This window comes from Arachis hypogaea, chromosome 3, assembly GCF_003086295.3.
Source record: "Arachis hypogaea cultivar Tifrunner chromosome 3, arahy.Tifrunner.gnm2.J5K5, whole genome shotgun sequence".
NCBI classification, from domain to species: Eukaryota; Viridiplantae; Streptophyta; class Magnoliopsida; order Fabales; family Fabaceae; genus Arachis; species Arachis hypogaea.
The window spans coordinates 24,729,593-24,801,681 of record NC_092038.1 but is presented as its reverse complement, the minus strand read 5'-3'; the positions used below and the strand labels follow the sequence as shown (position 1 = coordinate 24,801,681).

The following is a 72,089-nucleotide window of genomic DNA, read 5'->3' as shown; positions in this document are numbered from 1 at the left end:
TAAATATTTTTTCATATGATATAAGGATTTAAATCATATGTTTTGGTTTGTATAAAGATTCATTCAATCTCCTGCATATGAATATAGATTTAATAATAAATAAATTTTACCATGGATATAATAGTATGAATATTAATTGATTAATTTTGTTATCAGTGGCGGATTTAAGAAGCCTTAAGGTTGTCATGGTTCTCCCTTTCGATTTTTTTAAAAAAAAAATAGTATTATTATTATTATTATTATTATTATTATTATTATTATTATTATTATTATTATTATTATTATTATTATTATTATTATTATTATTATTATTATTATTATTATTATAGATTCAATATATTTTAGTATATTAATACACTAAAAAAATTTATATATTAGTAACTTAATATGTATAAATTATAATGTGTATTATAATATATTAGTAGCAATTAACAAATAAATTTAAAAAATAATAAAAACGTATAAATATATAAATAATTGAAAAGTTATTGAAAAATATATATAGGTTTGGATTAATGTAAAAAAGTAACAACTATAAAAAATTTCTTATTTTGACTCTTTCTATGACAACAATAACAATTGAATAGACTTTTTAAACAATAAAAGTTATTAAAACAAGATTTTAAAATAAGATAAAAGATAAATTTTTAGCAGATTATATGATTGTATATGTTAAAAAAGAGAATGCTTCAAAATTTATTTCAGATGATAAATTGATAATTTTAGTTATATGAAATATTGCAGAACAAATTTAAAAATACAAAAATCTTAAAGTATGTAGTTGAATGTTAATTTCTATATAATATAATTAATAATTTTGACTTATATACTATAAATTATATTCTGTTGCCTTTTTGTTATGTTATATTTTAATTTATTTTGTATTTAATTTGACTCTCCTCTTATAAAATTTTTAGATCCGTCACTGTTTGTTATACAAGAGAATTATTGTGTTTTCTTGGTTATTTGAATATTTTTATGTGAATTTAACTTTTTAGTTAAACAAAAAAAATTAACAATTGTTGATATGAATACCTAAAATTATACTTTAATACCAAAATCACTTTGGGAGAAAACATTGAAAATTGTAATTTAGATTCTTGATAAAGTTTTAAATTTTTGTTTAATCTTGCACTATTTTAAGAGTACTTATTTTTTTCTACCATTAAGATATTTTTTGGAGATAGAAAATTGATAATTTTTTTATGGTATTGAGTTTGGAGTGAAAGATAGTTAATAGATTATTTTAAAGACAAATTCAATACCTCACAAACAAATGTCATTTGGTATATCGCTAAAAAATTTTATCTCATTTTATGAGAACTATTATGTATTGGCATTATGAATGAAAAGTTTAAATCCATAACAAACGACAATATTTCAAGCTCTTCTCATTAATTGCTAAAAGTATTAAGCATTAATATTTAAATACAAATAGACTAAATAGGTAATATAAAGATATAAAACATATTTTGTTATAAAGCATTCCACTAAAAAATAAAATATCAAATACAAGGAGACTTTTTTTTTTTTATTTCATGAAAAGACTCATTTAAGAGTATAATGGCATTGATAGTATATTAGATTTTGAGGTACAATAAATGGATATAAGGATTTGTTTTTCAATAGCAATGTTGATGAGATACTTGATATGCAAAAAGTTTGTGTCATAAGATGCAAACAAATATATAGACTGCAAGTTAAAGAATTTCATTTATAAACTAAAAAAAAAATTGTCATTAGTAATTTATATTTTATTAAATTATTATTTTATATGATTTTAAATTATTATTTTATATAATTTTTTGAAATAAATGTAGTTGATGAATATATATCAGTTGAATGAGAGTAAGTATATTTTTTATTATTTTTGTATGTCAGTGACATGCGAAATTGTAACTAAGATTATATACTCAATTCTAAGAGAAATAAAAATAATCTTGTTAGTTGTCTTAAACAAAATTATAAAATGTGTATAAAATTTTTTCTTTTTCCATATTAATCTGATGGATATCGAGTCGGTATATTTATAGTGATTGTGTATATTGTTAGTATTCTTGGCAAAAATTTGAGTAAGTTAAGAATGAATCACTAAATAGTATAGTAAAAAATTTTTTGTTAGAATAAAAAAAATTACATGTTTACATATATGAAGTCAGAAAATAAAGTTAGAGATTATTAGGTATTCTGATTCTGACTTTTTGAATGTCAATGCAATTTTGATCCACTACAGATATATTTATATACTAATTGAAAGAGTTCTTTATAAAAGTGTTGAGAAGACACTTGTTATTCTTTCCATTAAAACGCTTGAATATAAAATACTTTTTGAAGACATTCAATTAGGTAACTACAAACACTTATCACAAATTATAAATATATATTTAAAAGACTACATGAGTTATTTTATGATAATGTGTTTGTAGTCTACTATTTTAAATTGTTAAACAAGAGAGTTCAGAGTATTTAAATGTCTTGTAAAAAAATTAGCACAAACTTCACAAATTCATACATATTTTTTGTAGATAAGGATAGAGGGATCAAAGACCCAAAAACACACAAAAGAAAAACTAGCAAGAGCCTCTCGGCCTTAGAGAACCATAACTATCTAACAGAAGAGAATTCTTAATGTCAGGAGACAGAGCATAAAAAGATGTAGGCCAAGAGGGAGATGTTGTTCTTTGTTGGCAAGAGAGTCAGCCACGGTATTCGTTTCTTGTAAAATCCGATTAAACGGTAACTAAATAAGTAATTAATTAAATATAGGATAAAAGGATTGGAAGACTTAGATTTCATAATTTAAAAATTTAGTAGTGATATTCGGATTCGGAGGATTTTTCTGAGCAAGAAAATGTAATTTATTTCGAAAACATGTAAAGACACGTATTGGTAATTTAACCGGTAGTATCGACTTAAATCTGTCCGGCACTGCGAGTAAGACAATTAATTATGAGTGAAAAAGGCTAAGAGATTATTATTTAAAATTTGAAGAAGTAAAAATATTTAAATACGAATTTAAATACTAATTTTAAAAAATTTGGCTCAAAGTTGAATCAATGAGCTGAACCGGACCCAAATGGACCCAAGTCCACGTAATTCACTCCATATAAGGCTTGCAAACAGTCTTCTTCCCTTTTCCCAATTCATGAAACACGATGAAGAGAAGTAGATTGAGACAAAACCTAACAAAATTCTTGTTTTTAACATCGGCCATCCATATCCACCAATGTTCCTCGTAGCAAACTGGGAAAAATATATGAAGTTCGGCCAGAGAGAACAATTTTTTAGTTTAATTGACAACTAACGAAAGAATTGTGTTAAGAAACTTTATAAATGAAAACTTACAAATGGATGGGATGCCAAGTTTTTCATGTCCAGATACGGGAAAAACATCTTGTAGTCTTGAATATCAAAGGGCTTGTTTATTTTTGACTGTTTGAACTCGTTCTTATGATTTTTCAAAGCCATATTCTGCTTTGTATAACACCGAAAGTAACAGTTATTACACACAATGCATTACATACATACACCAAAATTTGAGCTTACTACACCTTACCACAATATCAGGGGGATACAGTAAATTTATTCTTCAAATCTTTTTATTCTTTTTTTTTGTTGAGAAGAAGACACATTGCAGTGAGAATTTAGGAAAACAAAAAACCAATGTTATTACATACATGGCAGAATAACTCATAATAAAATTATTAATGTTATTCTAAGATTACTTGGACTTGAATATATGTTTTGGCTTTTAGAGATGCAAAGTGCACTTTAGTTATTTGCAGCGGTGGTTGATGGTTGAGGATGCATATTATATCCCACTCATTAGTGCTTCCATCTTCATAGGTCTTGATATTTGTGGTCCAGAGAAAGCACTTTTCTTTAAGGTTGCCTGAGACTTCATTCCGCCTCGCAGGAGTTTCGAACTTGTCAACAAAGCGCTCGGGGGGCTGCACCTTTTGGCGTGGGGGACTCTTATCCTCAGCAAATTTTAGCGCTGCCGCAACCCCAGTGGTTACAACCTACTCCACAGCTCTTCTAAATCTTCAACCAGTATTGGACTCTCTTAAGTTTTTCCCTTCTCAGTTGTTGGCCGACCCTCCTAAGTCAGTGTATCTTCCTGACTGATTCACTAAAGCCAAGGCTAAACGATGGCGCAGGAAATTCATGCTTTACAAACGATGTTGTCCTGGTAATTATCATTAATGCAGCAGTGTATTGAGGGGGTGGATGACTACATGGTGACATATAAAATAGAATAAGAATAGACAAAAGATATTGAAAGGGAGTTATATTGTGTAGAACTTACATTTTAGAAGGAGCTGCTGGCTCTATGAATGTGCTTTCAGCAGGTTAATGGAGTTATGGAGTGCTGGATGATTTCAGAAAAGAAATTAAATGAAAAAAATCCAACTACACCTCCATTCACACGAAATATACCAAAATAAGAACCAAATACACCTCTATGTAAAAGACATGTAACCAAATATTATTCCTTATGCATTAATTGTTTCTTCTCTAAATTCCTCCCTGGGAGACTTTGCAGGGGTTGGTGGATTCTTCAGAGGGCTTGATGCTCTTGTCTTTGATGAAGGTGCACATATTTAAAGTGGAATTCTAACGAAAACAAAAATAAAAGTTAATAAACTTTCTTAAAATAGAAGATTGCAAGGTTGAAAGTAAGTTGAAAAACTCACACGTTGAGTAGTTCAGACTGCGAATGTGTCTCTTTTCGAAGAACAATCATTCCTTCTTGAGCTGAGTCACTAAATGATTCTTCTTAGTCCCCCAATCTAAAATACACCAAATCATCACAGAATACACCTCAAGAATTGAAGAGAAACACATCCTCTGTTTTATGAAAAGTTACATAGTTGCAGTTTTTACTTTTTCTTCTTACCTTTTTTTCTTGAATAAATCATTAAAGGGCTTTTTTTTTGCTAAAAAAATATATACACAAATAGAAGCAGAACATGGTAACATAAGAAATAAGAAAATGTTTATAGAAACAAAAATTACATGTTATTACTTGGTTTATTTACACTGTTTTGATCTGTCTGTGTTTAAAAGACAGCATTATTTTCACTTTCCTAGTTCACATCCGACATTCTAAGGACATAATAAACATCATTTAGTAAAACTCAAGTAATTAATTATATTAGGATTTATCAAATAAATGATCTTACATTTGGAAAGAATCATAGTGCGCTTTCGTGGAGCAGAGCCCACCTTGTGGTATATGTCTTCTCTTTTCTTGCATCCTGGGAAAGTAAACAATCATCAGTAACAAAAACACATTAAAATTGCTAATATACACCAAAAATCAACATACCCTTGTGCAACATTTTCATTTGTTTTTTTATTCTCTAAATAATTCTTGTATTTCTTCACTTCTGACAGCAAATGCAAAAGATTATGTTAACAAATAAAATTTTGATGAAAAAGAGAAAGATAACTTTACAATGTATCTTACACTTCATCGGATTCAGTTTCTTTCTCAGGAGATGAATCCTCAATAATGTGCTTTCTTTTTCTGGATTATGTCCTAAAAATCAAACAATTATCAATCAAACAAACACAACAAAATTGATAAAAATACCCCCGAAAAGAATGTATACTTTGTTGCAGGACTCTGAAATGTCCTTCTTCTTTTGTGTTTTTTTTTCTCCTTCTTTTCTTCCTTTTTCATTCTCGTTTATTTCTCTTTCAACTCTACCCTCTTGACGGTGCCTTGAAACAGGTAAAACATTAGTTTACGTCATATACATAAAACAAAAACACCGAAATTAAAGAAAAAGATTCTGTTCAGTTACCATATAACCCTTAGTTTCATCTTCTATCCTCTCAAGCAGCAACTCCCTAGTCCAATGCATCACCTAGGACGGCCTAGGGATTGCATCCGCCCCCTTGTTTTTGTGCTTGGATTCATGAAAGTATACAATCATCAGAGCATAGAGGCAGTCATCAACAGATTTATTCTTTTTCAAGACGTGCTCAGTTATGTCCTTGATGAGGAAATCGAGGATATGACCACCCCAATTCCACTCCCTTATGGTGTCCACACGAAAAATCGGAGGCATGTGGACAGGAGAAATCTTGTTTATTGTTGTCGGCAACAAGAACACTATTTGAATGTAGAGGATGAACACCTTCTTGAACGTAAGCTGATCTTCGTTACTGTCAACACCAATCTCCATCATCAAGTCCGTTAGTTGCTTCAATGTTTTTCCTTGGAAGCTTCTATAAACTTCCTTGTCCTCCTCAGTAAACTCTTCAAAATAAACTTTGTTTGGAAAGAGGGCCCTTACAAAAGCAGCAAAATAAGATCAACAATTACACTCCAATTCACTTAAAATACACCGAAATACCAGCTATATACACCTCTACTTTTTTAATTACATAAGATAATATGAGTTCAAAAGAATAGATTACAAAAAATGCAAGTATAACAGTTTTGTGTAATCGGTTACTAGATGCATTAAAACCAAGGACAGCACCTATATTTTCAGGGTTGATGATTAATACACCGTACTGGGTATTCAATTTGTTTGTTATCACATTAAAGAAATATGCCAACTCCTTCAAGAGCATTGCGGCACATTCATTGCGAGGATGTGCATCAAACCATCAAATCCCAATTCTTGGACGATGGCCTTCTTTTCTTTGCTCATGTTTTGGAACTTTTCATTCAGGAGTCTTGTTGAACATCTCAAATCATGAGTTTTCTGTAAATAAACGAAACGAAAATCATTTAAATAAGCTATATTTATACAAAGAAAATTGAGTTGGTCTAAGATATATGTGCTTACACTGTATTTTGGTCCAACAAGGTTCTTACTTGCCATTTTTACTATAAGGAATAAAAAATATGGTTAATAGATCACAACATCACCAGTTATAGTCGAATTCGCTTGATATACACCGAAATACAAGCCATGTACACCTCTAGTATTTTTTTTATTACATGACATAATATGAGTTCAAAATGATATTCAAGTCAACTAAACATGCATAAAATGGCACCAGAAGCACAAGAACAATATTCTATTTCTAGTTACACCAGGAATAGGACAACAGCACCAGTTACAGTCGAATTCGCTTTATTTACACTGAAATACAAACCATATACACCTCTAGTATTTTTTAGATTAAATGACATAATATGAGTTCAAAATCATTTTCAAGTCAACTAAACACGCATAAAATGACACCAGAAGCACAAAGACAATATTCTGTTTCTAGCTACACTAAAGATAGGACAACAACACTAGTTTCACTCGAATTCGCATGATATACATTGAAATACCAGTCACATACACCTCGATTATTTTTTAGATTACATGACATAATATGAGTTCAAAATCATTTTTAAGTCAACCAAACATGCATAAAATGACACAAGAAAGACAAGAACAATATTCAAGAATAACAGTACTAATTATAGTCGAATTTACTTGAAATACAGCGAAAGATTCTATTTATACAAACTCAATTCTAAACATGCAAACATTCACAAAACACATGAAAATATACGTTAAACTATACGGAAACAGTATATAAAATGGTTATCACCAATTGAACAGTATGATGAGAACAGTAATATCTATTTTAAACCAAGAACACATAATGAATCTGCTTAATAAATAAAAATATGATTACACAGTTTTCGTGTTTGAAATGAGAAAGAGAAAAGTAAAAACCTCGACGATTAGTGAAATAATACCTTGAACAATCTTTCTTCTTTTGTTTTTGTGTTTTTTTATGGAGATTTTGAAGTTTTATTATTGATTTCTTCGAATTTTCGCGACGTTTTTGACAGTTTTTTTTAGAGATTTTAAGCGTTGTTTGAATCTTTAGGGTTGAGGTTTTAATTGAGGAATAAAAAAAAGCGTCTTTTATAATCATGATTTCGTGAGTGAGCGCGCTATTGAAACGATTGAATGAAGTACATGTGCACACAGTCGGACGGATACGTGAAAATTATTTTTGTTAAATTTTACCCAACTTGTATATCTTATAAATAAAAACGGCGCGTATGTATACTAGACATAACAAAAAACTAATATCATTGAGTCGAGTTGATTTTAATCGGTAATTGGACTGCCTGTAAACACTAAACACCCTTACTCTCTGTTTTGAGGGGCCTGATTTTATTTTTGTTCTATGCAATATGGATGATAGGCGACCAGTATATATAAATCATAATCAATTAATGATGCATTAAAGATAAGAATAATTCGATGTGAGTTTTTGATGAACAAAACTAAACCAAATCAGCATCCGTCAAGGTTGGGGACCCCCATACGGCACAATTTTCCGCATATTACTAAACACGTCATTCATTGTAAGCACTAAGAAGTCATCACCATCCATCACCGTTGTATTGTATCTTCTTCTGTGTGTTCGACAGAGCCAATGGCAACAACTCGCATGATCCTCAGAGCAATTAAGAAACGCCCCTTTTTGTTCCCCGCATCATCCCACTCCTTCTCCTCTTCTCGACACGTACCACTCCAATTCAGTTAGTTTTTGTTTCACTTTGTTCAATCCATGGTGCTGATTCTTGAACTGGGTGTAGGGAAGCACGCTGGTTGTGGCGGAGCACGATAGTGGCGCCGTGAAACCCCATTCTCTCTCTGCAGTTACGGCTGCCACGTCACTGGCTGGTAACGGTAACTCTTCCGTTTCGGTTCTGTTAGCTGGCTCGGGTCCTTCCCTTCATCAAGCTGCTTCACACGCTGCTTCTTCTCACCCTTCAGTCTCTCAGGTACTTGTTATTATTATTATTTGGATAATTACGCAAAGGGCTTCTTCAGATATGGTGGAAAAATCCTATAAACTAGGCGATTTGACTTCTTGAACTTAATTACCAAATTATAGTGCTAACCTCACAGTTATGCTTAAGGAATCCAGTTTCTGAGTTTTGAATCATAGGGCTTTAGTTCCTTTGACCAGTAGTTAGTTGAAGGGTTATCGGCATTTCAGATTGATGTATTCTTTTCATCCTTCTATTGCCAAATTTTGAAAATTTTGGTTTTGAGATTACCCTAAATTGATATTAGAGTAAACAGTTAAACACCCAATTTGGTTTAGTATTTTAGATCACACACTTTAAGTCTACAACAAATTTTTATTCTCTATCCTTGAGAATAACTCTCATTGGACATATTGGTCCTTGAGTCATTTTTAATCAATTTTTTAATATGCGTGCTGAACAAAATAAGCCTCTAACGAATTTTATTATAACACAATTAGGTGCTCAAAAAATACATTCTAAGACAAACTAGTTCCCCCTTCAAAACTACGCAAAGACTAATCCATGCGACAGAAGTAATTTTTGAGAACTTTTAGAGAAATAAAAATTTGTTGGAGACCAAAGTGTCCAATCTGAAATTCCTTAGGTTGCGTTTAGAAAGGAGACTAAGACTGAGAGACAAGGACTAAATTATGTTTCTGTAGTGTGTTTGGTGTAAAATGTACCGGACTGAGACACTGAGTTATGTCTTAGTATCATGTTTGCTTTAAGATAAATATGGAGACTAAGAGTTAGATTTTGAATTTGAAAAGTTAAATGAGAGTATTTTTTAAAAAGAAATGTTATTAAAACTTCAGTCCCTCTCCAGAAATTTCAGTCCATTTTGTCCCCACTTTTTGGAAGTATTGATGGGACTGAAATTTTGTGTCTCAAGACTGAAATTTTAGTTTCAATCTCTGGTCTCCAAACACAATATTTAGTCCCTGTCCCTAGTCTTGGTTGCAGTCCCAGGAAACAAACACAGCCTTAGGGATCAATTTGGATGTTTATTCTTGATATTATAATTGGTATTGTTTAGATTTAGATTTGGGGAAATCAGCATATACTGTGCTTTGTTGCAAATATTTAAATGGCTGGTATTATGTTTTGATAAAAGAAAAAAGTTCTGTTAGATAGTCAACAACCAACATAAAAGTTTGTGGAATCTTCATGACGTTGATTGCTGATTGGATGGTTTATAATATGACGGTATGATCTTATTTGATCCATGGAGCCAACTCCACATTGAGAAGAGGCTAAGTTGTACTAATGCTTTTGATATATGGGTGTTCATATGTTAGTGCATAGAGCATTTGCCTTGAAGAAGATTGGAGGGACTTCAGGATTTTGATTATTGTTTTGGGAGTGCAACTTGTGGTGCAGGTGCTCATAGCAGATTCAGAAAAATTCAAGAGCCCTCTGGCAGAACCATGGGCAAAACTAGTCCATTTAGTCCAGCAGCAAGGGGGTTATTCTCATATAATTGCTGCTTCAAATTCTTTTGGCAAAAATATCATGCCCCGTGCAGCTGCCCTTTTAGACGTTTCTCCAATTACTGATGTTACTGGAATTTCCGATGCACAGACTTTTGTGAGGTACATTTTTGTTGTGTTTTCATTTTAATATTTACACCACTTTCTGTTGATTGCATCATTCTATGCTGATCAAATATGAAAAATGATCATGATTCAGCACTACTGTTGGATAATCTTGTATTTGCTTTGTAACATGGAATGGAATTGTTGTTACCTTTACTGTATATTCCATGCCCTTGTATGTTTGCACATTCGTCAAATCCCTCAAAAGGGTATTATTTGTGCTATTGACATTTGATAGATTAAGCTATTGTAATGAGAGAGGCATAATAGCTACAGCAGATTCTGGTCTGCTCCTTGCAGTAACACTAGGTTCTTATTGTTGATCAGACAGCAGATCACCTTGTTTTGCAGAAGAAACTGTTTTATTTGTTTTAATTACAGTCTATTAGTTTAAGGCTTTCAGAGTCTTAATGCTAAAATGCCGTAGATCCATTATTTTCTTAATCATCATTGCTATCTTATTTTATGAATCATTGGGAAGATTGATTGCTCAAAGTTTATAGAAATGCTTGGAAAATCATGAACAGATATTCTTCTACGCTGTCCTTAGCTATGAACTAAGGCATGTTCTAGTTTGTCCAGAATTTTAGTATTATACAAGCTTTTCTTCAACTCAATTTCTTTTATTTATTTATTTTCTTCCTTCTTAGCTTATGTACTTACTTATTTTTTACAAGAACTTATTTGTACTTGCAGATCTAGTAATAATATTGAATCCAGAGTAAACGAAAACCTTTAAAACAGTATTATCTCATGATTTAAGAGTTCAGAATTCAGGAAGTTAATGCTATTAAAGCATATTTGCCATTGCCGGCTTCTGGCTTTGGATAATAAGTCATCAAAACATACGTGAATGCATGATAGTCGTGGTTTTAGATGAGAAACCAAAGTGATATACCGGTATAATGGACACGGTGTTCATGGATATATAGGAATATGTTTTAGTGCTTGCTAAAGGCTTCCTAAAGAAAGATTTACTGTAGAAATAGAGAAATTCTAGACATGAATGGTTTGAAAAGGACATAAATCAATTAATCTTTTCACGAGTTAGTATTCGTCTAACTCTCTTTCTGCTATTGCCGTTGTTGACCTCCTTACCTATGCTTATTCTTAAAACTAGTTTGCACATTGTAGGATATATTAAAGAGGCCAATAAGAATGGAATTGTATTTTTTGTGTATGTAAGTGTGTTGTTTTACTTGCTAATTTAATAGTAGTGTTTGTATTTGTTATTCATCCATCTATCATCAAATGTTGGTTTTTTTCATCTGACTGAAAGTAAGATTTTAACTTCATCTCAGGCCAATATATGCTGGAAATGCACTTTGTACTGTCCGCTATACGGGTTCCAATCCTTGTATACTGACGATTAGATCCACATCTTTTCCTGTTCCCCAGAAATCAAATGACTCAAAAGCTGAGGCTTCAATATCCCAGGTCAACCTTTCAAACTTCGATGAAGGTTTGTTTCCCTGTTTAGGATGCATGGACATTTTGTTTTATGGGAAATCGAAAAAGCAAGATTGCGAGTACAGTACTCTGTCGTTATTCATCTGCTGACTATATAGGTATTGGTCGGATGCTTCAAAGAGCACTGGATCAACTGTATCAGGGATATCGTCCACAGCCATTTAAATCTATTTGATCTTTTACAACCCTATCAGATTTTGATATTTAATCGTATCCCTTTTGGTGAGATGAGCTTTAATTATTTTCTTTTGGATTTCAGCAGATCTGAACAAGTCTAGATATATATATCAAACTTCTCAGGATGATGAAGGACCAGATCTTGGAAATGCACGGGTTGTAATTACCGGTGGCCGAGCACTGAAGAATGCTGAGAACTTTAAATTGATAGAAAATTTGGCCAAGAAACTTGGTGGTGCTGGTATTATACTATTATTATTCTCTATATACTTCTATTATGATACTTTTTATTGGATATTCTCCTTTAGTTTAAAATCGCTTCATCATTGCCAATCCTAAATATGCTTTGTTCCATCTTGTGCAGTTGGTGCCACACGTGCAGCTGTTGATGCAGGGTTTGTCCCAAATGACCTTCAGGTGCAATTTTACTTCCTTTTAGATTTAAACTATGTTGGGTATGACCAAACTCGTAATTGAAGTTTGTTATTATGATCCTGATTTTCATACTGCTCTGTGTAAATGAGATGTGCTTTTGAAGGAATTTAAGAGTAGAAGATTGAGACTACAAGCCTGCATTGTAAGAAAGAGGGATAGGAAGTTCTTATTGAAATATTGGTCGTGGAAAAATTGTGTTTTATTGACATGGATTCTACTGGAGAAGGCTTTCAAGGCAACAATTAGGAGAGTGGACTAGATGGATTGTAGTCCCATAACTAGAACTAAAAGGAGACCTAATAAAATGATTCAAATATAGTGGTTAAGTCATGGATATGCCTACAAAGGAACACTGGTATCACTTGATCCATGTAGCTGGCTCCACGCAGTGAGACTAGGCGTAGTAGTTTTTGTATTGATATTGATTCTCTCAGTTGTCACAAACAGTGATTCACTGATCCAGTAAGGGTTAATGCTCTCAAAACTATTCAACTCTCCAAGACACACCAAAAAATGTTGAGACACCTTTCCTTTTCACAATCTCCTTTTTTTTCATTGTCTAATTCGTAAACCCTCTAACTATCACTGTCAATCCCACTAACAGGTGCTTCTCCCCTTTTCATGGCGGCACGTGTTTCCGACCCTTTTACTAATCTCTCTTCTCACTTTTGTAATGATGGCTCTATCCTACCAAACACATTAAAAGGCTGTGAATATGCTTTCATTTTGTCTACCAGGCACCAGCAGTCCTTTATGAATCTCATGTTATCTTTTGCTAGTTACAGAGAGCATTTTTCAAACTATCCTGTCAAATATTAACATCAGATAGTTGAAGCTGCTGTTTTAACGTGATGCATACAATAGCAGCAACAAAGTTTCCTAGCTTCCTAACTTGCAATTCAATATCTATGTAATGATATATCATTTGGAGGATTTGGATTCCTATGTAATTTCCTTTGCGTTAAATCTCAATGGTCATAGCAACTTTATCATCAATGCATGGACTAATAGCTAGGGGAATGTAACATGTAGGTAGGGCAAACTGGGAAGATTGTTGCCCCTGAACTCTACATGGCTTTCGGTGTATCCGGAGCTATTCAACACTTGGCAGGAATGAGGGATTCTAAGGTTATTGTTGCCGTGAACAATGATGCTGATGCTCCTATATTCCAGGTTAGTGCCTCTTTTGTGAATTTGAAGCTTTCTATTTCGTTTAACAGTGTTGTAATCTGTGTGATGTGTGAAATTTTCAGGTTGCTGATTATGGACTTGTAGGAGACCTATTTGAGGTGATACCAGAGTTGCTAGAGAAGCTTCCTGAGAAAAAATAAAGCATGTAACATGCATCAGTATGAACTGTGCACTTTCTAAATGTATCATCTTATAACATTTAAATTGCTATTATTTTTCCAAAAATAAAGAAAATGAGGTTTATTGATTAATCTCCAGAATACTAGATTCTTCTCTTTTCCTATTACGGTGGATTCAATTGATGCACTAAATCATCTAGCATTGATCAAAACTTGAGGATTGAAGTGTAAATTTAACCATCTATTATTCTATTCTTAATATATAAAAGTAGATGGATAAGTTTATCCACATTTTTTTTAAGATATTTTTCTTCTCCTACTAATGCCATGTCAGTAACATCGCTTATTTGGCAAAACTTTAGAATCAACCACTCGATCTTTGTCAAATTAACTATTATTTCCAAATCAACAAAAAAAATAAAATATAAAAGTAATAGAAATATATGCAAATTAGGTTGCAAAATTACCATTACTAATGACAGTAATTAGAAATTAATAGTGTCTAACTAAATTTATAACCTACGAGAATCTATATCCTTATATTTATTATATCTTACCATTATAAACAATATAATAAATTTATAACTCCAATAATTAATTTAATTTTTATAAATTATTCATTAAATGTAATAAACATCCATATTACAAATGTCATAATAATCTATTAATCATAATAAATTTTACGTTACAAATATTCAAATTCCATACTATTTGAACTACTTATATAAGTTTCTTGTCACTATTTCTTCAAATAATATCAAATTTAGCACAAGAAATTTATTTTCGGGCAATTCACTGAATTAAATAAACTGGCCAGCAAAGTGAACAACGAAATGCATTTTTTCCATAAACTATGTAAACCGCAACAGACGTATCGCAGTTTACAAATGAATGTAATCCGCTACAGGGTGTCGTGGATTACGTTGGAAGAAAAACATCACATAATCCACGGTAGGAGTGTCGCAATTTATGTGTGTTTTGCAGACGTGCATAAAGCACTATAGGAGTGTCGCGGTTTATGCTTTAGTGTGGACTTAGTTCATTTTTCATGGAGGATGAGTTTTTGGATGAAAGTTTGGTTTGTAATTTTTATGTATGGCACAACATAGGATCCTGCTTTGATTTAATTGGCATTAGTCTAATGAACTCATAGAGTTACCAACAAAATTAGAACACCTTAACTCAAGAGAATCACAACTACATAGAGAATCGCTAACAATAACAACGTCACCATAAAATGAACAGCAAGTACAACTTTACTTAACAGTAAGTACAACTAAAACAGGACAAGAACACAAATAATTAAGGAAAGAAAAATGTAAGCTAATCATGACGACCTAATGACACCTATGCGTCGGCACTAGGGGCGGATTCTCGCTGAGGACAAGTCCTGCGAGTGTGTCCTGTCTGTCTGCATAGCCCACATTACTTCGGCCGACTAATATCGGCCTCATCCATGGTGTTACGGATTCTGTTGACCTCGGTCACCCTTCTCTGGCACGTCTCATGTTAGGATCAGGAACGATAGTAGGACCGGCATACGATGACCACAGACCCTCTGGAATAGGAGGCAAAAACCTCATTCGGTATACGCTAAACACCTTATTCATGGTATAAACCTCATGGACGTACGTAGTCCAGTCTAACTGGGACTGAGCACAGCATGCAATCACATGGCAGCACGGGTAATGGAGAGCTTGAAAGTACCTGCAGTCACAAGTGCGATCTCTGAGGGAAACCCGATACGTCCCAAGCGAGAAGTTACCGGTAGGAGTCGTCTCAGCCACGGTATACTCAGACTGTTGTTTGTCAAATAGAGTAACCGTGAAGCACCTCGCATCTTTCAAGTTGTGCTCTATCACCTTGACTAGTGCCTGTCAAAACCGTTGGCCTAATCCCAACTGCGCCTCTGCTGTCTGTCCTCGAACGACAAAAAGCTCTGCTAACCTCCCATATGTGGATTTGACAAGTGCAGTAACTGACAGATTCCGTGTCCCCTTTAGTATAAAGTTAACACACTCGGATATGTTCGTCGTCAAGTGACTGAACCATCTGCCCCCATCCTGGTGTTGGGTCCACTTATCGTACTCCAGGCGGTTGGCCTAATCACACATGGCCAGATTCTCAGTCCTCATAATATCAAACTAGTTGTCAAACTCGGCCTTAGTCTTGGCATACGCCGCATTCACGAGTATTCGCCTTGCATTCTGACCCTTGAAACTGTGAGAGCAAAATTAGCTGCAACGTGTCGAATGCAATACGCTCGATATGCATGAGGCGGTTTCCAACCACTGTCTGGTGCCTCCAGTGCAGCCTTAATGCCATTGTGTCTGTTAGAGATCACCAGAATCCCTTCCTGTGGGGTCACATGTTGATGCAAGTGGGATAAGAAAAAAGCCCACGACTCAGCATTCTCCCGCTCAATAAGTACAAACGCAACTGACAATATATTCAAGTTTTCATCTTGCGCAATAGCTAGAAGCAAAGTCTCGCCATACTTCCCATACAGATGCATACCGTCAATGCTGATTAGTGGCTTGCACTATTTAAAAGCCTCAACGCATGGAGGGAATGTCCAGAAAAATCGATGAAAGTACTCTGTAAACTCATCAACCTCACCACCTACACGCACTAGTGAAGTCTTCAACAAAGCTACGGTTCCGTCCATCGTTGCTTGCATCCTAAGGATCCACCGGGGCAACTCCGCATACGACTCTTCCCAATCCCCGTAAATCTAGGCGTCTGTCTTCTGCTTTGCCTTCCACACCTTCTTGTAACTAGGTCTGAATCCGTAGGTTGACTCAGTAGCTTCTTGCAAGACCTTTATGGTAACCGCTGCATCCGCCCTAACTAACGGATAGATCCTTGCACAAATTACGTGGTAATCGAGTTGTTGGTGGTCGCTCGAAATTGAAGTGACCAGGCAAGTGTGAGCTCTGTTATACCTTCTAACCTCCCAGTTACCCTTGCACTGTCAAAGTGCCACGCAGATCATCCAGGTGCAGCCGTTTCCAAACTCCTTGTATCTCCCAACATACTTCAGATGATCAAATTCCATAACCCAATACTGAACTCCAAGACGAATGCTATAATCCTTAACACTCATCACAGCTTCCTCCTTAGTCTGGAAAGATTGGCCAATCTGAAATTCCTTAGAAGTATTGCCGTCATGTAATCCTTGGTAACCGAAGATGTGTGCATCATCCGGTTGTTGACTCGCTGCTTCCAGGTTCAGCATCGAGAAATGTGGGGGTTGTTGGTGGGACCCAGAACTGGATGGCCCCTGAAGTGCAGGTGGGGCCACTGGACTCTCCTCCTCGCTATCCCCTGATATGTGATCGGGCTCATCGTCTGAGTCATCTTCCCGCATCGCATCTTCAACATGATCCGGCTCACCACCACCAACAAGACCAGTAATCAAACCAGGTGACCTAGCTGCCGGTGCTAGAACAAGTGAAGGTGCAGCTAGAAGACAACTAGGTGCAACGACAGGCATCGAAGTAGAAGCACCCCACCGTCGTCGACTGAGGATTTGGCGCTGAAGTCCCAGAACTGTCCATACGGTCTTCCAACTTGGCAAACAACTCGTGTATTCTCACCTCTAAAAAACTCCGCCGACAATGAAACAAGACCCCCATGTCTTCATCCGACCCAATGACAAATGTTTCATACTGCACACCACTTGACACAACCGCCATCGAAATCTTGTAGAACACCTTCTTCACCAACTTGACCCCACACAACCCTGCCTTCTGCAATATGTTTCTCTTCAGATCTGACAAAGTATCAGTCGAACGGATAAAAATGCTCAGCGGTTCTTTATTAGTGAACTTAACACCATGCCTATTACTTTTTTTATTTTACCAGAGCAGTGGACTAGAACCATCAAGATATCCTCACTATCCATTTGTGAAAGTGTGAAAATGACTCTCCTCAAATGACCCACTTTCTATCTTGCTTGGTATTTATCGGCAAAACAGGCTAAAGCATAAACCGCGACACCCCTACCGCGGATTATGTGATGTTTTTCTTCCAACGCAATCCACGACACCCCTGTAGCGGATTACGTTCATTTGTAAGCCGCGATACCCCTGTCGCGATTTACATAGTTTATGGAAAAAAACAAAAAATGCATTTTGGTATCCACTTTGCAAAATGTGTATTATGGTAATATTGATGGCCAATTTATTTAATTAAGTGAATTGCCCTTTATTTTCGCACTACACAACATCTCAAACTTACTCAATAGAGCATCATTCTTTGAATAATATCACCAAACAAACAAACAATTAGTTTATCAAAGTCTGGGTGGTTTGTCTATAGAAAACACTAAACACCCACAAATGAAGAAGAGTCGCTTTACTTAGAAATGAATATATTAGATGAAAAGGTACAAAATAAAGATATTTATTGTATTTTTAAATTGAATTTACGAAAAAATACTTTAATTATTTTTGCTTTTTATACTCTTTATATTATTTTATAATACTTTATATATAATCGTATTTTAATATCGTTAAAATTATACTTCTTTCAATATGCTATTTATTGTTCCTTGGCTAATAACTTCAAAAAAATGTAATCAATTTTTTAACTAATTATTAACTATGATTTACTAACACGACAGAAAACACCTCTTTATGTAATTTTGAAGAGAAATATGATGAACAAATTCAAACATTTGTTACAAGAAAGAAAAGTCTATACTATAGACCAATTAAATGTACAATGAAAGCAAATTTTTTACTCACAACTGTTGTGAAAGAAATTAAAGATCAAATTTTGAATATTTTTAACATTATTTTAAATTTGCATCACTCAAAACATTGTAAGAAAAATATTAACAGGTAATTTCACTTTATACTATTTCAATTATTCTTATTAAAAATAATTTATTTGAAAATTTTTTTACACATTTTTGTTCTTTTTATTGTAGATGTCATTGAAAAACTGCATGCATAGTAAAAGATTACGGAAAAAGAAAATCATATAAATTCAAGACACATCTTCGGAAGAAGAACATACATGCAAAGATAGAACAAACAACTCAACAATTCATAAAGAACATGTCTTCACAAGAACCTACAACAGAAAGAAGAAAACAACTTTAACAATAACCAATAAAGAAAAAAGAAGACGAGCGCCAAATAAAAAGATTAAGTCTATCAACTAAAACAAATGCAAATATCAAACTACCAAATAAAAATATCACTTTGTATAATTCTAATATCCAAATCTTTTGTACTAGAAATTATTTTAAACGAAATACCTTTTAATTTTATCTTTAGTTTACACATATTTAATTTAATTCTACAAAACATAACAATTTTTAATATTTATTATATACTATCATTAATTTACCGATCGCGTGAGTCTCATTCGAATTAACATGAAAAGTGGACGTTGCTAAGTCGTTGTTAAGTTTGTGATAAGTTAGTAAGTGTTACCCACCAAAGTGGCTCGCACATCAACAATCTACCAGTTTTTCCAATTTTCAATATTATTTTGCTCCACATTTTAGGTTTGTGGATTATTTTACGAATTCATAGTTGAAGTTTTGAAAATTTAATGCTACATCCTAGTAACTTATTTCCCTTAAACTAAACATTCAAGAATTTAGCAAAATGCATTTCAGCAGCTGCACTTAAAAGTCCAATAATCAGTTTAAATAAAAAAATGCATTCAATTTGTTTTTTTTATTTTTTATTTTTATTTTTAATTTTTTATTTTAGAATGTTAAAAAAAAAGAAAACAAAAGGACAAACAAAACAGAATTTTAATGAAAAAACGAGTCTAGAAACAATTTTGATGCAATACCAATCATAATGCCCACTCTAAAACTTTATTCTACTTTAATCATCTTTGAATTTGTAACTTTTATTGAGTTCTTCTATCTTGATCCAAAAGTAATTGTTTATTTTATCATAATCCTCACTTTGAAAACCTTGACAAATAGAAACTTTAGTTATAGTTAATATTTTGTTTAAAAATAACTAGTGTAATTATAATTCATGTCATGGGGGGTTCGGCTATATTTTTACGTTGGTTGCCGAAGACCTAACACAACCCTCCTCCTTTATCCGGGCTTGGGACCGGCTATGTACCGCAAGTGTAACATAGGCGGAGTTTAGTGTAATTATAATTATTAATATAAATTTAAAATATTACGATACTCATATTATAAAATAAAACTAAGAATTTAAAAAACATTTTAAGAATAGAAGCTACTTAACATAAGGTAACTCACTCTCATTTAGCTAAAACTTGATAATAATCAAAAGATTTCCATAACAAATTTCCCAAAATCTCAAATTAACTTGGCAGAATATATGAACAAAATTGCTGTTCATTCTTAAAAAACCAATCCATGACAAATATAGGGCAAACAGAGTAACAAAACTAACACCCTAGGAATTTAGTAACTCAATCTTCTGCACCGACAGTGAAATTTAGGATGAAGCACCACTACGAAGGCCTTGAGATTTCTTACTTGTTGCCAACTGGGACTCCGGCTACAAGAACAACAATAAATGAACATTTGATGCAACATGAAAATGAAATCAAAATTTTTAAAACATGGTAAAATCAATACCTCTTTCTTAACAGGCTCTTCCTTCTCGGATAAGATCAACTCTATGTGGCAGGGAGATGACATGTAGGCTGACAACAAAAGTCATAACCAATATTAGGAAGAATGCAATGGCAACACTCGTTAGAATTAACCACTCCAATTTTCATATATTTATCTTTTGTAATCATATTAAACATCAATATGATAAAAGGAGATTAAAGCTCCGTGAGAAATAGATTAAGGAACCAAAAGATAAAATAGATTTACAAAACACGGGAATCACCCTAGTTAGAGTACTAAGATTATAACTTACGATTGATTCTTCCGTGAGCACGGTAGGTGCGGCGTCTTTGTTTTTGTGCTTGGTTGACTTGGATGTGGGAAATGTAAAGAGCATCCACATCCAAACCTTTCACCTGCACAAACGAAAACAATTTCAAACAGAAGCCAGCCATGGAAAATCAAACACGGCCAGGCAATGCAGCACACACACCTCAGCATTGCTCTCAGCATTCTTGAGCAAATCAAGGATGAATTTAGCTGATTTTACAGGCCAGCGTCCTTGTCCATTGGAATGTCTGTTCTTTGCCTGGGCAGTCCTCCCAACACCACCACAGAAGCGTCGGAATGGAATGGCCTGTTTGTGGGCCAAAACATCCTCCAAATACCTCTTTGCCTTAACAAGCGGCAACTTCCTGATAGCAAACGCAGTCTCCCTAGTGTTCTGTAAAAGAAAACTTCTTAATTCCCGCTCAATAATAGAGAATAATTGAATGAATAATATAAACCATCTTTTTTATTCACATAATATGGAATTTGCTATATCAAACTTTCATCAACAAAAGGGACAAGTAAATTAACCCATTATTGATAATGATAAAGCAATGTACAAAATGATTTACAAGGGACCAACAGATAGAAGCATCAATTGATAAATCAGATTTGTAACTAAACCAGAAATTATCAGCCACTAGGCTTTGCAAGTTGGAACTTTGGAGGAGATCAGCAGACCGAGGAAAAGCAAGCGTAGGAAGGGAAGAGGTTGAAGAGTTAATGAGGCAAGCAAGATAAAGATATATGCCCAGCACACAAACGCACACTGAAGGTCATTAATTAAACTATTCCACTTACTAAGGCATGCAAATGCAAGAGATACCCAGCTCACAATCCATAAACATCTACCATAAATCTCCACTTCCAAAAACTCATCTATTCACATACACATAAATAAAGGAGAAATTGATGAAATTCATGAAAGTGAGCTACAAGTATCATTTAGCCTAGCTCTAAAATTTAGGTATTTAATGTAAGAGCAGTAAATTATTACGAAGGAAAACAGAACATTGTACCTTGAAATGAACCCTCAAATCAGAGCCTCTAGCCTTGCAAGCTACAGTTGCAACCATTACAACAGGTTAAGCTTAAATCAACAATTTGAGCCAAAAAGATAAAAAAATATAAACAAATTCCAGTAACTGTTAACATCGTTTTGAATGCAAATTTTATGAAAACAAAAAAAACGCTCAATAAATTGCACATAAGCTAATAGGATCTGAAGACTCAATGAAACCAAAATTGTTCATACACTTGGTGGGATTTACGGGTTCTCTGGAGTACTTCACCTGAAAAAAAAGAGTGCGTGGTGAGAACAGATCGAAGAACGGAGAATATCGATTTTAAGCATGAGGAACGAACAAGAAACATTGATTACCATGGCGTCGACTGCAGCTTGTTCTTCTTCTTCGCGGAGGCTACACAGAAGGGTTCTCAAATTAGGGTTTTACTTTCATTATATATTGTATTGCATTTTTTTAGTCTTGGACCAAAACCCTACCCGATCCGTAACCCCGACCCGCCCGAACCCAAACCCCAAAAATAATTTTCTCTTTTTCGATGTGTCGCGCGACAGCTTCCCCCAAGACCCAATCCAAAAAGATGCGAAAGGGTATAGCAGCTATGGAAGCTGTCCGCGCGACTATGAGTGTTCAATCCAAAACCCAGCCGGATCCAGATGTATTTTGTTAGATTTTGATTTGTCATTTTTATTGGTATTATTTTTGTGTTGTGCTTCGAATTATCTGGTCCGACTCGAAGTTGTTTTTTATAATAAAAATATATATTTTTAAGTAAAATTAATAATATCATATTATATTTTTATACTTTAATTAATATTTTTATATTATATAATCACGGAAACTAATAGTTATTTAATTATGTTCCTAAAATTACACTCCAAGATTCACAGTAATCTCTCACGCAGTTTCTGTCCAAACCTGGCAATCAGAAAGTTGGGATGTACTCGAGAATTCATAGTAATTTCATGGCACTCCAACGGTTAGCTGATATGTCGAAGAAATTTTTTTCGCAATTTGTTCCTTTTAAAATCCTAATTTCTAAATTATGTTCACTATATGCAGAGCTTCCCCTTCTCTTCTCTTCTCTTAGACATCAGTATAGCAAAATTGTCCATCTATTCTATTCTGAACAGCTTTCACCACGGCTACTCTAGCCGCCGTGGCAGCCATGTTAGCAACTGTGGCAGCCATGTTAGCAACTATCCTACTTTGTTCGCCTCATCGTCGACGCACCTAAGGTTAATCATGCTGTCTACTATTTTTCTTGCAGCATGTAATTAGAATAGACAAACACTTTTTACTTTTAAGTGATATTTAACAATAAACACTACTAATGAGAAGAGAAAAAAAATGAAAAATGAGAGACCTTTGTCATACATAACTCAATGCTGGCATGGTGCTAAGGAGGAAAGTGATTGGTACTATGTACATTTAGAGCAAAGCAACAACAGCAAGTAAGATGTGGGAAATGTAAAGAGCATCCACATCCAAACCTTTAATGCAATGCAGCACACACACCTCAGCATTGCTCTCAACATTCTTGAGCAAATCAAGGGGTCCTTGTCCATTGGAATATCTGTTTTCGGCATGGGCAGTCCTCCCAACACCACCACAGAAGCGCCAGAATGGAATGGCCTGTTTGTGGGCCAAAACGTCATCCCAACCATTACAACAGGTTAAGCTTAAATCAACAATCTGAGCCAAAAAGATATAAAATATAAACAAATTCCAATGAATCAAAGTAACTGTGAACATCGTCTTGAAAGCAAATTTTACAAAAATGGAAAAAAAACGCTCAATAAATTGCATATAAACTAATAAGATCTGAAGACAAATGAAACCAAAATGGAGCATACAATTGGTGGGATTCCGGCCCTAACAACAACCTAGCCACCGTCCTCATGACCTGATGTCCATACTTATTATTCACAAGTAATCAAATCAGATTTAACCCATTAACGCACACACCCTCCATATCCAACCCAACCATACTAAAAAGCCCATATAATTTGGGCCTCTATTTAATAAATGGACATTCTAATCCAAAAAAAAAGAATACTTCAGATTTAGAAGAAAAATGTGTGTAATAATTTAAAGTGGTGACAAGTTCATTCAATAAAATCCATTTAATTTTCTTCATACATTACAAAATAGGTGATCCTATCATGAAAATTTTATAATTGTCTTTATATAAAGATGCATCTTTTTTACCATTAGATGACAAATTATAGGATTTGATTTGATATACTATAAAAGTGTTATCTTTTTTCAAAATATAGCCAAACAAATAAATCACATTTTTTAACATAAGACTCTTCATAAGAAGATGTTTTTAACATCTTCATTTGAGTAGGTGCCTACAAAATATCCAATCACAGTAATGTTATGTATGCTCTTTTTGAGTTATACCAACTTTGAAAAATGACAAAGAATAAGGATATAAACCATGTTACATGTATACTAAAATCAATTATCAATATAAAATACATATTTAAAATATAAATACACATTGAAAATAAATTAAACTACATATATTTATACACAAATACATTAGTAGTTAATTTTAATGGCTAATTTTAGTGTACAAATAACATTTTTTATATTTATATATATATAGAGAGCGCATACCTAACACAATTCTATTGTATACTTGGTTTTGTGAGAACCCATACTTTTAACAAAATCAAAAACCATATGTCATAATGTTTTATTTACTCTGGAAGTAATTTAATATCGTTATTGGTGGAACAAATCATAGGCAAGGATTAAGAAAAGGATTGTCAACAACACCAAAGTGCTCAATTAGATACACAAATATTGAGTCTATAATATAAATTACTCCCAATGCCAAAAGACATGAAACATTTATCCAAACAACCATAACTATCGCCAAAGTTGACAGGATATGGTTCTGAAAGCACAATATTAATGTTCATGAAATTATGCAAAAATAAATCTCTTCTTTTTAAGTTTAAATTTATTTGATGCGACAAGGTAAACATTTGAAACTAGCGGCAATCACAGACTCTTCAAGATTTGTTGTTCCCCTTTCCTGAGCTGATGTCTGCCGCAAAATCAGATGCATACATGTTAGACGTCACTACGTAAATTATCCTCCGAAATTTTTTTCCCTCCCTGTTTGTGTATCTATGGACTTTCTATATTTAGATGAAATTTTAAATCTCAATCACTTGTCAAAATGTTTGCCAAACACTAAGTTGTGTATTGTATACACCATATATCTCTGATATACAAACTAGAAACAAAGCAACAACCAATCTCACCAGGTATATCATAAAAAATAGAAAGAAACTTTTGAAGAAAACCGCATAATCCTTAAACTCCCACAGTTGAACGAGGATCAGTTATATCTCATGGTGTCACCACGCAAAATAACAAACAAAAAAATGTATCGTTTTGCTAGGAAAGCAACTTTTTTCAGCCAACGAAGTAGTAGACAAGCAAAGATTAAAGGGAGGAGAAAATAAATTTCAAGGGAAAGAAAAATGTTGGCAAAAAAAAGTTGCTTCCCAATCTTTTTCCAAAAACATAATGGTGGTAAAAAAAAAAAAAAAAAATCAAAGTATCATCAGATTTGATAATATGGTTCCCTTTCTTCTGTTTTCGGACTTTGATTTCTAATGTTTGTAACGCATAGATGTCTATAATGATCTATTAACTATTGATAGTTGGTTAATAAGTAACAACACTGATCTTAGACAACAAAATAACCATCAACTACAAAAATATTGCAACCACATAGCATATGCCAGCAACAAAATGGACACATTGGGTGTAGAATGCCCGCATTTTATTGCAATAACCAATAAGTTTAACTTTGATGCACTTATAGACCATCATTGAATCATATCCATGCTTTTGGAAGAGCATTGACACGTTGAATGTGGACAATAGTTATTTTTTCTACTATAACAAGTAGGGTGTGCATAAAACTTAAATACAATATGAAGATAATAACACATTCCATTAATTCAAGTCTCCAACACTAAGATGATGAGGAAATTGAGGAAGATCATACCTAGTGTCCACCACCATGGCCATGATCATCGTGGCCCTCCCAAGGGTGCCTCCAACCCTATAAAAAAAGGCACACAAAAATCAATAATTGGATTGATTAATTTGATAGAAATGGAAATAAAGAAAGCTTGAGAGAGGTTAGAATTGAAAAATTTACCAATACTACAGGACCATCTTGCTTTGCTCTGTAAAACACCCAAAACCTGAAGAACACAAAAAGCGAGACATGGTGAATATGGATCAGTAGCGAGTGCAGATCGAAACGGAGAAAAGGAACGAGCGAAACTAACCACATAACAGCGCAGAGACCCTTGCCGGCGACGGTGTGCCACCGCTTAGGTTGGTGTATGGTTATGCCTTTGTAGGTTGTGCCCTCGCCGTGGCCTCCCCCCATTTTCGACTTCGCTTTGCGAATTGGGAAAATTAGAATGATTCAGTACAGAACGGAATCTCACAAACGAGTAAATAACCACAGTCGTCCTTGAAATTCACGTAATTATCCGTAATCCTTAAAATTCACGTAATTATTCGTAATCCTTAAAATCTCGATTTTTTTAATGTAGTTCTCTAGATAGAGTTCTGAATATTTAAAGTGATTTCTGGACATATTTTTTATGATGAGTCATTATCGAAGTACTGATGTGGACTCGATTTGTCAGGCTGGAGAGACCAATAGCTAACTAAACTGGCTAATTTTCAATTTGTACCAAAATTAGTCCCTCTTATTATATGTAACCCTAAATTTTTAAATTCTGCTACACTTCATCTCTTTGTCTCGTTCATCTCTTCTTCTTCTTTTTTCATACACTTTCTTTCTGTTTATACACTTTTTACATTGGATGTTATGAAATGTTGTGCTTTCTTTGTAAGAAATCCAATTAAAAATTGATATAAAAACTTGTTTATTTTGTAGCGGATAATAGAGAGTGTTTCAGTGAGTGGAGAGGTTAGTGATGCTGGGAGAGCATACTCTTATGAAGTCTTGAAAAGATTAGACCAGTTATGATCTAATGTATGCTCTGCTCAAGAAGATTCATTTCATCATGGCATTCAAATTCTTGCATTAATTAAAAGAAATGAAGCTATAATTGGTGATTTTAATTAGCTTGTGACATATACTACAGTTGTGCAAGAACTTCAGCAAGTTTGTCCCTACTGTTCCAAGCTTATTTCACTAGTCCGATCTGGCTGACAAAACACAAGGCTCATATGATGTGTTGGTGTGTGGGGGCACTCTGGGTATCTTCATTACAACAGCCTTGTGTGCTAAAGGCCTTAGAGTAGCCATTGTAGAAAGGAATGTATTAAAAAGGGTTAAATATCAAGAAAAGAGCTTATGGAACTAGTGGAAGTTGGAGTCCTGGAAGAAGAAGATATTGATAGAACCACAGCCGCAAAATTCAATCCAATAATTTCTTAATTTGTACACTTCAATTGCCAATTTCTGTGTAGTAAAAATCATCACTTAAGACATACATTACATATCTAAACATGCTGAAAGATTGTATGACAACTTATTGTGCTTATTACCTAACATTGTCAAAAAATTCATTTCATGTTTAACCTCATCTTTTGTGATTAATTCTAAGTTATATAGATGTGGCTTTGAAAGGAAAGGTGACATCTGGGTTGAGGACATTCTTAATCTTGGTATTTCGTAAGTCCTCATCCCTTAGACTAATTTGGTATCCCTATACCAGTAATGAACTAGAATAAAGTCCTGAATTTCAATTATGAATGAATGATTTTAATTTATCAATGAGTGTATGAATAGGAAGAAAGTGTATGAAAGAAGAAGAAAAAGAGATGAACAAGACGAAGAGATGAAGTGTAGGAGAATTTGGGGATTTAGGGTTACATATAATAGGAGGGACCAATCTGGGTACAAACTGGAAATTAGCCAGCTCAGCTAGCTGTTGGCCCCTCCAGCGTGGTAAATCAAGTCTACGTTAGCGCTCCGGTGATGACTCATCACCAGAAATATGTCCAGGGACCACTTTGAGTATTCAGAGCTCTATCTGGAGGACTACATTGGGAAAATCGGGATCTTAAGGATTACATCGGATAATTGCATGAACTCAAGGACGATTATGGATATTTACTCCTCACAGACACAATGCTAAGCTTTTGCAAGTTTTCCGAAAAAAAAAGGTTGTTAAGTTCTATTTTTAATAGGTTAATATTTAAATTCGTCATACTGAAAATATTAACTGATATTTAAATTGGTCTTTAAAAAGTCACCAAAAAATTAGTCTTTAAAAATTGATAATCAAATTAATTATTGAAAGATATAATATTAAGTTAAATTAGTTTTTTCATCCGTTAGATAAATATGACATTAAGTGTTATATAACTAAAATTTTAAAAATTGAACTGATTATTAAATCAATTAAGTTACTGATTCACTAGTCTAATAATAAGATTAATTGTAGTTTAACTGAAAAAATTATTTTATAATAAAATAATAAATAAATTTATAATATCTTACAAATTTAAAGCATTACATAAAATATTATCAACTAAAATCTTATAATTTTATTAAAGTATAATTGCAAAAGTTAAATACCAAATAATATATAAATATAAAATGTCAATATAAAAGTTTGTCATCAATTATCAAAATTTGCAAAAATTTACTATAGATTTTTAGACAATTAATATAGTTATAGTTTCATTAAAAATAACTGGATTAAATTATACCGCACAAGTTAAAGATACAGAATATTGCCTTAACGTGGCTAAATTAAAAAGTAAAACCAAAAAATGATAATGTTACACAAAACCACACAATAGAGGCTGAAACAAAAAAAAATCCAACACTGAAAAGAAGTTCAGTGCATTTACATCTTTAGTATTTTTTTTCTTAATTTCATTTCATAAGCTAATAATTCTTGTTATTTTAAGCAATCAAGTCATGATTTAGTACATATTACTTTGAGTGTGTGATTTTTTTTTGTTATAGGAGATCTTAAAAAAAATTAAATAAAGAACAAAAAAGAAGAGGAACTGACAATAAAATCAAGCAAGGATAGGAAAAGCTAAACAGAAAAATTTCTGAGTTAAATAGAAGAGTTTCTGTTTACACAGAGAGCTCCCAAGCACCCATGTGCTTTACATAGGCTCCATGCGTCTTATATGGTGAACCATGCACTTTATATGGTAGTCCAGACGCTTTACATGAGATTCTAGAAGTCTCCGAATTCTCAAAATTGAACCATGCGCTTAAGGGGTGGAAAAAGGGCAAGTAGCCTGACAGGGGTTGCAGCCTAACTTGTGTTTGACCTTACCTAATCTGGTCTAGGCAGGTCCAGATTCTTTTAAAAATCTTAATACGTTAATAGGTTCAGTTTACTAATTAGTCTTATTGGTCTATCAGGCCTGCCTGAATCTGTTAAAATATAATTAAAAGTTAGTCTTATTAGCCTTATTAGTCTTATTTTTGTATATTTTAAATACGTTAAAAATTTAAAATTTTTTATAAATATTAAATATATGATATATTACATATAAATATTTTTATTAAAAAAATAATTTTTTTAAATAATATTTTTATTTTTGTAAAAAAATTATTAGACCTTTTAACAAATTTCAGGTCAAATCAGATTAAATAACAGGCCAAGCATGTTAAGAATAAAATCTAGCCTAACCTGGTCTGTGATTAAATCCAGACACTTTACATGTGATTTCAGAGGCTTTTAAGTCTCCAAAATTGAATCATGCGCTTTACATGGAGTCTTGGCGCTTTACATGCAGAGTCGTGCGCTTTACAAGAGCCTTGTGCGCTTTATATGTGCAAACAAAGGCCTCCAATTTCTCCTAGATGGGCTTGTGCCTTACATGCCTCACATGCGCTTTACATACGGTAGTAGATTACTCTCAGAAGCTTATAATCTCATGCCAAATCTCTCATTAATCTCTAATCCCTTGAAGCACTTGAATTGATGATTAAAATTTAAGTACAAGGTCCATGATTTAAAGTATTGATTGACAATAATAAAGAATAAAAAGTTATTGAAGGAACATTAATTAGTTAAATTTGATTTTTATTTTAATTTGATTTGGTTTGGATTCTAAATTAATTAAGTTTATAATTAGTATTTAAAGAATGGAAGAGATACTCACGTGGCTCGCTTCTTCAGTAGTTTTTATAATTTATAATTTTAGGTTTTCTTTTGAAACATGAGTCACTAATCTCTTCAGTTAAGATTAGGATTTCTGTTGATTCTAACGGACTAAGAGCTTGTTTGAGTGAGCTTTTAAGAAAAGATCTTTTTTCGAATTATCCTTTTTAAAAAGATCTTATGAAAAAGTAAAAGTAATTTTATGTTTAGGTATCTCATGTAAAAAGATTTTTTATCTATTAATTATGATTGGGTATAACGATATAAAAGCACTTTTTTGTTTATTTAGTATATGAAAAACATCTTTTTTTAAGGAAAAAATATCTTTTAAAAAAGATGTAAATTACAGCTTCTCAAAAAAATATTTTTTTTATATTTTTCCTTTTATTACTAGAAATTTTTTAAACATGTTAAAAAATAAAAAAAAATATTTTTTCATTAAAATTTTTTTTATTAAGATAATGACCTCCAAACAAACACTAATACTATACTGAGAGAAGAGGGTATGATTTATCGTTTTCTTCTATCTTATTTTGCTTGGTTTTTCTTTCATGAACCTAAAACCCTGTTGTTTTGAACAGGAGTGTTCATTATCTAATTCGATTCAATTCTGATGTATATTTTATCATATTTAAATTTTTTTCTGTTATTTTTTAATGATTTAGTTTGGTTCAAAGTTTTATTTTATAATTAAAATATATATATTTTACAGTAAAATTAATAATAAAATATTATATTTTTATATTTTAATTATATTTTTTATATTATATAATATTATTTTTTATTTTAAAATAATTTATTTTACTATAAATGTGATATAATATTTATTAAATTTATTTTTTTTAAATTATGAATTTATCACATAAAATTTATAGATTTATATATACTAATTTTATATTAGGTCGACTCAATTAAATCGGTATATTTCGGATTTTTTAGATTCACATTAAAATAAATTTGATTAAATATTTGGTACAAGTATTTTTCTTTTAAAATAATCCTAAATTTACTTCAACTACTGATTTTTTTTATGATATTTTTGTTCAATAAAATATGATTACTCATGCTTTGATATCAAAATCACTTTGAGAAGAAGTATTGAAAATTTATAAATTATTATTTAGATTCTTGATAAAGTTTTAAAATTTTGTTTAGAATCGGTTCTCATTGCCTATCCTAAATATGCTTTGTTCCATCTTGTGCAGTTGGTGTCATATTACTGTTGTTGATGCAGGGTTTGTTTCAAATGACCTTCAGGTGACATATCATTTTGTCTACCAGGCACCAGCAGTCCTTTATTAATCTCATGTTATCTTTTGCTAGTTACAGACTCTTAGCATTTTTCAAAGTATCCTATCAAATATTAACATCGGATAATTGAAGTTGCTGTTTTAACGTGATGCATAAAATAGCAGCAACAAAGTTTCCTAGTTTCCTAACTTGCAATTCAATATCTATGTAATGATATGTCATTTAGAGGATTTGGATTTCTATGTAATTTTCTTTGCATTAAATCTCAATGGCCATAGCAACTTTATTATCAATGCATGGACTAATAGCTATGGGAATGTAACATGTAGGTAGAGCAAACTGAGAAGATTGTTGCCCCTGAACTCTACATGGCTTTCGGTGTATCCGGAGCTATTCAACACTTAGCAGGAATGAGGGATTCTAAGGTTATTGTTGCCGTGAACAATGATGTTGAGGAAAATGCTACCATGCTGAAGGGAGTTTGTTTCAGCAGGTGAGGAATAGACGTGGAATGTTTTGGTATTGGACGCATGTATGAAGGTGTGGGTACGCGCCAAAATTATTGCAGGTTGATTGAAACTGTGACGCAATAGAAGCAGAATCTGTCAGTAGAAAGTAGAATGATTTAGTGGAGTTAATGTGGGTATAATTATTATCATTAAGATATTGGACTTTTTTTGTGTGTACATAGACCTATTTTTTGTTTTTGGTTTGCAAAATTATGAAGATGATGAGCATTTGTGGCTAGAGCGTTATTACTTGTTAGGATCATTTTTTAGATGAGTTAAAAAAATAAAGAGTAAAAGACAAATAGGTCCCTAATCTTTTAAAACGAGGACATTTTCATCCCTCAAGATTGGAAAATACATTTCGATCCCTCACGTTTTAAAACGGCTGACAATTATATCCCTCTGTCCATTCTGGGCCAAAAACGGCAAAGGAGCCAGCTGATATGGAGGGGTAGAGAATGACGTATCCGTTACACTTGCTGAAGTGGATTGGGACAAATTATTAGTGGATAAATTCATCCCTTAAGTCCAAAATGACGCCGTAAGCATGAGTGAGCCCTATTTCATCAAAATGCAAGGTGGAAGTCATGGTCGCTACTTGTGCAATCGTCCATGACGAGTGAGGGGGGTTCTTCATGCACAAGACCTGGACGGGGATCTTCATGTGCTGTTACAGGAGGATGTGATCGAGATGGAGTTGCGTCAAAGTGCTTCTGTGGCGTTTATGCCATTCTTTACAAGTCAAGAACAACATCTAATCTCAATAGGATGTTTCTCGGGTGTCCATTCTTCAAGGTCAGTGACTGTTTTGTTAGTAGTTGGATGAGACTGTAACGTGTCTAATTACGGTATTATCTGAAAATTTGCTCCAGGCTAAAAAACGGTATTGCCGATACTTTGTCTGACTTGATGAACACCTGAAAAAAATTAAGGCCATGGAGTCTCAAGCATTGGGTGCTATGGATGATGTTGGAGGGGTAGACGTTGAAGATTTACTGGTGCGAAGTCAGGAATTGGAAAAAAAATGGAAGAGTTGGAGAGGAAGTTGTTATGTATTGAGAAGGAAAAAAATGGGTTTGTGGCATATTACTTTGATTAGTGTAGTTGTTTTTGTTGTTGCTGTATGTTTCTTAAAGTGCTGAGGATGATTTGATGTACAATGTTGATGATGTAATGAAAATTGTCATTATTGAACAAGTAAAAAATACTGTGAATCACCTATTATATAAGGTAGTAATTCTACATAGATTATGACCAAAATAGAAACAATAATGTATCTGCCTTAATCCAAAACATAACAGCATATGTTTGCCACAAAATAACAAAACATCTAGTTGGCATGTAAACAAGTTTGCCAAACTACGATAAGTAGACAGTGTTGTTCAATTCATACTAAAGACTAGGACAAAAAATAAAAATTCATTCAATAGTGTTCAATTCTTCTTCTGATTGTTGGATCCAGGAGTTGGGATGAAATTAAAAATTCCTGTGGTCTCACTGTCAGCTACTTTCAAGGTCTCCTCTGATGGTGTCACACTGGTACTGATGCTTTGAGTCTTGGGTGTATTTGGGGGTGGACTTGGTGGTGGACTTGAAGGTGGATTTGCACTTGTTCGGAGCCTTCTGATTGTCTGCTTGGGTCTGAATTTAGAGACAGCAGCTGAGGTTTTGGATTGCCCCATTCTTGATAGCTGGGATGGAGGCCAGATTATTAGGCACTAAGAAATACACTAGAAATAACCATAAAAATATTGTCCACTCACACAAATGTTTCGTCGAATCTATTTTTTAGGGCCGCCAAAATTAAGGATTGATCTCCTCGAGAACCTGAAATTAGCACAGAAACAATTATTCACAAGTTAAATGTAAACTTACAATTTAGGATCTAATCCTAATTCTCAATCCTCTTTCTTCAACCTCATAATAAAACATTACTCTTATTAATTCACCCACTCACATAACAAAAGAACAGTCCATACAATAATCAATGCAAGCCACCAAGAACTGAATAAGTGGGTTGAATCATTGCAACAAGAACTAAATAAGTGGGTTGAATCATTGCAAAAAGCACCTTTGACCATCCAAGAGGAAAACAAGAACAGATCATGCCACTCAACTCTAAAGGATAAAGGAACAAACACAAGGTACAAACTCAGAATTTCTAAGAAACAACCAAGTTGAACATTCATAAATACTAAAACACGTAAGAATGGATCCATGTATTCATTTCAAATTTATATTTAAGAGTTCAAATTAACAATAGAACACAAAATCATTTTATCAAAACAAAATCAAGCAACTAAGAATCATAAAAGTTACATTACATAAGCAATAGAAGAAAGTATAAAAAAATCAAGAATAAAAAATCACACAATAATCAACATGAACAACCGAGAGAGAATAAGTAAATACAGCTTTCAACTAATGGTGCAATTTAGTAGCAAAGGACCAAAACACACGACAGAAGGAACCTACTTGTTATTGGGGCATTTCATCAAGCATGTTAAACGCAGTCATGTAAAGAAAAATACATTAACCAAACGCATCAATTTATCATTCCCGTAAATACTACGATAAGATCAAGAGAAACCATAACAAAAAAGAAGACACCTACGACAAGTTAAGAGGAAGAAAGAAGCGAACTAGAGAGAGAGAGAGAGAGAGAGAGAGAGAGAGAGAGAGAGAGAGAGAGAGAGAGAGAGAGAGAGAGAGAGAGAGAGAGAGAGAGAGAGAGATGGCGTAGCGACGAGAGAGACTATGGCGACTGAGGGGCTTAGCATGAGCCACACCTCGCAAAGTGTTTCCAGGTCTTGTGCATGAAGAACCCCCCTCACTCGTCATGGACGATCGCACAAGAAGCAACCATGGCTTCCACCTTACATTTTGATGAAATAGGGTTCACTCATGCTTACGGCGTCGTTTTGGACTTAAAGGACGAATTTGTCCACTAATAATTTGTCCCAATCCACTTCATCAAGTGTAACGGATACGTCATTTTCTACCCCTCTATGTCAGCTGGCTCCGTTGCCCTTTTTGGTCTAAAATGGAAGGAGGGTATAATTGTTAACCATTTTAAAACGTGAGGGATCGAAATGTATTTTCCAATTTTGAGAGACGAAAATGTCCTCGTTTTAAAAGGTCAGGGACCTATTTGTCTTTTACTCAAAAACAAAATTAAAATAAATAGAATTAAGATAATATTCTATTTGTGAGAATTTAGACAACTGTAAAATTAATTAATAAAGATTTTTATTTCTAAATTAAAAAAAAATCATCATCATCATCATCATCATCATCATCATCATCATCATCATCATCATCATCATCATCATCATCATCATCATCATCATCATCATCATCATCATCATCATCATCATCATCATGTGTATGATTTATAATTTTTGGTTTAGATTTGAAGGGTTAAGAATTTAGGATTTAGAACGATGGACTAGAATTTATGAGCAAGTTAAAAGGTTTACGGTATAGTATTATTTATTTAGTATTTTTTATTTATTATTAAGTGTTTAGGTTTTGTAGTTTAGGGTTTATAATTTAGGTTATGATAGAGGTATTTTGGTTTTGTGGTTAGAATTTATGATATATTACTGAAGGTTTAGGGTTGAGAAGTTGTGTGTTAGGGTTTAGGATTTGTAATTTAGGGTTTAGAGTTTATATTTAAGGGTTTAAGATTTAGGATTTAGTGACGTGTATTTAGTCTTTTAAAAAATTAGTTTATAAAATTTAAATTAATAAATATTAATTTAAAATAGACAAAAATTTAGTATAAATTAAATAATTTAAAAATAAATACTCTAAAAAAATTGATATTGTAATTTAAAAATACAATAAATTTATTGTTATTGTTTAGGTGAAAAAATATGACATAGACCTAAATAATAATAATAATAATAATAATAATAATAATAATAATAATAATAATAATAATAATAATGCCAACGAGCTATAATTTAAAAGGCATAATCTTTTCATACTCACTTAAGAGGTTATAAGTTTGAGTCTCCCTATCTTCGAAAATAATAATAATAATAATAATAATAATAATAATAATAATAATAATAATAATAATAATAATAATAATAATAATAATAATAATAATAATAATAATAATAATAATAATAATAATAACTTCTTTTTTTAGTTTAAAAATGAAAATCTTTATTAATTAATTTTACAGTTGTCTAAATTCTCACAAATAGAATATTATCTTAATTCTATTTATTTTGAATAATTGACCATTTGTACCCATGATAGTTCAGAACGCTGACAAATGTACCCATCGTAGAAGGAAACTGACTTTGTAACCATGAGAGATGGGCTCCGTGTGACAAAAATAGCCTGGCTTGGGTTGGCACCTGCTTCGGGTTTGTATAGTCCTACATGGCAATCCGAACCTCCCAAAGCCCAATCCACGTGAATCTAAACGTTGTATACGTAGGTAATAGTTGAAATGAAAACCCTAGCAAGCTCTCTTCCCCAATTCGAACCATAACCCCAAATCTGAAATTTTGTTGCAATTCGAACCATAACCCAGAGTGATCTCAGAACCCCAGCGATGTCATCACGCAGATTTAACTCAGATGGAAATTTTGGAACTCGCAGCAGTTCTTCAAGTTCAATGAAGATGAAGGAGAAAAAGCTCGATGGCAAATGTTTCTGTGGGAGAGATGTTGTGTTGATGGAGTCTGGAACGATTACGAACCCTAATAGATGGTTCATCAGATGTCCTCTATGGGCGGTAAGAGACAGCTGCTGTTGTTGTTGAGGTTAGACAATGATTTCTGAGTTTTAGTTGACAAATTTGGAATTTTTTTCACTTAGACAAGAGATTGCAGATACTTTGTTTGGGTGAATGAACTCGAACAAGGATGGGAGGGCATGGCAAGATGTTTAGCCAAGAGGAAGTTCGAGCATTGTTATGCAACACCTGATGATGGATTGACTCTGAATTCGGGGGGAATCTGCAAGCATCCTCAATTATGGCTAAGAAGATAGACAAATTTAGGGTTGAAATTAGGGGTGAAATTAGGGGAATTAGAGTGATGATTATTACTGTTGCACTGGGGGTAGCATTTTGTCTGTTTTGTGAGTTGTATTTGGTTATGAAATCATAAGACTTGTAAAAAGAGAGGTCTTTGTTCTGTCATAGTTAAAATTTTTGAATGATATTGGCATAATATGGATTGTTCTTAATCTATACTGGTTTACTTTTCATGTGATACATTGATATAGATACACAATGTTTGAACTTGTTGCTGCAATCTAAAATGATTCTGATAACATTAAGGATCAAACAGTAAGTTGGAAATTAGCAACCTGATAATTTTGCTTTTCAATATATGAGTAAGGAACAAATTGGATGACGAAAATGTTGTAACAATAACAATAGTGATATAAAAAAGAGGCAAAAGATGGCAAGTATATAATTGCCTTAACAAGTAAATTGTTCATTATATATATATATGGATGCTGGAGGCACCAAACATTCTGATATTAGACAAAAAAGGCAAGTACTGGCCACTGAATTTACACCCTCAAAAAAAGCCTTACTAAGTCAGAACTAAGCAATAGGATGAAAATGCATCAGAAAACACAAGAGTTATGTATCTCACAAGTGTAACCTAAAAACAACAAAAAGCCAGATTCCAAATTTTGCAGTATTAGTCTATGATATTGGGGTCGAGTTACTGCTCCCGCTTGATAAACCATTTTTTCCTCCGCTTGATCCCCGTAACCTGCCTCGACCTCTACCTTGACCTCTCCCTCTATCAGATGTGCCTGGACCTGTAGCTGTTGGAGTCACAACTCCAGGTGTGGGCATGAACTGCATAAACCGGGTGCTTGTTCCTACACTAGCACCTTGTAGTGGATGTGGTGTAGTTTGAGAGTTGTGTGTGGAGGGAGTTGTTGCTGGCTGGTTGGCAGCTGGTGTACTTGGCTGCTGTCTTTGTCCGGTCGGAGGCGGGCGTTTAACACTTCTCCTTTTAACTTGTTTTCTGGTTGTTGCATTGGTTGGCTGTGGCTGTGGCTGTGCAATTGGTGGGGGAGGCATTGGGTGAGGCTGCTGCAAACCATAGAACAAGTCGTGCATATTGTGCAATCTCAGAACCTTCAATCCGCTCTTTTGCTTTCTTCATAGATCTATAAATTTTTCTTTCATTGATTAGTACATCATACTCGGATCTGAAGTATTGGTCAGCCTCTCTAACTGTCAAGTTTGGCTGCACTCGAATCCTCTCCTCCAACTCATCTATGACCCACTTTCCATCTGTTGACTTACATCGATTGTCCCTACTACGAATGTCTTTACCTGAAAACTTGCTGGAAATGTTCTCTTGGCACAGTATATTTGCCAAGGACACTCCTCATCATAGCATATAGCCTTCGATCTTGTAGAATCACATCGAGCAAAGAATATGCTCCTTCCAATATTGATATTAAACTTTCTGACAGCCTTCCTGAAGTGGCTTAGAGTTTCAAACTCCATCCCAACCTCCAACCGAACCTGGTTAACTGGAGCATCAGGATTGCTCTGAGGAAAAACTGGAGTTTGTTCGATATCGTCATCACTTGCTATGCTATGCAATTCCTCTGATTCATAGCAATGATGACCAGGATTTTCATCAGAGAAATCATCATCATCAACGGGGACGTAGAAGGTTGGAGGCTTGTCTAAATCGGGGTTTGGAATGAAAGACTGGCCTGTAGGGGGGCCTCCTAGTTGATCTCCTCTTATTCACCTTTGGCCTTCCCTGAACCTCCTCTGAAGGATTGCTCTGATCATTCTGGGGAGTCCTATTGGTGTCAGAGGGTGGGACTGTCTGAGGGATTGATTGTGAGAGTGGATTCCCATATGGATGAAGGGTGTATTGGGTTAGTTGTTCTGGTTCAAGAGGTGCAGAGACATTGGGTTCAGAAGCAGGGACTGAGTCTGAACAAGCAGTGTGTGTTGGTTGCTGATCTTGTTCAATAGGTGGCTGGGAAGGTTGGGACTAACTTGATGGTGGTTTATCTGGTATGCCAGGTGTTGGGGGAGGCTGAGAAACCTGTCTTGCCTCAACAGATCCTGAGAGTTGTGGGTCTGCTGTCTCCTCTTCCATAGTGATATTGTGGTTTATCTGGGCCTCACTCCTTTTTCGGTCATCCATCCCAACTTGCAGATTACTTACAATATCAGCATCATCCTCATCTTCCACTACTATCAACCTTCTTTTGGGACTCTTTTTCGGAGTTGGAACCCTTTTAGCACAACGCTTTACTCTCATCTTTGATGGAGTCATGTTGTTCTCCGCCACTAACACGGGCTCATCCACCGGATGCTCTGTATATACATTTACTCTGTTACTGTTCTTCACAGCTGCCTCATACATCCTAACTATATCCATGTCAACCTTGAGGTCCCTCAACCCATCATCAAGCCCTTTCCCAGGTTCCAGCCAGAAAAATTTAGAAATAGATGTATATCCTATGTCCTTCACCAAATCAGATACGAAAAAACCATTCAAGGTATCAACATTAACCCTCTCTATCTCTGTGACTTCACCACCAACATAAGTAAGCTTCCCACACGGCCCTCTCTCAAACCGTCCTCTATGATTAATACACAGTGTTATATGGATGGTGGCCATTCCTGAAACTGAAATAAACTAACACATTCTAAGATAACAGTGCATGTTACTACACCTAACACAAACCATAAATCAACTACTTCAGCACCTAACAGAAACCTAAATCAATTAATCAACTAATTTAACAAATCTCAACCACGATTTCATATGGTAATGTAATCTGTCCAACTAGTCTCAGTGACATTTGAAATAAATTAACACTGGCAATGACATACCTCAGCTCTCTGCCGAGCAAAGGGGGTTACCTCTACACCGTCGGCGACGAAATCTCAGGGTTCGAGCTCCGCTGTCTATTCCTTGCAAGTTCCCCTACCACGTTCTCATTTTGATGGCTCTGTACTGCTCCAAATGCCTTTTCCAACTTCCGAATGACAACGTTGAAAGCCGTAGCTTCAGGGTGATGGTTTGCGAGTATTCCCGGCGTCTTCTCCGACTAGGAAACAAAAGGACGTTCTCTGCTAGGGCATAGTCAGGGCCCCGCGAATTTCTCTTCAATGTTAAATTGTTTAATGTTAAATTCCACGTGGATTGGGCTTTGGGAGGTTCGGATTGCCATGTAGGACTATACAAACCCGAAGCAGGTGCCAAACCAAGCCAGGCTATTTTTGTCACACAGAGCCCATCTCTCATGGTTACAAAGTCAGTTTCCTTCTACGATGGGTACATTTGTCAGCGTTCTTAACTATCATGGGTACAAATGGTCAATTATTCTAATTTTATTTTTTTAACTCATCTAAAAAATATCCTAATAAAGCTCTAGCCACACATGCTCATCATCTTCATAATTTTGCAAACCAAAACAAAAAACAGGTCCATGTACACACAAAAAGTCCAATATCTTAATGATAATAATTATACCCACATTAATCCCACTAAATCATTCTACTTTCTACCACAGATTCTGCTTCTACTGCATCCAAGTCTTAGTCAACCTGCAATGGTTTTGGCGCGTACCTACACCTCCATACACGCGTCCAATACCGAAACGTTCCACGTCTATTTCTCACCTGCTGAAACAAAATCCCTTCAGCATGGTAGCATGAAACCATGATGTTGATGCTCCTATATTTCAAGTTAGTGCCTCTTTTGTGAATTTGAAGCTTTCTATTTCGTTTAACAGTGTTGTTAATTTGTGTGATGTGTTAAATTTTCAGGTTGCTGATTATGGACTTGTAGAAGACCTATTTGAAGTGATACAAAAGTTGCTAGAGAAGCTTCCTGAGAAAAAATAAAGCGTGTAACATGCATCTGTATGAACTGTGCACTTTCTGAATGTATCATGTAACATTTAAATTGCTATTATTTTTCCAAAAATAAAGAAAATGAGGTTTATTGATGAATCTACAGAATACTAGACTGTTCGCTTTTCATATTACAGTGGATTCAATTGATGCACCAAATCATCTAGCATTGATCAAAACCTGAGGATTGAAGTGTAAATTTAACAATTAACATGAAGAGTAGTAGGCTTTGCTAGGTTTGTGATAAGTTAGTAAGTGTTAACAAAGAACAAAAGAAAGTTCATCAGTATTTCTCACATTTTCTTCTTCAGTTATAATTATAGGTGAAAACTTTAACTGTTTAAGTAATGTTGATATTAATCTATAAGTTCGATTGAGCGTTGGTAACGGGTTACCCACCAAAGTGGCTCGCACATCAACAATGTATCAGTTTTTCCAATTTCCAATATTATTTTGCTCCACATTTTAGGTTTGTGGATTACTTTTGCCTCACTTTAGTTGTGTTTTTATGAATTCATAGTTGTAGTATTGAATATTGAATGCTACATCCTAGTAACTTAATTTCCCTTAAACTAAACATTCAAGAATTCAGCAAAATGCTTTTCAGTAACTGGACTTAAGAGTCCAATAATCAGTTTAAATAAAAAAATGCATTCAATTTGTGTTTCCATTTTTTTTTATTATTTATTTTTTGTTTTTACAATATAAAAAAAAAAACAAAAGACCAAAAAACAGGATTTAAATGAAAAAACGAGTCAAGAAACAATTTTGATGCACAATACCAATCTTAATGGCCACTTTAGAACTTTATTCTACTTTAATCATCTTTACATTTGCAACTTTTATCGAGTTTTACTATCTTGATCCAAAGGTAACTATTTATTTTATCATCCTACTCACTTTGAAAAAACTTGACAAATAGAAGCTTAAATTATGGTTAATATTTTGTTTTTTTTTTTTTGGTGACTATGGTTAATATTTTGTTTAAAAATAACTAGTGTAATTATAATTATTAATATAAATTTAAAATATTACGATACTTATATTATAAAATAAAACTAATAATTTAAAAAACATTTTAAGAATAGAAGCTACTTAACATAAGGTAACTCACTCTCATTTAACTAAAACTTGATAATAATCAAAAGATTTCCATAACAAATTTCCCAAAATCTCAAATTAACTTGGCAGAATATATGAACAAAATTGCTGTTCATTCTAAAAAAACCGATCCATGACAAATATAGGGCAAACAGAGTAACAAAACTAACAACCTAGGAATTTAGTAACTCAATCTTCTGCACCGACTGCGAAATTTAGGATGAAGCACCACTACGAAGGCCTTGAGACTTCTTGCTTGTTGCCAACTGGGACTCCGGCTACAAGAACAACAATAAATGAACATTTGATGCAACATGAAAATGAAATCAAAATTTTTAAAACATGGTAAAATCAATACCTCTTTCTTAACAGGCTCTTCCTTCTCGGATAAGATCAACTCTATGTGGCAGGGAGATGACATGTAGGCTGACAACAAAAGTCATAACCAATATTATGAAGAATGCAATGGCAACACTCGTTAGAATTAACCACTCCAATTTTCATATACTTATTTTTTGTAATCATATTAAACATCAATATAATAAATGGATATTAACCTTTCGTCAGAAATAGATTAGGAACCAAAAGATAAAATAGATTTACAAAACACGGGAATCACCCTAGTTAGAGTACTAAGATTATAACTTACGATTGATTCTTCCGTGAGCACGGTAGGTGCGGCGTCTTTGTTTCTGTGCTTGGTTGACTTGGATGTGGGAAATGTAAAGAGCATCCACATCCAAACCTTTCACCTGCATGAACGAAAACAATTTCAAACAGTAGCAAGCCATGGAAAACCAAACACGGTCGTGCAATGCAGCACACACACCTCAGCATTGCTCTCAGCATTCTTGAGCAAATCAAGGATGAAGTTAGCTGATTTTACAGGCCAGCGTCCTTGTCCATTGGAATGTCTGTTCTTTGCCTGGGCAGTCCTCCCAACACCACCACAGAAGCGTCGGAATGGAATGGCCTGTTTGTGGGCCAAAACATCCTCCAAATACCTCTTTGCCTTAACAAGCGGCAACTTCCTGATAGCAAAGGCAGTCTCCCTAGTGTTCTGTAAAAGAAAACTTCTTAATTCCCGCTCAATAATAAGAGAATAATTGAATGAATAATATAAGCCATCTTTTTTATTCACATAATATGGAATTTGCTATATCAAACTTTCATCAACAAAAGGGACAAATAAATTAACCCATTATTGATAATGATAAAGCAATGTACAAAATGATTTACAAGGGACGAACAGATAGAAGCATCAATTGATAGATCAGATTTGTAAATTAAACCAGAACTTGTGAGCCACTACACTTTGCAAGTTGGAACTTTGGAGGAGACCAGCAGACCGAGGAAAAGCAAGCGAAGGAAGGGAAGAGGTTGAACAGTTAATGAGTCAAGCAAGATAAAGATATATGCCCAGCACACAAACACACACTTAAGGTCATTAATTAAACTATTCCACTTACTAAGCATGCAAGAGATACCCCAGCTCACAATCCATAATCATCTACCATAAATCTCCACTTCCAAAAACCCATCTATTCACATACACACACATAAATAAAGGAGAAATTGATGAAATTCATGAAACATGACAGAGAGCTACAAATATCATTTAGCCTAGCTCTAAAATTTAGGTATTTAATGTAAGAGCAGTAAATTATTACGAAGGAAAACAGAACATTGTACCTTGAAATGAACCCTCAAATCAGAGCCTCTAGCCTTGCAAGCTACAGTTGCAACCATTACAACAGGTTAAGCTTAAATCAACAATTTGAGCCAAAAAGATAAAAAAATATAAACAAATTCCAGTAACTGTTAACATCGTTTTGAATGCAAATTTTATGAAAACAAAAAAAACGCTCAATAAATTGCACATAAGCTAATAGGATCTGAAGACTCAATGAAACCAAAATTGTTCATACACTTGGTGGGATTTACGGGTTCTCTGGAGTACTTCACCTGAAAAAAAAGAGTGCGTGGTGAGAACAGATTGAAGAATGGAGAATATCGATTTTAAGCATGAGGAACGAACAAACATTGATTAGTGATTACCATTGCGGCGATTGCAGCTTGTTCTTCCTCTTCGCGGAGGCTACACAGAAGGGTTCTCCAATTAGGGTTTTACTTTCATTATATATTGTATTGCATTTTTTTAATCTTAGCCCAAACCCGAAAACCCTACCCTAACCGATCCGTAACCCCAACCCGCCCGAACCCATACCCCAAACTAATTTACTCTTTCCCCATACCCGGAATTCAGCCCGGATTGAGATGTATTTTGTTATTTGCTAGATTTAGTCATTTAGGTATGTAATTTTTATTCGGTGTTATTTTTTATTGAATTTGTGTTGTGCTTTGAATTATTCGGGTTTAGCTTGAAGTTATTTTTTATAATAAAAATATATATTTTAAAATAAAATTAATAATATTATATTATATTTTTATACTTCAATTAATATTTTATAATATTAAAAGTTAATAGTTATTCAATTATATCTTTGAAATTGTACTCCGAAATTTATAGTAATCTCTCATACAATTTTCACCCAAAACTAACAATCAAAAAATTAGGATGTACGGATTCCAGCCATGTTGACACTCCAACAGTTAGCTGATATGACTAATAAAAATTTTTTTTGCAATTTGATCCTTTCTCCCTTTTAAAATTCTAATTTCTAAATTATGTTCATTATCTGCATAGCTTTCCCTCCTCTTCTCTTATGTTCTCTTAACTGTGTTATAGAAGAAGGATTAGCTATAATGATGGATAACTCTAGTAATGATATTGAAAGTTCGAACAATCATCGCTTCAATGAAATTAGAGTATTTTCATGAAGAAAAATCTAACTTCTGCCAATGAAATGGTGTACAACAGAAAAGAGAAATAATATTATAAATGAAATTTTGAAATAACTTTCCAAACCCATAAATAATTGAAAACAAATTTGATATATGCCAGAAACAAAATATAGCCTGCACAGGTACAAATACAATAAGATATTACAGAAAAATTACAAATAAATTATAAATAAAATTCATAAGCAAAATGATAATCAATAATCTATTACCTATTCATGTCTATTATATATAAACATGCATGGCATAAGCTGTTGCTAAACTTTTTGCTTCACTGAAGATACCCTAAAACATTCTCTTTAAAAAAGGTCATTAAACTATCTCAAAAAAGTTCATCAACCCAGAAAATTCCTATTTCTTTCCAAGTTCATATAATAAACTATCTCAAGCACAGAGATGTGCGATGGCATAGGGAAGTAATTCATTAAAAAAAGAGCCAAACCAAAAAAAGTTTACCTTTAGAAGTTCCATAACGGAAGTGATAACAAGAATAGAAGCAACCCTAGAGAGATTTCTCATGGTAGTACTGCTCTCCACAAAATACCGTCAGAGCCTTTTTGAATATTACGCTGAGGTAACTCCAAAATTATGTTTTTCATGACTTATGAAATAATTGGTCTTAAAGTGGATTGATGGCATAGAACTTAAAATAGAAATCTAAAATAAATATTGACAAGAATTCAAGAAGCAACAAAGAAAGACAATAGAAATGAAAGTTGAAAGAGAAGCTTCTCCTGCCGATGCTTCCATTGGAGTGATAGTTGCCATTACTAGAGTTACCTATCATCATAACAAATCCTTTTTCTATAACACAGCTAAGAGGACAGAGGAAAAGAGAAGGAGAAGCTCTGCAGATAACAAACATAATTTGAGAATCAGGGTTTTAAAATGGGGATGAGACTAAATTGCAAATAAAAATTTCATTCGCCACATCAGCTAATTGTTGGAGTGCCAACATGGCTGGAATCAATATATCTTAACTTTCTAATAGACATTCTGGACGGAAACTACGTAAAGGACTACTATAAGTCGTGGAGTGTAACTTCGAGGACATAATTGAATAATTATTAACTTTAGGGACCACTTTGAGTCTTGACTGCAACTTTAGAGACCACTTTGAGGCTTTACTCTAAATATGATACAAAATTTGTTAAATTTAATTTTTAAAAGAAAAATTTATTACCTTTAACATTTAAAATTTATAGATTTGTATATACTAATTTTACATCAGGTTGACCCAGTTTAACCTAGATCACTTTCTTGTCCGATCAAAATAGACCCCATGACCTTTTAGGATCGGATCCGGATCTATTTAAAGCCAGCTTGACTCGACCCATAAACACCTCTATTGGGTGCCACACTCCTTTTGTTTTTGACCTAAGGTTCTACTAATGTTTTTTTTTTTGTTTTTTTTTTGTCATGTGCTATTTATGTTTTTGATTCACAAGGCTTCCATCTCTTATTTTTCTTTGGGCCCATAAAATAACCTAGTCCTCATGACCTAATGTCCATACTCTATATTTACTAGAGTTTAATTTTGATATACTAATAGTGTAAAGCAGAATAAATTTCTATAATAGTCCCTAATATTCACAAAATTATTCAATTTGGTCATCGAGATTCTAATTTTTCTATAGTAGTCTCCCAGATTAAACTTCGGGCATCATAGTGGTCCTTGGCTCATTTTCGATGATGACTCAACTATTTCAGTGCTGATGTGAATATCATGTGCCACGTTGCACCCAATTTGGTCCCTCCTTCACCCCACACCTTACCCCATCCCCGACCCTCCTCTCCTTCCCCTCCTTCTCCGTCGTATCCCTCTCCCTTCTCCTCCCATTATTAACTCTCTCCATCCCTCTCCTTCGAACTACCTTCCCCTATTTCTCTTTCTTTCTCTGACACTTCTTTTCGCTATCGTCGCTCGTCTTCTCTTTTTCTTCATCTTTCAGTTTTAGCCACTCCAATTAGGGTATCCACGGCCATGGGATCCATCCCCGATCTTGGTGAGTTGAGCAAAATTGCTCCTCCGCCAAGCTTCGACAAGTTCCAACGTCAAACCTCACTCATGACCAGATGAACACTCCTCTGTAAGGAGCTCTCCGACCACTTCTTCTCTCTCGAGAAATATCTACTTAGCAAATCAGAAGCACTCAATCTCAAGATTCACACCTTTGACAACCACACCGCTCAGTCCCTAAAATTTCTTGACCATCGGGAGTCTTCTATCTAAAGAAGCCTCCAAAATCGCCCTCTTGACAACAACCAAACCGCTACGCTCGCCGTTGCCCTCCAAAATTCCTAAGAAGAAGGAGCTAGAGAAGTTGAGGTCAGAGATGTCATGATGCTGTTATAGTGTGTGGATCCGACGATACCATAAGTGTTTTCTATGGACAAGAGAGGAGGGGAGAAGGTACGTAGGGGGACCTAGGTTAGGCGTGCATGCTGCTGCTGGAGTCGCTGATACTGGTGGCAGTGGACCTTGTGATAGGAAAGTTGAAGCTGATGGTGACGCCAATAGCAAAGGAGATCACTGAGACGTGGAAGGTGAGCCTTGAAGAGGGGAGGGATAGAGAACGTGAAGAGGGAGAGGTGGCGAAGGGTGGGGGAAGGTAAGTCAAAGGAGAGGGATGAAGAAAGTTGAGGATGAGAGGAGAGGGAAGAACGTTTGGACTATTAAATTGTCCCGATAACAAAATACATTTTTTAAGTTTTTTAATAATTATCAAATAGTCCTTATTTAATTTTAATTTTAATTACAAATTAAACCTTCATATATTATTTAACTATAAAATCTACTCTCTATTTTATAAATTATTATTTTATTGTTCATCTATCATGTTTATTAACAATTATAAAAAAAACAACGAAATAGATCTTTTATTAATCATAATTTTCATAAATATTTTGGCAATGTGAATCAATGAGCTTTTTTAGCTCTTGATCTCTAACTAGGAAAATCGTATTGGTTGGTAATTCAATCGATTAAAAGTACAACACAATCGATTGAATTTCATACGACAATAATAAAGGTGTAATAATAAAGAAGAATTAATGTAAGCTCAATCAATTACGTAATACTTTCAATCGATTAAATTTTGAAAAAATTCATATTGCGGAGCAAAATTCAACCGATTTTGTTACATGTTTAATCGATTGAATTTAAAAAAAAAATTATATTATCGTGCGAAATTCAATCAATTTTATTGTACTTCCAATCAATTAAATAAGAACTATCAAATCCTTTGTCTTGTTAATTACCCTTACTTCAGAGAATTAAAAGCTATTTGAATTTTCTAGGTCCCAATAAAAAATATAAAAAAAAGTCGTTACACTACTTGCTCCAATATTGCCTTAATTGTCCTACTTCGGCTTAGTTTGGTAAAACTTTTACTTTTCAAAAGTAGCTTATAAAAATTAATTTTTAAAAGACGGCTTTTTAAAAGTTGTAGCATTTATGTTTGGTAAATCAAATTAAAAATAGCTTTCAATAAACACAAGAAACATCAATTATATTTGGCAAAATAGCTTTTAAAATTTTAAAATAGTATGATAGACATAAATGTAAGCATTAAATTTAAAAATTAGTTAACATATGAGGTTATATTAGACTTTTAAATTTTGAAAAGTACAAGCCAATTTTAAAAAGCTCTATCTTAGATGCTTTCAAAAGTACTCAAATCTTTTAAAAGCTGCAAGTACAAGCACGTGGTCTTTTATATTTATCAAACGCAAAATGAGAAACTTGAACTTTTAAAAAGTACAAGCACCTTTTCAAAAAGTTTTACCAAACCACGCCTTCATCTTCATCTTCATCTGCTTCGTTTTTGCTTGGTTGGAAGAGTTGTAATTAACCTTGGATGTTATTGCCCTTGATCTAGTTATCTAGTTCTGTCGTTTGTCGAAATAAAATATACTTTATCTTTATATATATATATATATATATATATATATATATATATATATCATTTTAATTATTTTTTTAGTTTTTATAATTTTATTAAATTTTTTAATTAAATTTTTATATATTTCTATAATTAAGTCTCTATATTATTTTTAATTTTATAATTAAATTTTTATTAGTATAAAAAAATTAGAGTTAACAGAATATTCTTTTATAAATTAAAAATATTCATAATTAAAGGCCAATTTAGATTAACTTTTGAAAAAAGTATTTATTTATTTTTTTTAAAAAAAATGATATTTTTTAACAGATAAAAGTTATTTTACATTTAGATAAATTTTTTAAAACCAAGGTATTGTTAACTTTTAGAAAAAGTAAATAATTTATTTTTTTAATAAAAGTACTTTTTCACTTAAAAAAAGTCAATTCAAATCAATACTAAGAATTTAATTAGATTTTTTACCGCATATTTTTTTATTAAATATTTTATTAATTTTAATATTTTTTATATGAAAAAGACCTAATTATAAAATTAAAAACAGTGTAAAAATTTAATTAAAAATAATATTATTATGCTTGAATTATCTAGAGAAAATTAAATGAATATAATAGATCAAAAAGTTTATTATATGAGATGCTAAATGATTTATTAAGAGTTTAGAGTTTATGAAATTTTGTTGTATATATGTCTGACGATTTATGACTAAATCTTTAAAATAGTATTTTTTTTCCATATTTAGCTAGTGCACCAATTGTACCTCCAAATTTTCAAGTGCACCATTTTGAATCTCAAGATTGAACTCTGGATTCCATAAAAGCCCCTCATCGAGTCCATTTCTAGCATGACTCAGCAGCTAAGATGATGAGCTGGCACAATCATTGTCACTGTCATTATGTCATTAATAACGGCTAAGTGACGTGAAAATATGATGATGTTGTTCCATAATAGCCCCTGTTTTTATTCATAAATGCTAGAAACCCCATCTTCTTTTTGTATCTAGTTCTTCTACTATGTTACCTCCATTTGCTTGCTATTTTTCTTACTCTTCTTCCAACTATAGTACTGGTCGCAACTAAACTTTTGCAGAGGTGTACCGAATGATGGGGGTAATCACGTAGCAGGGAGTTCGAGCCGCTCATCTTCCAAAAATTGGACGAAAATATCAGCGTGAACCAGACCTGGGAAGTTGCCAGACTGGTATGGCTGTAGATGTCATCTTGTCTTTAGGTGGTCAAGAACATGATATCAAATAGATTTTTCATCTGCATCAGAAATAAAGATTGTACAACTTAATTCAATGACCATGACTAAAACTGAAAATCAACATTTTGCATATCATATTTAGTGCAAAAAAATTTTGCCCTAGTTCTATTAATAAAATAATAGAGCATTTTAAAAACTCCCACCTTAACAGAAGAATATCTGAAACCCTAAATCTTCAACAATGATAAAAACACCCCAACCACATGCCAAAAGAAAACCAACTACACCCTTGAATCATCTATGACACCAAAAGAAAAATAAAAAATAAAAAATAACTGTACTATATACTAACTTCGATGACAACAACAATGGTGCATTCTCTTCTTCACACAGACTTAGCGAACTCAATGGCCACGTTCCTAGTCCCACAAAATTGCCAAACCCACAAACCACACCACCACACTAAGCCTTCACTATTGTGAGAAGAAGACGGAGACAAAACGTTGAGTGTTACAGAAAAAAAGAATTGTGAATGATTAACATCCTAAACAAAGCGGGTAAACGGTTAGGTGCGGTTTAAACTAACCGCTGGAATAACCGTCGCATAATAAAAATGATTTTGCGGTGATTTTTACTCGCTGCCGTATGGGGCTCGAAAAAGATATATCAAATTTGCGGCGGTAACAAACCGCCGCCTAAATGGCAGGGAATTCAAAACAATGGTCATTTTGCGACGGTTGAACGCTAAATGCCAGGAAAATGAACAATATGCCTATTTTGCGGCTGTTAGAAACCGCTGCCAAATTCATGATTCCCTTTAAAATTTTAGTTTTTTTTATTATTGTGCCTCTTTTAAAATAGTCTGTTTATTCAACTTAAATTTATTAGTTATCGATTAATTTAAAGAACTTGCAACCAAATAAAACAACTAAATAACATAACAAACCAAATTATATATATGCAAACATAACACATATAATGATATTGTCATAAGTGCTTCATTCAATATGAAGTAAAATTCAATAATTTGAAGAAAATAAACATAAAGCACTAAACCAACTTAAATTCAATAGTATCTAATAACATTAATTGAAAGTCATTATTTTTGTTGCGGGTCATGGTTGCCAGATGAAGATGGCCTTGCGCACGACGAGGTTGGTGTACTGCCCAAATAATCCAGCTCTGTAGCAATGTCAGCTGGCAAATTGCCTCATTGCTGTTAGATTATATATCCCAAAACCTTCTCTATCGACTGTCACTTCGCCTGCTCTTCTTCTATCTTAGTCGTTAATTCTGCGATCCTCCTCTCATACTCTTCATTTGGCTCACTAGAACCCGAGGTTGTCCAGCATCGTTACCAAATACTTGGGTAGGACATGGTCCAACACCTAAGGCACAAACTCGTCCTAGGGCTTCTTTCCAAGTACTTGTGCTAGCGAATCATTTTGTGAAATATGCTTAGAGGATTCATCCTGCTCTCAAAGTTTGCAATTGCTTCCCGCAAATATACAAGAAATTAGAAAGACATGACTTAAAATTAGCACGATATATACAATAAGCTAAGTTTAAAATTTTCAGATAGTACTTACACTAACAACACGCGTATCGGGATGGATATACGAGCCATTTTTTTCTTATGAGTGATGATAAACAACTCTCCTCTACCAACGGAACTTCCTTGGTCTTTCTCCTATATCATTGATTTCGACACAATTATGTAAATAACAACACCATATTCAGGAAGATTAATGAAAATCTCAATGCAAATAATTACTTATTACCACTTCGTCTTTTTTTCTTGCCAATGTTTTGGAGCCTCCAGTATGTGTGTAAAGTTACTTGCTCCGATTTAAAGCGTTTTATTTACACTTTTTCTATGAACAAATAACAGAACAAGTATAAATGAGAAAGGAATGTTGAATATAAATGTAAGGAGTATAATATGTATACACATGTATGTTTTTGTGGAAATAATAAAAAATACCAAAGCTTACCTTTGTCTCTTCCTTGTGGTGATATTCAAGGAACCATTTCCAGTGATTTTCTTCTATTCCTGACGGGTGATGCTTAAGATTTTCCTCAAGAGTCCTTGTTTCTTTGTAAAACTTATGATATAAGTTGTGTATTGTATCCTTCCAGTTCTTTCCTATCCTTTGCATAATTTCACACTTTATTTTTCCTCTGGCATTGTCGTCGCTGTAATTAGTTGCCATTGTCATTAACCAAAACCAACTAACAAGCATAAGATTGATAATTTGAAGAATATCCACAGCCAAAACAGAAGAGTAAAAATACCTACGTCAGAAGAGTGTGTGTGGCAGAGAAGAGCGGCGACTGCACCCTATGTCAGTAAAAATATCGGCGGCGATGGTGAGCTCTGCCCAAGGAGAGTAAATCATCCAGGGCTGGAGCAACTGCATGCGGTGGATGGCTGATGAATGTTGAGGACGAGTTGCTGAATCCCGGGAATGGGGAGGACTTTAGGATTAACGATTAAATGAGGATGAGTGATTGAGTGGAGGCTATGGTTGCCGTGTCAGCCTCTGTTTGGAGGCTAGGGTTTCTTTAGGTTTCAGGAAAGGAGCTGCAAGGAAGACTCAGGGAGTAATATCGATGTTGCAAATACCTTTTGAACAAAACAGTGCCGTTTGGGAAAGTTTTTTAACCGAATCGGCTAAGTCTTGGTTCGGTTCAACTGTTCAGTTTCTAACCAGTTTAACAGTTAAGAACTTTTAATAATATCCTCTTAAAATCTTGAAAAGATTATTATTTCCATATTGTACAATTTAATTATATTTATGTACTAGTGGTCACACTTTTTCTAACTTGAAAAGTATCAAATGAGGTCAATTCTACCATATCATTCTAACTCTAAAGGGTAATTTATGTTTTATTACATGTCTAAAATATTTTTTGATGCATTGAAGTGGTTTCTTATGGTTAAGTATAACTTTTTATTTAATCGAGAATCTGAGAAACAAACTACAACTAATTATGGTATAATAATTTTTGCAAATTACAAAAATTAATTGAAATATTCTCCTTGTTTAATTTTTTCTTTCTCAAACCATTTCTATAACAATATATAAAAGGAATAGGAGAGTTTGGTCTTCAATCTTCGCTTTTCCATCTTAATCCTATTAATAAATGGTGATTAATATAACTGCTATCTTAAAATTTGGTCAAAAATATAATTATCAATTGATTTTTCAATTTTTTTCACAATGTTATTTTTTTTACACATAACTTCTACTCATATTGTGATTGTTTTTTCTTGTTCTACGGAGTACATGTAATACTCTCCCTCTTTATTTCGCTTAATAAAAATTATAATGATAATGACTAATATGTGTATGGAAAATGATAAAAAAAATGACGAAAATAAAAATAAAGAATTCTAAAAGAATAAATGATTTAAGATATTGATTATAAATTTAAAAGAAAGAAATTTTTAGCAATTAAAATAATGTGAGAATAAAATTTCTTTATATTTTAATTTTTATATCTGCTTCGAATTATTAATCTGATTAAAAAATAAATAAATTTACAAATATATATAAATTTTTATCTTGATTGTTACGTATAATAACAATGTAATGATTTTAGTATTATATTTAAATTAATTTAAATTTTATTATTCTGTAAATTTAAAAAAATAAATAACGTATAAAATTTTTATCTTTATTTGAATTTATTAATAATGTATTATATATTAAAATTTTTAATTTTTATCTCAAATTTATAATTTAAAAACAATATAAAAATTAATTTCATAAAATTATCAGAAAAATAACAATATAAAGATTGCTATCTTTAAAAAAAATAAATTTAATAATATTTATAGATAACTAATCTTTACATAATATTAGTAAATTTTTATATTGATTTTGTTACACATAATAATAATTTAATATTTTTAATCTTATTTTTTAATTTAAATTTGTTTATTTTATACAATTTACATGTTAAATAATTTAAAATAATTTATTTTTTATAATTTATTTTCAACTATTATAATTAAATTTATAATTTGAAGTGCTTGATGAGTCGCTGAATTTTATTAATTATTTTAAACGGAGAAAATCTCAAAAGATTTAATAAAACAAACATGAAAAATGCAATTATAACCATTTTATAATCATTCTTATCAACTCGCATATTTAGTAATCATTTTCAATCAAAATAGATACCTTGAAAATGATTAAAAGGTCCAAAGTTGAAATGAAATTCACAAAGACAGGGAGTATTGGAGGAAGTTGTAATTATTTTTTCTATTAGTAGCTATACTTTTTATTTTGTGGGCCAGAATTTTATTATAATGTTATTTGTTTAAGCTGTAATATTTTTTTAGTTATATAGTAGAATTAAATCATTACCTATTAAATTAATTGGAATACACGTTATATATAATGATAGAGATGGATCACCTTTTTTTTATGTTATTTATCATATGTTAAATTATATTTAAAAATGGTATAGAATAAGAAAATATATACTTTCCGATAATAAGCTAATAATTGAGAAATCCAAATGATACTATTTTGGATCTCTTATACTAAATTAGAAAGTGGCTGATTGTAAAATAATATTTGTTGATTTGAAATGATAGTTTTGTTTAAAATAAAAATAGAAACATTATGTCACTATTAATTAGTTCGTTATATTTTGCTATTATAATAGATATTGATAAAAGCTAGATTTCAAAGTCACAGAATAATGTGGAATATAGACAAGGATTGAACAGTTTTTTGGACTTTGCATTTGTGAATGCATCCTCCGATGGCGTGATAAAGTGTCCATCTCCTAAATGTGGGTTTCAACTTATGCTAACAAGAGAGGATGCATACGACCATCTGTTGATACGACCATTTTTCCCTGGATATACTATTTGGCTACGTCATGGTGAAAAGCCGGTTGAAGAGAGATCTGGTTTGAGACGAGTAGATAAAAATCCGATATCCCAAGTGAATCAAATGCCCCAAATGGTCAACGAAGCATTCAATTTCACACTGTAACATGGGAGTGAGGACACAACAACAATCAAACATGTCAAAGATGACGAAGACGTGTTGCCGTACCTATATGAAAGTCCAAGTCACGCGGTGCGGGATTTTAATGATCTACTTGCAGATTGAGAGCAGGAGTTATATCTCAGATGCTCAAAGTACTCCAAATTATTGTTCTTAGTGTAGTTTTATCATATTAAGTGTATGTGCGGTGTGAGTGACAAGGCAATGTCCATTATTCTTGATTTACTGTGGGACGCATTCGAACAAGCAGAACTTCCAAAGATAGTGTATGAAGCCAAGAAGACAATAAGAAAGTTGGGAATTGAATACAACAAGATAGATACTTGTCCAAATGATTGCATGTTGTATTGAGGAGATGATGAAAACTTGACCACATGCAAGCGAGGTAGGTGTTCAAGATGAAAGCAGAAGACTAAAACGGGCTCTATTGTTAGGCTCAAGGTACCTATAAAGAGAAATGGGAAATCTCTAGCAGCCAAGAATGTTCATTACTTTCCTCTCATACCACGACTGCAACGGTTATTCATGTGCAGCACGACATCAACTGACATGTTATGGCATAAAGAGGCACGTAATAACAATGGTTTGCTGAGGCATCCAACGGACGCTGAAGCATGGAAAAAGTTTAATTCAAAGTTTACTAACTTTTTGAAGGATCCGCGCAACGTTCACCTAGCCTTGACGAGCGATGGATTTAATCATTTTGGGAATATGAGCACAAAGTATTCCATCTAACCTGTGATTCTTATTTCATATAATCTTTCACCTTGGCTTTGCATAAAACAAACATCTTTTATTCTATCCACACTTATTCCTGGGCCGAAAATTTCAGGTAACAACATAGATGTTTACTTGCAACCTTTGGTATATGAGTTGAAGTAATTATGGGACGGCATTGAAACGTATGATGCCAAAGAGGGAAATGCTTTCAAGATGTGTGCGGCACTAATGTGGACTATCAGCGACTTTTCAGGATTGGAAAACCTATCTGGTTGGAATACACACAGCGGATTAGCGTGTTCTACGTGTAACTTGGATGCTAAGCATCATCAACTGAAAGACGGTAAAAAATGGTGTTTCATGGGCCATCATGGCTTTTTGAATCAGGGACACCAATACAGACTAGACCAGAATAGCTTTGACGGGCAATTCAAAGGTAGAGATCCACCAAAGAAGTTATCCAGAACAGATATATTGAGGCAACAGTCAAATGTGCACGTTTCATTTGGAAATATTTCAACTATAACAGCAAAAAAAACACGCAATGGTCAGGATGCGGATGAAGATGACTCGCATTGGAAAAAGAAGAGTGTTTTCTTTGATCTCCCATACTGGGAGGATCAGATGTTGCGTTATAACCTTGATGTGATGCATATAGAGAAAAATGTCTGTGACAATGTGGTATTCACTATCTTAAATGATAGTGGAAAATCAAAAGACAATTTTAAAGCTCGTATAGATTTACAATGCATGGGCATAAGGCCTGAATTGTGGCCAGACGAATGTGGTAAATATCCTTCTGCAATATTTACGATGTCAAATTCATAGAAGGATGTATTTCTGAAGACTCTATAGAATGTGGTCTTTCCAGATGGTTACTCTAGCAATATTGCTTGTTGTGTTAATTTGTGACAGCGTAAGTTGTCTAGGTTGAAAAGTCACGAATGCCATGTTCTGATGGAACAATTACTTCCGATTTTGGTGAAAAATAGACTTCCGAGTCCGGTGTCCAATGTGATTGAAGATTTGTCATCATTTTTTCGAGAACTTTGTGGAAAAGTCATAAATTCTATGCAGCTTGCTGACCTTCAGAATCATGTTGTGAAAACCCTGTGTCAGATGAAAATGATTTTTCCTCCATCCTTCTGCACCGTCATGTAGGGGTGGCAGGAGTACCTGACCCGCCCCTACCCGGTCGGGGTGGGTTATTACCCGCCCCAGGTGCGGGCGGGTGCACTAGCGGGGCGGGGCTAGGGTGAACCCACCCCAGAGTATATATTATAATATAAAATAAAATATATAACATAAATATATAAAAATTATTTAATACTCAAAATATATAAATGACTTTTAGTTGGGGCTAGGGTTTCACTTTCATAGTTTCACTCTTCGCTCTTCAATCTTCAGATTCAAAATTAAACCCTAATATTCTTCTCTAATTGAGCTTATTCTTCTCCAAACCTGCCGACTGCCATCATTCTCAGTCTGAGAGAAGGGCTTCGCCTTCGTCCTCCGTCCAAGAGCAGAGCTTCGCCGCCGTCTTTCGTCTGACAGAAGAGCTTCGCAGTAGTCCTCCATCTGAAAGTAGAGCTTTGTCGTCGTTCACCGTAAGCCCGTCGCCATCGCCGTGAGTCGGTCGCTGTTGCTGTCGTTGTGAGTCTGTCACCGTCTCTGCGTCCTGCGAATCACTGGATCTATAAGTTTCTCTTTCTCTCCTATTTTGAATATGCAACTAAACCCTTGAACTAGAACACTAGATTTGTAATTAGAACTTTGTAACTGTGAGTTAATTTTCCACTATTTGATATTGATGGGTCAGGTTGTTGTGTTTATTTGAGTTATGTTAGGAGGAGTTTGCAACATTCATACTTATATTGTTTTTAATCTGTGGCTGGATTTATAATGTTTATCCTGCATTTCCTGGTTTTACATTAAAATTTTCTAATCATATATGCAATGGCTACAGAACACAGAGGGAGAGGAATGTCTCTACCCACACCCACACCCACACCTACAACTCTGTTATTTTACTACTGTTCATCACTCTATTTTTTTCTTTTTCCCTTTTGGCTTCAATTTAATTTTCATTTATCAATTATTTCAAGCAAAGTTTGTGATGTACATTAAGACATCTAGTTTGGACAAAGGCCTTTGTGTTGTTATCTTGTGCTTTTTATCTCTTAGTAGAAATTCATTACTTTTTTCCTTTTTTTTCTTCTTCTTCAATGACATTATAGTTTCTCCTTTTAATAATTGTCACACCTACTTCAATAACAACATTAGTCTTGTATAAATGACAATGACAATCATATTTTCATTCGAAAATGATATATATCATAGAAAAAAAAGGTCGTTCTTATTATTGACAAATCATGTGCTTATGAATTATTATTTTTCTATTTATATGATTCATGTGCTTATGAATTATTATTGGTAACTGAGTCTTGGCAATTATTCATTCTAATAATTTAAATTCTTATACTATAATAGCACCTAATTATTTTTTCCCTTCTGCTTTACGTTTATCCCTCATGTGCTTGAATGACCAAATGCTTATAATTTATAGTACTATATAGTGGCGTGCTGTGTTATTATTTGTTTCAACTTATGATGGGGTGCTTAGTTATAATTTATAGTACTATATAGTAGTGTATTGTGTTATAATTTATGCTAAGTATTTATTTAATCTTCATTTATGTTAATTTTTTACATAATACCAATTTATTTGTTAATTGTTATTTCTTTTGATTTTTAGGTTTAAATCTTGGTTTGCAAACTTTTAATGATGACGAAGATGTGAAAAGTAATCAAGAATAAGGATTGAAGGCTATTTTATATCTAATATTGTAATTTTTTATTATGTTATTAAATTTGTAGTGATCTAACACTGTCTTTTTTTTAAATTCAAGTTATTTGAGCTAATGACATTGTATGAATTTTATGTCTATATTTTAATTTATCTATGAATTTTAAGTTTTTGTCTTAATTTATATATGAATATGTAAAACTTAAAATGATATTTAATTTTTATAGGGGCGGGTTAGGGTATTGCAGTTTACTACTCGCGGGTATTGATAGGGCGGGCAGTTCCTGAGTAAAAGGACGGCAGGGCGCGCCCCTACCCATCCCACTGCTACCCCTACCGTCATGGTTCACCTCACGGTGCATCTCGTTGATAAAGTAAATCTTGGTGGACCAGTACATTATCGGTGAATGTATACAATAAAAAGGTTAGCTTACTAATAAATCTCTTTAATACAATCAACTGATTATCTGAATACTGAGCGTTATGTTGTATTTTTATAAAAGGTATCTAGGTCGTTTGAAGCAATATGTTTGTAATAGGGCACAACCAGAAGGGTCAATTGCGGAAGGCTATTTATCTAAGAAAATTTTGACTTTTTGTTCTAGATATTTGGATAATATTGAGACTAGAATCAACCGACCAGGGCGAGTTGATGATCAACCCGTTGATGTTACACATAATTTAGGGGAAACTTTGTTCCTAGCTATTGAAAAGGCATTAGGGACTGTTTCGCATTTCGAACTCACTCCCATGAAAAAACATCAAGCACATCGTCATGTTCTAGTCAACTGCGAGGCCGTGGTTGTTTGTTGAGTAAGTATACACATGTATTTTTAAAACCCGAATATAACTCTTTTCACTCAGTGACTAGTTGGACTAATTTTTTTTTCTCTCATAAAGTATATTTAGAGAAAAAATGAAACGAAGATTGTGGGCTCAAACAAGGTCGCAATCTAAGATAGACAATGTTGTGTATGTGGAATTTTCTTGGTGGTTCAAGCATGAGGTTGATAGAATATTAACATGACGAATTTGTTTTTAGGCTAGAATTCATACTTTATGAAATTCGATTTTAATATAAAGCATGATTGTTATGTGGTTCCAGGTTCCAATGGAAAGTACGCTTCATTCAAAAGAAATGAAGTTGCTTGCATGCAGTTCCATGATTCAGGCAAGACGTTGGCATACAACGTTAACGAGTACAAATTTAGAACTATCACAAAGGAAGATGGGCTGAAAACCCAAAATAGTGGAGTATATGTATCATCTAATACAAGAAGTTATGCAAGAATGCATGATAATAGAGTGGCTGTTGGTAGTGTTTCGTATTACAAAAAAAATTGTGGACATAATTGAATTGAATTATAGATGTCATTTCACAGTGGTATTATTCAAATGTGTTTGAGCTGATACCACTACCAGTAAAGGCATCAAACAAGATCATTTGGGGCTTACCAGCGTTAATTTCTCTCGTCCGATACACACTGGTAATCGAGAAGACAATGAACCGTACATATTGGCATCAGAAGCTCAGCTTGTATACTATGTGAATGATGAAGTTGCTAAGGAATGGAGTGTTGTGGTTCATGTAAAACCACGAGATTTGTATGACAAGAGAATGAAGAAGTTGAAGTTGGTTTTTCTCCACAGCCAGAGTTGAACATATCAGCGGAAGGTGACATTGAAGATTTACAGTTGACAAGGGAGGATGATATAGAAGACCCCAAAGAAAATGCTTCAGAGAATATCGATGATGTTGCATAATGCTTATATGAAAAATTTTAACGTAATTTAAAAAAGATCTTTGTGTCATGAACTAAGTTAAATAAACTCAACGTTGTACGTTGTTTTCTTTGGTTACAAAAAACTTGTGTTTTTTTTATTTACAATTAAGTTTTATTGTATTGTGGATTTTCATGAGTAAAAGCAGATTTTCTGTTTCTTTCAATGGTTTTTTTCGTCAAAAGTTGGTTTACGTTAAATCTTTAATGTTGTTTCAGTTGTTGTTGCTCTTAATGTTGCAGTTTTGGTAATCTTGATATCTAATATTCAATATCAATTCCAATATTGTTACATTTTTTAAACATTAGTGAACATAATATGACGGTGGAACAAGACAAATAAAAATTGAGGGCTTTTCATCATTCTCTACAAGCACAACATTCGCTACAGAGCTTCTGTCTAAGAAATTTGCCCAAACTACCAACAAGGGAGATGGTAATTATCGATAATTTGCGTTTAGTTTTCAAATTGTCTTATCATATTGTCGTCCATTTTTTTCTAAGTCAGTATCTAATGACTTGGGAGTTCTTAATTTTTTCTGGGTATACTTATTTGTTGTATGCATGTTGATATTTTCACTATTACCTGAATATTCTAGAGAAATAGTTCCTAACAGTCTAGATGGAGAAGAGTCTGATTTAGAAGACAATTTAGATTATATATCCTCTGTTGGAATTGACAGATTCATGCAGTTTGATCTCAATAAGGTTCTGAAAGAAGATAATGAAACTTTAGAAGACTAACAAACAGAAGATGATATACATGTTAAGAAAATGTGCTTTAATATGAACAAAAAACCATGAATGAAGATAAAATATTAGATCCTATAAAACGTGAAGCCTATAGATTCTTGACAGAGTATTTTTTGCCAGATCAATACGATGTTGAAGAGAAATTTAATATTTTATTATAAGAGTTATGTTGATTCCCTTAATTTAATAATTTGTGTCGCAGTTTTATATGTTTATCTACTTTAGAGTTTCTTGATATAGGTTTAGTAAGGCATAACTTTAAAGAAGAGTAACTTTAATTTATGCTCGTTAGATATGACTTTATTTTCTTTTTTTACATTTATGTTTGAATGCAAATTTAAATGACAATAAAGTAAACGAGAAAATCTTATTGGTAAATTTGTCCACATGAGTTAACATATATAGTTTATTTAACTTGTGAACTTTTTTACGTAAAACGAATCTAGAAAAAGTGTTACGAGTTTAAGTAATAATGATTCAAATATATGTAGTTTAAAAAAGTAGTGTTAACTTAACTAGATTATACCCAGATGATTATTACTAAAGAAGACATTAAATATACGGTTATACGCATTTTGCGGCGGTTGAAAAAAATCGCTGCAAAATGTAAAATAATAATTCACCCGACGTTACATACAGCGGTGGTTCTAGGAAAACGACCGCTTAATACAAGGTTGATTGCAGCCCCACTCCTAATCGCCGCGATATGCGCCGCAATTATTCATTTTGCAGCGGTTTTATAAAACCGTCGCAAAATTTTCACTGCTATCTGCCGAAATTGTTGTAGTGAAGGTAGAGTAAAGTTTGGACTCTATTCTAATGTTATCGACAGGTTATATTTTTTTTTTAAATTCAATTCTACCTTATCTGCGGGTTAAGAATCTCTCAACCCAAATCCTGCTACTCACACCTTAAAATTCTTAACTCTACCCTATACCTTACCCACACCTTATCCGCGGAAAAATTAAATTTTTTAAGTAAATAAATATAAAATTCAATTATTTTATATTTCATATAATTAATCAAATAAAAAATAAAAAATTAAATTCAAATTAAAATTAAAAATAATAGAATATTAAAAAAATCTAACATAAAATTACAAATAACATGATCATCAAGTTTTTAATAAAATTAAAATAACACAAATAAAAATAAATATCTTATTACTCTTTTAATTCTAAAGTTTTTGCAACATTATTCTTTAAATAACAAACATACTAAATTAATAGTTTAAATGATTAATTTAGTAGTTACTTTGAGTTTTTACAATAAAGATGTTGTGGATTTAATATCCATTTTTTAACAATACATATAATTTTTAGGGTATATCCTAAACCTTTACCCGACCATATTTACAAGAAAATCCTACCTGCAACAGGTTGGATAAACAATTTTATACGATTGGATTAGGTCGGATTAAATACACCGGATAGAATATATATTATTAGCCCTAATTATAAGCTAGAGAGTACAATTTTAATAGAGATTTAAAATTGATATTTTTTCATTAAAATGGGTTAATTTGGTGAAATATATGCATATAGATCTATTTTTTGTAACTTATTAAAAAAAATTCATAATGACATCTAACAAAATTCGCAAATTAAAAAAAAATTATAAAAAAACTTTTCACGTGTTGAAGAAACACAGATTTGTTTTTTAACTCATTTTTTGGTAGGTTGTGAAAATCTTTTCATTGATAGTTTATACTTTTCGTAAGTTGTGAAAAACTGATGCCACTACAAACACGCAAATTCTATCAATAACCAATATTATTAATGCATTATATATACCAATTTTCTTTTCATATAAAAAATAATTTAGGGATAAGTATTGTTTTGGTCTCTGATGTTAAGGGTTCGAATCGAAACTATCCCCATTATAATTTTGGATTTAAAATCATCTTTAACGTTTTTTTCGTATTAAAATCATCCTTTTTAATAAAACTTTTACTTTATTACTAAATTATCCTTATTAATAAAAATATTATAAAATTAAAAAAAAAAAGAAAACACAGGAGGGGCAGGGGAGAAGGGAAAAGGGAAAGGACGAGGGGGCAGGAGAGAAGGGAAGGGGGAAGGGGGAGGGAAAACGGCGGCGGCAACTTTTAATTTTTGCTTCTGCTGCTTCTACTTTTTGCTTTCTGATTCTGCTTCTGTTTTTGCTTTCTTGCTTTTAATCAGAAATAAAATTAAAGAGCATTTGAAACATCCATTGCACAAGGAGCATGATAAGTTCTTCTGCAGGATTTGACATAGCATCTAAGTGCAGAAAGCTAATACAAAATATACAATAATCAAAATGCTAAAAAATGCATACAAGAAACGATGTAGAAACGATGTTTATTGTTCTTCAACCTGGCTTCAATTCAACTGTGCAAATTAGGAAGAATAGATCAAAGCATTGACACAAGCATAAACACAGTCAAAACGATGTAGTGCATAAGTGCCATTTTTGCATGCATCACAATGTAAACTGGGTGGCCATTAAGAGACATATGAAAGAACTATGCCCATCTAAAACCAAAACATCATTGGTATCAACACCAGCAACAAAAACCATCACAAACAAGTCTTCAAAATTGGAGAAAGGCATTATATGTGAAGATAATGCAAAAGAAGAAGAAGAAGCAGCAGAAGAAACTCAAGCAGAAGCTCAGAAGCAGAAAGCAAAGACCAAAGAAGAAGCAGATGAAGAAGAAGGAGGAAGCAGATTCAGAAGAAGAAGCAGAACCACCGGAACAGCGGCGTGGTCGAATCGGCGGCGATGGCTTAGCGGCGTTGTCTCCCGAGGACGACGAGATGGCGGCGGCGAGCCCTAGCGGCGTGGTCTCCTTTCCCTCTTCTCGTCTCTCCCGCCCCTCTCTCCTTTCTTTCGGCAACGGCGATGGCAGCTCCAACCTTCGCCGGCGCCGTCCCCCTCCCCCCTTTCCCTTCCCCTTTCCCCTTTCCCCTCCCCCTTCGTATACCCTTTCCCTTTCCCCCGATGCGTTTTCTTCCCCCCTTCCCCCACGCGTTTTTTTTATTTTTTTTTAAATTTTATAATTTTTTTTATTAAAATAGGGGTAGTTTAGAAATAATATAAAAAATTTTATTAAAAATGACGATTTTAATATAAAAAATAACATCAAGGATAATTTTAAATAAAAAATTAGATCGGGGACGGTTTCGATTCTGACCCTCAACGTTATGGACCAAAACAATACTTATCCCAATAATTTATGTTAGCTAGAAAACGTAAATGGGTGATTGAATATTTATAAAAAGTGACACAATGCACCGTTTCATTTCTGCATGGTTTTATATTAGGGTATATAAGTTAATTATGACAAAAAAAATTAATTAAAGTGGTTAAAGTTAAACAGTTAGTGCTTTTTTTTAGTGTCTTTAAATTGATAAAAAAATTTAATAAAAAAGATTTTATTTTATTTTTTAGTGTGTTTCATAAATTTCTAATAATAAAAATAAAAATACTTGAAAAATAAAAAATATTTTTTTGAGAAATTATAATTTATATTTTTTAAAAGATCTTTTTCTTAAAAGATAATGTTTTTCATATAATAAATTAATAAAAAAGTACTTTTATCTTATTTTATTCAAATATACAATAAAAATATATTTTTACATGAGATATCTAAACATAAAATTACTTTTATTTTTATAAATTTTTCTATAAAATATCATTAAAAAAATTCTTTTCGAAAATTGCGCTCAAACAGGCCTTAATATAGCTATCAAAAAGCTATTTTGCTCACTGCAGTGACAGCTTTTTAAATAGAAAGTACTACATAAATAATGACCATCTTAAATAACATGAACAACTATCAATCAAATAAAAATATACTACACCCTAATTTAATACTATTAATTAAATTTAAAATTAATTTATTCTTTTAACCCTATTAATTTACATTGTTCACACATTATTAAAAAATATTGTTGATTACCTATACTTTTCCTTCTTAAATTCATTCAATGTGATCAATTTCTCTAATGTTCTTTTTCCCTAATATGATATCTGAATTTAGTTTTTCAGGGTTTGATTAAGTAATGATGATGTGTTAAGCAATAACTACACAAAATTATATAGATCTTTTCTAATTAGTTTTGGGTGCCATGCAGACCTATGCCATTATTATAGTTGGAAGTGTTTGGTGTGACAAACTATTCTCGTTTGTAAAGTAACCTATATTCTCCAATTGGATCAAGCTATTCTCTAATCTAAAATTCAAGCTACTGAAAACTAAAATAATATATAGTATTTTTCACGCTATAACAAAAATAATTTGTAGCGATAATTAATAACACAATTTTTACCTAATATTTTATTTAATTTATTTTTTATAATAATTATATATTTATTATTATTACTACATATGACAATAATAGTTATATACTTTTTTGCCGTTATTAAAAGAATCTTTACTAATTTTCTTAATAACAAAGTATAAAATGACCAATTTTCAATTATCAATAAAACTAGTAACGCTATTTATTTGTATCTAATACCGGATTATTTTAAACTACTTTGTCAGTTTGTTAAAGCTACATGAAAATAGGATATTGATGTAAAGCTTTGGGGGGATAATTTAATTATATGATTCTTAATCGTTTAAATTTTAGTAGCACGCAGCAATGCAATTTATTTCCTTTGATATTCTTAATCCTTTAGGAATATGTTGTCTTGTGTAAATTTTGAATGCGAACTTGTTCCCATATTACTGACCTAGCTAGCATAGATCATTAATCAACTAATATACCAATTAGGTCACCCATATATACCAGGCACTGAGGCACATCTTCTAAAATTAAGGTATATTATATGATTAATTAGCTATATTTTAAAATACTAATTATTAGGGTTTTAAATTTTGATATGTAATTGCAATTGTTTTTGCAACATATTACATCTGCTGCAACCATTACTTGAATTGTATGTAAATGTGATGTGATATGACTTCATATAATTAAACCGCAACATAACCTTATAAAAGCTGAAATGGCTATAATATATATACTCACCAACGTACACCTTAGAAGCAATAATAGTCAAACATAGTCATGACAACAATAACAACTAATATTTAAAACTCTGCTAATTATATAATTAAACAGAAAAAGTAGCAAGCATAAGCATAAGCATTATAACTAATTAATAAACTAAAAATCCCTTTTGCTTGTTAATGTTTAATTTTCCAGATGAGTTTTCCCTCAAACTAAAATGATTATAGTATTTAATCATTTTTTCATAATCATAAAAATTCCCTTTTCTCTTATTCATAAAATGGGTTAGCTTATTTTTTCTTTAGTAGTTTAGTATTAATGTATTATAACAATAATGATGAATGAGGATGAGGCCATCAATGTAAAAAGATAAATAAATATATGTAGTATACTTTCATATATAATTATCCACCTTATTAATTATGCTACTATTTTAGTATAGGAAACTCTTTTCTTTTTAATATTAGTCAAAATTTCTAAAATTATTTTATTTATTTTAAATTTTAGACTAAATAATAATTTTAATTCTAAATTTTAAATTATAAATTTTAAATTCTCAAAAAAATTAAAATTTTAAAATATAATAAAAAGAAGTTAACTAATATTGACTAACTAAAAATTAATTTTTTATATTTTTATATCTATTAAACATTTATGAATACCTGCATTTTTAACTTTTTTTGTCTTAAAAAAAACTTCAATTTAGAAAAGAAGAAGAAGATATTTTGCTTATGTCAAATTTAATTTTAAGATGAAAGGTAGCAAAGTTCATCAGTGTGTATATATATATATATATATATATATATATATATATATATATATATGAATTGAATATTTGAATTGTTGGATCCAATGAAAAATTGGTTCACTTCATTAGATACAACATGAAGTTTAATTAATTATAAGCATGAGGGGAGTATTTATATTGATATATATGCATACTAATATATATAAAACTAATTAATCAACCTAGATATAGTAATATAATTCACTACCATACACAAAGGAATTAATATTCAGCAAAGGCCTCTCTTCTTTAATTAATTCAGTGCAGGTGCAGCCATCATCATATCTCCCATTAAAATCCAATAATTCTTTTTGCTCATCTCTTTGTTCTATGTTACTGCAGTTTTCCTAATATAAAAAAGGAAAAACAAAATATTACTTATTGTTGTTAGCTGAAAATTGGACAAATTAATTGTTCTCTTCTAAAATAAACAAAATGCCAAGAAAAAGTTAAAGTGTTACATTTATTTTGGTTTGAGGTTATACCTTTGTTTATGGAATAATAATGCTTGGGGTTGTATTTCCTTTCCTAACAAATGGTTTAGTGGGAGGGAAAAAAAAGTTCTTTCAAAGATGAAAAATACACTAAGAAATTAATTAATTAAAGAATTTAATTTTAATATAGTGACAGTGTAAACAATTTTATATGTATATTAAATTATGTAATGACACATTAATAAAAATAATTATTTTATACATTGACCATGTATATAATTATAAAAAAAAGTAAATATAATTTAGACAACGGTATAAAATTTGTTTCACTGTCAATCTATTAAAATTAAATTTTTAATTAAATATTTTAAATGTGCGTAAATTCAGTTGAACCTGATCTCCACCTTTAAATCTTCCATTTGTTTTGGCTTCTCAAACTGGTTTCCATACAAAACCTAAAAATGCAATAGATAAGTCAAAGAATCATTAACCTAATTATGATTAGTATGGCAAAAGTTGAAAACTTTATAGCAAACAAAAAATAACTAAATTGTAATAATAATCGTCATTCCAAAACACCTATGTCATAAAATTATTTTTTTTTTAAAATTTAAATCGTTAAAAAAATACATAAATAATTTTATTTCTAATACAAAAATTAAAGTTTATAGGTCATAGAAACTCTAATAAATTAATATCTGATATTATGATATAAAATTATGTTTTAAAAAAATTTAAGTTAATAAATTTAATGAGATACATGAATAATTATATCTTTAACAGTAATATTAAGAAGATAAAAAAAAACAGTCAAAATTTATCTTATTTAACATTTATTAATTGTCGTAACAATTAATGAATATTAAATAAAGCAAGTTACGACTGTTTTGACTATTTTTTTTTGTTACTAAACATTTCCCTATCTTTAATATCTTAGTTGGCTAATGTGACTTCAATATATTGGATTGGTCAAATATTTATAACAGAATAATGGGATTCAGGAAAAACAATGAAGAAGGTAAATTGTAATAGTAATATTAGAGAAAGGAAAAGAACCTTGGAAGTAGAGAGAGGAGAAGTTGCAGTATCTTGCAAAGAAGCATCATCATCATGCAAAGCTGTTTTGAAATTGTTGTTGTTGTTGTTGTTGAAACTCTTAATAACACTGCTTTCCAAAGGAAACTCCATTTCATGAGGTTTTTTATTATAGTTAGATAATCTTTTAGCAGCTGAAGAAGAAGCAGCATCAGAGACCATAATAGAAGAATAACAATTATTATTGTTGTTATTGTGGTCCTCTTCATCATTATCATAATCATTATTACCATTTTTGTTGCTAAAGAATTCTTCAAAGTACTTAGTCCAACCACTCTCTTCATTGGAAGAAGGGGATTTCCCAATGGAACTCATTTGAGGCTTAGAGAGAATTGAAGGTACAATAATTAGTGGGGTTTGGTGTTTAGTTCCAAAGAGGCAAGTTTAGTTTCCCAAACATACCATATATATATATATAGTTGCAGAGAAATGGTTACAATATTGGAACAGCCACACACACACATATATATACCCCACTATATATATACATATATAAAAGTATTATTAATTAAATTAATAGTTGACATATATTAAATTACTGCAAGTTATTATATATTATTACATATTACCTATGTATCTAAAATGAAAATGTTTTACATGTGCAACTGTTTTATCCAATAATATATATTTGAAAGACGCGGAAGGGGATGGAAGAATACCCTTAAAAGCATAAGGAAATCCATTTTTAATTATTAATTAGTATTAACTAATTCTTTTGAGAAAATTTCACTTTTCTCCCTTGAAAGATACTAAAATGACATTTTTCTCCCTTCTATTTATAAAATGTACATTCTCTTCTCTTATAACTTTTAAAAATATCATCTTTAATTTATTTTAAATTTTTTGTGTTAACTAATGTCAACTTTATCTATTTTTCAAGAAAAAATAAATTATTTTTTATAAAAATACCCTTTAATAAAAATTTTATTTTTTCATTATATTTTGCTTACCAAAAGATCTTTTAATAAATTATTTTTTATTAATTAAATTATATTTTTACCAAAATATTTTTTTAAATTTAATGATTAAATTTTTTTTAAGATACCCTTTAATATTTTTTTAATGATCAAATTGTAATTTTACCAAAATTTTCATTAACAATTATAATTATATTTTACTATTAATTTTCTAATACCAATATATATTATTTTAACATTAAATAAAAAAATATTGATAAGATTATTTTTTGATATCAATATATATTAACATTAACAGTGGTAAAAATTTTTTTATTTAATATTAAAATAATATATATTAATATCAAACAATTAATAGTAAAATATAAATATAATTGTTAATGAAAATTTTAGTAAATCACAATTTAATAATTAAAAAATTATTAAAGGATATCTTAAAAAATAATTTAATTATTATTTTTTTTAAAAATATTTTCATAAAATACAATTTAATCAATAAAAAATAAATTTATTAAAAGATATTTTGGTAAGTAAAATTTAATGACAAAAAATTAAATTTTTGTTAAAGGGTATTTTTATAAAAATAATTTTATTTTTTTTTGAAAAATGGGTAAAGTTAATATTAGTTAACACAAAAAATTTAAAATGTATTAAAGAGGAGATTTTTTAAAAGTTATAAAAAGAGGAATGTACATTTTACAAATAGAAGAGAGAAGAGTGTCATTTTAACATCTTTTAGGAAGGGGGTGGAATTTTTCCAATCTTTTTTAGTTCTAAAACTCTTATTTTATAGAAAATATAGGATTTAGAATTTATAATATAAGATTAAAAATGTATGATTTAAAATTTAAAATTTAACATAAATAAAATAAATTTAAAAAAATTAGCTAATGTTAACCGAAAAGTTGATTCATTATTAGCCTTATTAGCCTTACTCATACTATAATATTATTTATATTGAGTATATATGGATTGGTTTGCGAACTAAATTTTTAAAAATAATTAATGATAATTATGAGAAAACATGATTGACTCTTTTGATATATTGTTCCACCCTAAAAATACACAAACTTACTTACCACTTTTTAATTAACCCAATATATACTGCCCAAAGAGCATGTTAATATAATGTTAGACAAAGTATTTATTTGTAGATGAAAATTCACAAACTAAAGTGGGAAAAGCATGAGTATATAAATAATGGTAGCTACTAGCTACTATAGCAGATGATAGCATGAAAGTACTCTTAATAATTAGGCAATTGCCAAAACATGCAATCCACAGAAACTGTTTCAGATAATCGGAGGAGTAGTGGAGGACCATCACACAATAATGTAACTATTTATCATACTTCGCCAAAAGGGCTTCTCCTCAACAAAATTGTTACACCATATGTATATATAGGACACATTCAAATTTTAAGTTGTAAAAAAAAAAAAAATAGGGTATCAATTTTGTCTAGGACAAAATGCAAGCCCTATTCAGCAAGGTCTTTGTCAATATTAAACCTTAGCTTCCGTTGCTGAATTCTCTCTCTCTCAAAAAGCAATATATGTTTGGAGTTTGAATGTCTAAGCTAGTAACTCAAGTCTTGGTTCAGAGAGCAGCAGTTTTAATTTATTTGGATAATGAAGGGTTAGAGATATGAATAATTACTTAAACATCACTTTTCCCTGAGAATTAAACTTATATTTATATCTTTACTTATAAACATGAGAAGGAAAAGAATTGTACATATTTCCTTTACTATATATATATATATATATATATATATATATATATATATATATATATATATATATGAAAATTTTAAAGGTTAGTTAAAATAATGGAATTAAAAATGATGCAGATATTCTCAATTAGAATTGGTTGCACTTCTTATTTTATACATCTATAAAAATAAAAAATAACTCAATTATAGTTATTTATACATAAATCTAATTAAGTAAATTCGAATTAACATACAACAAAATAAATGGAATTGATCCAATTCGATTTATTAAAAGAAAAACGAGACAAAAATAAAATCATACTAAGTCGAATAAGACATTAAAAATAAAATCATACTAAATCGAATAAAACATTTTTTTATTTATAAAAGGATATATACCAATACAAAAATAAATCGAATCATATTGATTCCATTTATCAAAAATATGCTTCTTCATATATGGTTTTTAGATGGATAATATTTAATTATAGGATAAAAATATTAAAATAATAATAATTAACTAGATAAAGTTCTACTAGCTAAAAAGAATACAAAATAATATTACTTTTATATTACTCATACAAAATAATATTACTCAATTATTCTAATAAGAATATAAAATAAAATAAATAATAATTAAAAAATACAAAATAAACTAATTTTAGGCGGCCCTGTAACATTTACTTTCATGTGTTTTTAATAAACTTCATAAATTGAAAAGATAATTTAAAAATGATGAAATAATTTCTCTCACCATCATACATGTAACTTTGTTCAACTTATTGTATATAAAATGCATGTACGTAACTTTTTTAGTTGAACTCTAGCTAGTTAATTAATTATTACTATTTTAATATTTTTATCTTGTAGATGTTACCGATCTAAGGCCATTATGGAGAAGTGTGTTTTTAATAAATCCAATTAATATGATTCGGTTTATTTTTATATTTTTATTTTTTTATAAATTAAAAAGAATCTTGTTTGATTTATGATAGTTTTATTATTGTTTTATTTTTTTCTATTAAATTGAATTGGGTCAATTTGATTTACTTTGTTATCTGCTAATTTGATTTTATCTAATTTAATTTATGTGTAAATAAATAATTATAATTAAATTACTCTAACTCGATGTATATATATATATATCTTTAAAATAAGACGTGTAACTAGTTTTGATTTAGGATATTTAAAGTGAATTACTCAAATTTTTAATTATCAAATTTTATCTTATTTTATCTTATCCAATTAAATCAAATCATATCTAAATATATTAAATTTAGTTAAAATCTTACCAAAACTTAAAATTTAAACTTAAAGCTCATTATAAAATGATTCACTATTTTTAATTGACATCTAATATTTTTAATTATCATATTATTATTATTATTATTATTATTATTATTATTATCATTATATTTTAATATTAACAAAGAATATAATAATTTATTTGAATTAAGATAATTAT

At 32.0% G+C, this 72,089-nt stretch overlaps 5 protein-coding genes across 10 annotated transcripts; 2 read left to right on the top strand and 3 right to left on the bottom strand.

The window, feature by feature from the left end:
* Positions 1-8,054: 8,054 nt before the first annotated feature.
* LOC112789934 (electron transfer flavoprotein subunit alpha, mitochondrial) lies at positions 8,055-14,085 on the top strand. Of its 4 annotated transcripts, none has more exons than XM_072232632.1 (8): positions 8,055-8,505; positions 8,579-8,767; positions 10,178-10,389; positions 11,694-11,854; positions 12,122-12,280; positions 12,404-12,456; positions 13,507-13,647; positions 13,728-14,085. In XM_072232632.1, exons 1-8 carry the CDS (start codon positions 8,416-8,418, stop codon positions 13,803-13,805), a joined length of 1,083 nt encoding a protein of 360 aa, XP_072088733.1. In that variant the 5' UTR covers positions 8,055-8,415; the 3' UTR covers positions 13,806-14,085. The 4 variants fall into 4 exon arrangements, 3 of the variants coding, with proteins under 3 accessions (XP_072088733.1, XP_025687891.1, XP_029152492.1); XM_025832106.3 differs by having other exon boundaries at positions 8,220-8,505; positions 12,125-12,280; XR_011879642.1 differs by having other exon boundaries at positions 8,221-8,505; positions 12,125-12,280; positions 12,578-13,647.
* Positions 14,086-20,012: 5,927 nt separating this feature from the next.
* Positions 20,013-22,401, bottom strand: LOC112789932 (large ribosomal subunit protein uL22y). The gene is made up of 7 exons (XM_025832103.3): positions 22,067-22,401; positions 21,941-21,977; positions 21,705-21,745; positions 20,849-21,079; positions 20,669-20,771; positions 20,377-20,444; positions 20,013-20,296 (listed from the first exon to the last, which is right to left on the bottom strand). Exons 1-7 carry the CDS (start codon positions 22,067-22,069, stop codon positions 20,234-20,236), a joined length of 546 nt encoding a protein of 181 aa, XP_025687888.1. The 5' UTR covers positions 22,070-22,401; the 3' UTR covers positions 20,013-20,233.
* Positions 22,402-23,061: 660 nt separating this feature from the next.
* On the bottom strand, positions 23,062-26,310 carry LOC112789933 (NADH dehydrogenase [ubiquinone] 1 beta subcomplex subunit 2-like). 3 transcript variants are annotated; one of them, XM_072232630.1, is made up of 4 exons: positions 26,039-26,310; positions 25,906-25,951; positions 25,750-25,806; positions 23,062-23,405 (listed from the first exon to the last, which is right to left on the bottom strand). In XM_072232630.1, the coding sequence occupies exons 1-3, from the start codon at positions 26,140-26,142 to the stop codon at positions 25,750-25,752; spliced, it is 207 nt and encodes a 68-aa protein (XP_072088731.1). In that variant the 5' UTR covers positions 26,143-26,310; the 3' UTR covers positions 23,062-23,405. The 3 variants fall into 3 exon arrangements, with proteins under 3 accessions (XP_072088731.1, XP_072088730.1, XP_025687889.1); XM_072232629.1 differs by having other exon boundaries at positions 23,062-23,345; XM_025832104.2 differs by lacking the exon at positions 23,062-23,405 and adding an exon at positions 24,488-24,774.
* Positions 26,311-41,611: 15,301 nt separating this feature from the next.
* LOC112789931 (large ribosomal subunit protein uL22y) lies at positions 41,612-45,349 on the bottom strand. Its single transcript, XM_025832102.2, has 7 exons — positions 43,676-45,349; positions 43,546-43,582; positions 43,310-43,350; positions 42,447-42,677; positions 42,267-42,369; positions 41,976-42,043; positions 41,612-41,895 (listed from the first exon to the last, which is right to left on the bottom strand). Exons 1-7 carry the CDS (start codon positions 43,676-43,678, stop codon positions 41,833-41,835), a joined length of 546 nt encoding a protein of 181 aa, XP_025687887.1. The 5' UTR covers positions 43,679-45,349; the 3' UTR covers positions 41,612-41,832.
* Positions 45,350-55,565: 10,216 nt separating this feature from the next.
* On the top strand, positions 55,566-59,907 carry LOC112775043 (uncharacterized). Its single transcript, XM_025818519.1, has 7 exons — positions 55,566-56,018; positions 56,822-56,944; positions 58,416-58,546; positions 58,647-58,951; positions 59,249-59,468; positions 59,566-59,731; positions 59,794-59,907. The coding sequence occupies exons 1-7, from the start codon at positions 55,566-55,568 to the stop codon at positions 59,905-59,907; spliced, it is 1,512 nt and encodes a 503-aa protein (XP_025674304.1).
* Positions 59,908-72,089: the final 12,182 nt, after the last annotated feature.

Bases quoted from the DNA above. Each gene is read 5' to 3' on its own strand.
- LOC112789933 (XM_072232630.1), bottom strand. From the start codon at position 26,142: ATGGGGGGAGGCCACGGCGAGGGCACAACCTACAAAGGCATAACCATA. The intron at 25,952-26,038 runs GTTAGTTTCGCT...TGTGTTCTTCAG, and splicing joins GGTCTCTGCGCTGTTATGTG to GTTTTGGGTGTTTTACAGAG. The intron at 25,807-25,905 runs GTAAATTTTTCA...CTTTTTTTATAG, and splicing joins AAGATGGTCCTGTAGTATTG to GGTTGGAGGCACCCTTGGGA.
- LOC112789932 (XM_025832103.3), bottom strand. The intron at 21,080-21,704 runs GTACAATGTTCT...TTTCTTTTACAG, and splicing joins ATTTGAGGGTTCATTTCAAG to AACACTAGGGAGACTGCGTT. The intron at 20,445-20,668 runs GTAAGTTATAAT...TTTTGTTGTCAG, and splicing joins TGCTCACGGAAGAATCAATC to CCTACATGTCATCTCCCTGC.
- LOC112775043 (XM_025818519.1), top strand. From the start codon at position 55,566: ATGTGGACTATCAGCGACTTTTCAGGATTGGAAAACCTATCTGGTTGG. The intron at 56,019-56,821 runs GTATTCACTATC...CATCATTCTCAG, and splicing joins AAAATGTCTGTGACAATGTG to TCTGAGAGAAGGGCTTCGCC. The intron at 58,952-59,248 runs GTTGAGTAAGTA...ATGTGGTTCCAG, and splicing joins CTGCGAGGCCGTGGTTGTTT to GTTCCAATGGAAAGTACGCT.
- LOC112789934 (XM_072232632.1), top strand. From the start codon at position 8,416: ATGGCAACAACTCGCATGATCCTCAGAGCAATTAAGAAACGCCCCTTT. The intron at 12,281-12,403 runs GTATTATACTAT...CATCTTGTGCAG, and splicing joins CAAGAAACTTGGTGGTGCTG to TTGGTGCCACACGTGCAGCT. The intron at 13,648-13,727 runs GTTAGTGCCTCT...TGAAATTTTCAG, and splicing joins CTGATGCTCCTATATTCCAG to GTTGCTGATTATGGACTTGT.
- LOC112789931 (XM_025832102.2), bottom strand. The intron at 43,351-43,545 runs GTATGAACAATT...TTGCAACTGTAG, and splicing joins ACCCGTAAATCCCACCAAGT to CTTGCAAGGCTAGAGGCTCT. The intron at 42,044-42,266 runs GTAAGTTATAAT...TTTTGTTGTCAG, and splicing joins TGCTCACGGAAGAATCAATC to CCTACATGTCATCTCCCTGC.